General features: G+C 37.8%; 1 pseudogene; it reads left to right on the plus strand.

Annotated features, from left to right (window-relative positions):
* The first annotated feature begins 33881 nt into the window (after positions 1–33881).
* Positions 33882–46839, plus strand: LOC100683656 (annotated as a pseudogene).
* Positions 46840–72089: the final 25250 nt, after the last annotated feature.

The raw sequence follows: 72089 nt of genomic DNA on the forward strand, positions 1-72089 counted from the left end.
GATGAGCTGTAGACACAGCAGTTTCACTTTTGGAGTTAGCTACAACTCCCTGGAGGAACATTTATGACTATCCAAGGAATATCAGCTGAAGCCACCAAATAGGTATGAAAGCTCTATTGAGGCTGAAGGGACATTTTTTTCTTACAGAGAAGTAAAATAATAGATCAAAATAAAGGAAATAAACTCATTTCTTAAAAAAATAAATAGCAGGTTTGTATATTTATATATATATGAAAGACTGAGTACATGTGAGAAGAAAACGAATGTCAATAATCCAAGTATATAATCATCAAAAAAAATGTACCTTTTCTTAGTGTTTCAAATCCACTGATTTGTTCTGGTTCCTCAGATTCTTTTTTGAAGAATCTTTTAAAAAAATGTTAATGCTAATAATTAGCCCTGGTTAAAAAAAACAGAAACAAAACAAAACAAAAAAAAACATTATTGTAATACGCTAGTTACCATGAAAGAAAATAGCAACAATTAGTTTGTCTTGCTTTGTTTTGTTTTGGTTTGATTTTACCTTAATTGAGTATATCAGTATCATTAAACACAAAAATCTACTATTTGGTTTGTGACCAGCAGATGCTAATCATTTTACATTCTTTAGCAATGTTGTTTTATCTACACATACAAATGCATATGCAAGTTAGCTTGGGAAGGGAAGAGGCAGGAAATAAATATTTTTTTTTTTTTTTAGGAATTAAATATTTTGAACTGTTTACACTCAAGTATAAATGAAACATTAATAAACTATGCCTATGGTAATAATTTTGACCACTTTTACATCATTTTCAACTTTTAAAAATAGCTTTTAAAGATATAATCTGCTGAGAGCTAAGCCATCAGGCTTTGCGAGTTTATATATAATAAGAAATACAAAGTGTAAGGGAATGATCTTGGTTAGGGGAAACCTTTCATGATTATTACTGCTACAGCAAAGTTTTCTCTTTTCATAGGATTTTATAGTTTTCCAATGACATTTTAACTTTCTTTAGTTGATTTCACAATTGCCTGGGAGTTAGAGAAAAAAAAATTATTGCCCATTATTCTCTGATATTCAGAGGAATTACAAAATAGATGATTTTTCTGGGTTGCTAGAAATGTTATACACCTTAATCAGAATTGTAGTTGCATGAATGTATACATGTGTAAAGTTCCATCAAGCTATATATGCTTATAGTTTGTGCAAATTATACCTTAATAACAATATTAGAAAGCAATATGCTCAAAGTGACAAGTTGGGTGAACTAGAGAGGTTTTCATATACCATGTACAACATTTAAGTCCTATTAAGGAGATGGTCAGTAGAAGCTTCTTGCTAAAATAATATAGCTATTCAGTTAGATAAATAAAATTTCACTGAAGTGGTAAGAAATTTTACTTATTAAACAAAATGCAAAATAATTTCCTAGTCCAGTAGTCAAAGTCTACATACTTTTTAGGAGTAAGATGATGTACAAAGTGCTTTCTTTGACTTTTTAATGAAATATCCAATTATATAAGTAGCTGCTCAATTAATAAATAGAGCCAAATTCATTGTCCTCTTTCTTTCCTTGTGATTTAGCCATTCTAATTCTTGCTCCAATGGACCACAAAGTTGATCATGAAGCAACACTTAATTATTTTACCTACTTAAATTACATGAATTTACCACTTAGTTATTTAGAATTAATCTGGAGAAATTTGGAGAATATATTAGTCTTGGTATGATAAGGCATCTGCATGCAGGTTTATGGTAGTGGGGGTAGAGAGAAGAGGGTGACAGACACTTCATCATTTACTTCCCTTTGGCTTTATATGGCAGAGGTTATTTAAAACTCAAATACATTTTCTAGTGCCCAAGTTGACATATTTACTACAGCCCCATTTTGCAAAAGATTACATAAGTAACTTGAGCACACAGAAATATTTCAGAGATTACAGGGATGCTGCCTATGGCTGACTTGGGTTATCATGTTAAGTATATTCCAGCCACACCTAAGATACAGAAGCTTCACATAAAAACATGCCTCGTATATTATAATGCCCACAGATCTGATAGGACTTGAAAACTGGAACTAATGTATTTTGACCAGGATTAGCTCTCTTTATGCACAACATTACTTAGAGAGTATTAGTGGTATATTCAGGCACAGTATGGACAATCTCAAAAAATGAAGGAAGTGCCTGATTCCTGGATCATAGATAGCTCCTTCTTACGTGTATCCTCATTGGTGGAAGGGCAAAGGATCTCCCAATGGCTTCTTTTATAAGGACACAAATCCTGTTCATGAGGTCTCTAGTCTCATGACCTAATAACTCCCATAGGACCAACTAGGAGCACCCCCATAGGAGTCCACCTTGGGATTCTAAAGGTAAACTTAATTCAGATGCCTTGTAACCCTCTTAAGTAGAGAGCAAAATTTTCATCTTAAGGTAGTATGTATCTGGAATTACTTATTGAATCCGCATTGACATTTTGTTAGGAATTTCTTATAGAATGAATTGTAATACCTAGAGGTTATTGAGCGTCCTTGATTTTTTATTAATAATTACAGATCCTAACAATCAAAGGACAGAATAAAATTATGATTTTTTTGTGGTTCACACATACTATCATTTTTTTTGTTGGTGTGATTTTTTTTAAAAGATTTTATTTATTTATTCATGAGAGATAGAGAGAGAGAGAGAGAGAGAGAGGCAGAGACACAGGCAGAGGGAGAAACGGGCTCAACGCAGGAAGCCTGACCTGGGACTCGATTCTGGGTCTCCAGGATCACACCCTGGACTGAAGGCAGCGCTAAACCGCTAAGCCACCTGGGGTGCCCTGTTGGTGTGATTTAAAATAATTTTAGTTAAATAAATCAGACCTTCCTGCAATTCTTTTGCTTCTCGTAGCAACAAAAATAAATGAAAGATATTTGTATTAATTATTCCTTTATATAACTGATGAGATGTTAGCATACACAGAGTTTTCTGCTAGAGAGAGCAAGCAGGGCAGGATGACCGTCACAGAGCTATGTCATTGAGAGTATCACACCTGATGACTTTAACTTCAATTTGCTACATGTGCATGTTGTATGCATGCACCCACAGCTTTGTTTTTGTCTCCTGCTGACCCTATCAGATATCCTCTTTTGAGTCTTCTTCAAAATTTTGGCATGTTGAAACATCCATACATTCAAGAGTATATCAACTAAAAGAGGATTAAATAGCAATCCTGAGTTGAATTAAATAAGGATTATATATAGTATTGGCATCTGAATTAACTTGGGCATTTATTTTTTTATGCAATATTGTGATGTGGCCTCTCTGCTTAGTGTTTCACTTCACATATGCTTATGTAAAGTTTAGCAAAAATAGACAATTGTTTCTAACTTAGAACATCAGAATGATAAACACTGTAATATACAGTTAGAAATATTATTTTCTCCAAGGCAGAAAAACTTACTGGCATAAACTCAAAAACTACATTTCCTTGGCTTTTGTCTTAAAGTAGAACTGACAACCATGAGTTAAGGAAATAATTACGGGAAAGGATGCGGAGAATATAAACCAAGAGAGCCCAGACATGTAATACCTATGAATTACAACTTTGTGTGGTCAGCATTTTTATTTGTAGAGATAGTCTGACTATGTATTATCTGTACATAAATAAATATGGTCACAGTACATGTAAAATATTTATAAATTACTTGTCAGATGCAAGTACTTATTTATATTTGATTTTTACTGCTCCTATCACTACACAATCAAGGCACTTTAAGGAAATTAAAAACACAAGTTAGTTCTAGCTGTATCTATAATAAATTCAACTTCATAAAAATAATTAATCCTGCATCTGAAATATAATTTTAGTAGATTGACTTCCTTTTCTAAATAATAAATATAAGTAACCAGTGAAATATTGTTTATAAGCATCCAGGTTTAGGTGGTAGATCACAACTGCATCATTTAATTTCCCTCCCATAGAATTTAACAAAATGAGAAAAACAAAACAAAACCAAAGCCAATCAAAAATGTTCACCCGCGGCCACAAAACAAGAACAAGAGAATAACATAATGCAATCTAATAAACTAGTACAAAGAAAGAAACAAGGGTTTCCAGAGGGGAAGAAACATGTACAAAAACAGATCAGCTCCCAACCATGTCCTCATCCTCAGAAAAAGCTTGTAAATACTCCTTAATACCATATAAATGGTGTAAAGAAAATTCAATCTTTTTCTTTTGATTGAACACTAGTAGAAAGTGCTCCAGGGGAAAAGTGGATGAAGTCAGGAAAAATAAATTCTATGGTACCTCTGGTAGAAGTAAAGGCTCCAGGGTTACACAGTGAACGGATCCTACCCGATGGTACCTTCCACTATGAAGAGTGACTCTAGAATAGAGCTGGGCGCAGAGGGCAGAGGGGAGAGTAGAGCCCTGAGTTCTAATAAAGATTACATGCCACTTCATCTGGGCTATCATCTATGCTTGGCCACCTCCCCTCCTCCCAACCATCTGGCTACAGAAAATTGACCAGAATAAGAAATATTCAGTTTTTAGACTCTTGCTTGGAAGAACAAAAAGATGGATCCAGAAAATACAATGTTGGGCATTTAATTTTTAAGGTAGATTAAGTGTTTGAACCCAGCCATTCACATGTAAACAAGATGAAAAGATACCATCTTAAAAGAAAATATAAATACCTTCTTTAAAAGTGGAAGAAAATTCCTTGCAGTTGGTGCACTCTGTTAAATGACTCAGTAAAAACACAAATTCAGTAAATCAGGCACTTAAAGACAAGACTTTGTTTCAGCTTTAATACTCACCATTATTCTAATGGAGGTCAGTGTACGTGTGGATCAGCTCATCTCCAGTCCTCTCTACATTTCTATGCTGAATCAGCACCCACCTCCACAATCTTAAATTCCAATATTCTATTCAGATCACAACAATGCTACCAATCTGCATTTCCACTATTCTCAGTCTTCCATTTCCAGCCTCTGCCTTTTCGCTAACCCATCTTCCTCTCTGGCTCCAACCTCCTTCCCTATCCAGTACAGATCCTATCAACTATTACCCTAATCACCTCTTGCCAACAACTCTATTTCCCTAGAAATATTGTCTCTCTTGGTTTCTGTGAGTCCATCCTTTCTTCATTTTGCTCTCTGGTGTCTTCTGTACTAGAGCATTTTTCCACCATTATTCCTAGAGGGGAGTCTTCCCTAGGATTTCATCTCTTCCTTCTTACTTCACCCTATGTATAAGTTTGCTTTTGTTGCTGTAACAAAATGATCACAAACTTAAAACACATTTGTTCTTTTATAGTTATGAAGGTAAGAAGTCAAAACTGGTTTCATCGGGCTAAAGTCAAAGTGTTAGTAAAAGCTGGTTTCTTCTGGATTTTCTGAGGGAAGAATTAGGGTTGTTGCTTTTTTTGTTTGTTTTCTTTGCTAGTTTCTAATGATCAGCTGTGTTTCTTAGCTTGTAGCTCTTCCTCCATCTTCAGAGAGCAGAATGTCATTCTCTGTTTCCATCATCACATTGTCTTCTCTGACTTTGATTCCTTCTGAGTCTCTTTTATAAGGAGCATTATATCAGGCCCACCAGATAACCCAGGATAATCCTAGTTTTATCTTAATCTTAAAGATTCCTAATTTAATCACATCTGCAAAGTCCTTTTTGCATTTAAACTAATAGTCACAGATTCCAGGGATTGGGATGTAGATATATTTGGAGAGGGGACATTATTCAGACTATCATACAATCCACTGTTCCTGAGATTTTTATTATTTTTTTTTATTTATTTATTTTTTTTTTATTGGTGTTCAATTTACTAACATACAGAATAACACCCAGTGCCCGTCACCCATTCACTCCCATGTTCCTGAGATTTTAATTCCAAAGTCTTTTAACTATAACTCCTATATTAAAGATTCTCTAAATTAATTTCGGCAATTGAGACTTTTCTGCTAAGCAATGGACCTCTCCAATTCTTCCATGTGAGTATTCCAGACCCTTCAAATTCAAAGTATTCAAATAGTTATCAGTCTATCCTTTAAAAAATTGTCCTCTCCTTTTTCCATATATTTAAATTTTTCCAGGACGCCTACATCAGGCTCAGCAGTTGAGCATCTGCCTTTGGCCCAGGGCGTGAAGCTGGAGACTTGGAATTGAGTCCCACATCAGTCTCTCTGCATGGAGCCTGCTTCTCTCTCTGCCTCTGTCTCTTCCTCTCTCCTCTGTGTGTCTCTCATGAATGAATGAATAAAATCTTCTAAAAAATAAAATAAATAAACTTTTCCTTCAATCTGCACCAGTTTCATTAAGATAGTTAAGGAACCCCATTCTTCCACTTTACCTGCTTCCCCAAAAAGCCTCTCCAATGTCCTCTGAGTAGGTTAAACTTTTTTATTTTATGCTATCTATAAACATTATAAGCATTATAAACCATCCCATCTATAGTACTTAACACATTATAATTTTACACAGAAATATAATTTTATATAAATTTCTTGGTATGAATATTTTATTCATCTCTTTTCTCCACTAAACTACCAGCTCCATGAAGGAATAAAGCATGACTGTTCTTACATAATAGTGTATTTCACTAACTTTACACAGGCCTGGGGCTCAGGAGATGCTCAGCAAATACTTGTTAAATGAATGGATGAAAAAGTAAGTCCCTGTACTCCCAGGAACTGTGGCAGGTGTTTGAGAGAAAATAATAAACCATACAAACATAAGCAAGTCCTATTATTTTTAAAAGCCCTTTTTAAAATTTTGGGGGTTAATTTTGATTAGCAGGGAAGTTATTGAAGTTTATTTTTATAGTAGCTTTCCCTAAAAAATTAGTGCATAAACAAGACCAGTATTTTTTCCTTGTTCAGTTTTCTTGGTTAAGAATGTGGATACAAGTTTCTTTTTATTGACATGCAGAAGTGGCTTTAGATCGAGTAAGGGAATTTTTGTTCCTGGGTCAACCTGTCCACATATTGAGGGGGAACGAGACATTAAAGAGAATGCCACTTTAGGGACTTCTGGGTGGCTCAGCGGTTGAACATCTGCCTTCAGGTCAGAGTGTGATCCCTGGGTCCTGGGATTGAGTCCTGCATGAGGCACCCTGCAGGGTGCCTGCTTCTCCCTCTGCATATGTCTCTGCCTGTGTCACTCATGAATGAGTAAATAAAATCTGAAAAAAAATAAAAAGAGAATGCCAGTTTAGTAAATATTGCTTTTTCATAATTTATGGAATCCCTAGTCTCAATGGTTTAAGGTTTCCTAGAACTGGAGTTGTGATTAGCAATAAATAGTCTTGCCATCTTTTGATGGTCACCTGACTTTGTGGTATGGAACTGGGAAGAGAAAGGTGATCTTCATTATTATTCTACCTTCTGGTAATCCCAAAATTGTGACATATGTCTTCTAATTTGATTGTGTAGATAGCATGAGTACAAAGAAAAACAAGTGCCCCTAACTATGTAGCTTTAACTCAACGTTCAAAATCATCAAAAATAATGCAGTCACAGTCTTCTTCTAATAAGAAAGCTTGCTAAAAACTTTAATTTCCTATCGCCATTCATCGTTCTGAATAATTGGAAAATAAAAGCTGAAAATTTAATTTATCATATTTTTATTGAAAATTAGTTAGCAACCGATAAATTAGAGTAGATAGGAAAGAGAATGCAGACATCAAAAACCTCAGAAAGTCAGAAGGAACATATTTCTAAAATCAGATTTCATGATATAGAAAATGTCCTACATTGCAAATATGGCTATTTCTAATAATAAATCTGTCAATGAAAAAAAAATCTGTCAATGGCAGTCAGAAATATCATTTCCACAATATTTGCACAATGTTTATTATAATGTTTGTTTGCCTATTTTATACATATCAACTCCTTGAGGGTATCCAATTTCCTAAGCAGAAAATGGATCTACTGTTGTATATGTTTTGTGTTTATGAGTACAATTCCTCCTCCACTTCTGTAATGTTTCAAGTACAATTCACAATCTTGAGCAGCTAGTGGCAAATAACAAATGAGAATATCATCTGAAAATCTCTATGTCCTCTGAATGGGTCTTGATAGAACTTCTAGCACCTGGCCAGGTATGGGGCTTTACAATCTATAAGGCCTCCTACTGGTCTTCATCATCAAGATGGTATACTTAAGGCTCTCTTCATCATTTCACTACAGCTTGATATTTAAAGAATGCAGTCAAGATTTATTTATTGGGAATGTGGAGCTGCTTGAACTTGACAGTAATCTAGTGTTTGCTTCCCTCTTCTTACCTACTAGACTAAGAATTCACCAATGGCCATTCTGTCTTTATTTCAAACCGAATCAAATCCTTTCTATTCTCTAGTTAAGCCGTAAGATTTTACTGTAAGACCTGCTGTAGCTTCTCATTGATAAATCCTGTTCTTTGAATTGGAGAAACTCACAAGGCTCACAGGCATCTTTCATTTTCAATGTCTAACCCATATGAACATTTGAAGAGGTTTGGCTAAAGATAATAAGGTGATACTTTTTTCCCTGACTTTTCAAATTGGAATTAATAAATGATGTCGTTAGTTGATTAAATCTTAAAGCCAATTAATACCAAAGAGTTCTTGTGAAATTAGTCAGATTCCATAATTTGAAAGAAATTTGTACATGTGATAGCACAATTCAATATTTATAAAGGTTTCTTTCTACAACTAAAGAGATACCTGTTAATGGGTTTCTAAAAATAAGGAGATTCAGTAATTATCACTTAAACAACTCATTATCTATTTCAGAATTATAACAGTCAAGCTCTTTATCATTATGAATTCAGATTTAGAGGAGAGTGAAGAGAAACCGTGGTCACTCTTCTTTTCATAAATGTGGCCCACTACGTTATGTCACTTTTCCAAAGGTATGATGGAGTTTCATGGAGGTTGTTTTTGCTTTTGCAAAAAAGCCTTCATTTAAATTCTCTAAGCCAGTACCAAATTTTTTTCAACTCTATTTTAGTCCTTTTCCCCCTGCTGCCACCTCATTGTTTTACAAGTAATGATAAATGTGATAATGAGTAATGACATCTATTCATGGAAAATGTGAAAGGTCTGAAGTTACAGTACTTTTCATTAGGAAAATGTGTCTCTAGCAGAGTTAGGCACTTTGACTTAATCAGCCCAGCTCCAATTCTGTAAAAGAAATGAATTTTCCTTAAATTTCATAGAGTCCCTGTTTCTTCCACCCCCTCCTCACTATTTCAGTCCTATTAACTACACAAGATTTTTCATGGTGTTTAAGTGTAAAGAAATGTTTCAACTCTTATTTTTATCCATTAAAATGCAAATGATGTAGGGCTTTCTGATTGTTTAATCCCCTGGGAGCTTTTGGATATGCAACATTGAGTACATGTTTTCAAAGTAAATTCTTCTATATCCTTCATCTTCTCCCTTCCAATATGCAGGACACAGTGTATGATTAGTGTTAAGCCAGGAAAGCGAGATGTACATAGAGATTAAAAATGACCTTGCTTTCTTGGTCTCCATTTGGGACTAGCTGTATGATGCACAGAGGCCATTTTAAAAACTTGAGGTTGCACTTGTTATTTCTATAGCTCTTGCATATCAGAATTTCAAACTATTGATCTCTAACTTGATGTGTTACTTGAACTCCAACTGAAAAACCACCTGTGTAATTAATGTAAGAAAAAAGACCCACCACAAAAGTCTGTGTGTTTAGAAATATAGAAATAGGAATTTTTGTCAGTTTGACTTGCAAACGAAAGAACAGTTGTTAAATATTCAAATAACAACCATTTACTCTTACAGATACAGCCAAATAGATATATAATGAAATATATAATGCTACCAAAATAAAATGTAAATTTCTACAAAAAGAAAGAAATCAATGAATCTGTAGTAAAGTGGGTAAGAATTTTTTTAAAAAGATAATGTGTATCTTTTTATATTTATCAATCTGTATATCTGATATGTATATTATATATGTACATCCGTGTAGCCAACTCTAGGTGTTTTTTAATATCACAAACAAATAGACCAGCTGGTATTATGAAGCCCATGTGTGTAGGAGTCTGTTCCTCTGAAATATATGATGTGTAGTTTGCTGTATTTATATCCCCTCCCTTTCCAATCACTGTGTGTTCAACTCATTTCTGTACATGCCCTTTATTTCCAAATAACATTTTTAGTCATTCAAAAAAAAAAAAAATAAGAGCACCTGGGTGGCTCATTTGGTAAGCATCTGACTCTTGATTTTATCTCAGGTCATAATCTCAGAGTTCTGGGATCAAGAGCCACATCAGGCTCCATGCTCAGTGGGGAGTCTGCTTAAGGATTCTCTCCTTCTCTTGCCCCTCACCTCTCTCTCTCTCTTTGTCAAAAAAATAAATAAATCTCTAAAAATAATAATTTTAAAAATTTTAATTATGTCACGTATATGTAATGTATCATATATAAGTACATATGTATGATTTATTATTACTTAGATAATATAGGTACATATATTAATTTTACATATATACATATACATATAATATTTATAATAAATACATGTCATATATATATGTTTTTCAGCTTCTTAACTCTTACTGAGTTAAGGTGCCTTTTTTTTCTTTTTTTTTAAGGTGCCTTTTTAAAATGACCTACCTTTATCCAGATATCCCATTCTACAAACTCAAGGCCATTTATCTTATTATCTTTCCTTTCTTCTCTCTTCCAGGAATACTTACCATCCAGGTTACAATGTCATCCAGACTTGGTTTTCCTTGGCTCATTTCAGGCTTCATCAAAATGTACCTATTTTGTGTCTCAGATCTTCAGGTTCTCAGTCAGTATTATGAAACAATCTATTTTCCACATTAATATTTGTATATATCTACATAATATTCCATGTAGGTTACAAAGGGAAGATGGTTAAAACTACAAATCCACTGTCATAGGAAGAAACTCAGGCAGGCTAGCATATAAGGGATTAGTATTTAGTGTCTTAATGAGCCCTTTTTTGGCTTCTTGAATTGCCTGATATAATTAGCTTTTTGCACTTTCAGGAAGTAAGATCTATTTTGAATTGCAGATATTCAAGAAACATATTCCCAAACCCATGGTGGCTATAGCCAAGCCAATAGGCCTAACAATTATGGCTCTTCTAGGGAAGACCATATCAAATGTAAGTTCTCAGATCTGACTAAACTATTTCCTTTTTCCTGGTCTTATTTTCATTTTAATTATTAACTTTCAAAAAAAAAAATAAAAAATAAAGTTTCACCTAAATTACTTTTGAGCATAATATTTGATTCTTTTGTTCCTAACAAGTACACCTGAGAATAACCATTATCAACAAACTCCTTTTTTTTTATCCCTGGAGCAGATTACAGGATACTTCAGAATCATGTGACTATCTCATAGTCATTTTAATTCCCAGGCAATATATATTAATCTCAGTAAATGCTTACCATATAAGGTTGTGGCCATTTGAAGCCCTACTATGTAAAGGGCTCCACAGTTCTCGGCCTGTCTAAGCATGACACTTCAAAGGAAGCTTTTGGTTCAATTAGTCTCTCGGATCCCAAACCTTACTACTTCTAGCTTTAAAATGCTTCCCTTCTTTTTGGATGGAGATGATGGCAGGGTAAGTTTCATTTCTCTGAGTCAAAAGATTTTTTTGGACCACTTGACAAAGGTAAAAATGCTGCCTGCTTGCCATCTACCTGAGGAATTTTGCAAAAGTGTTGGAGAATTAAATTCTTAATCTATAAAGATTCTTATTCAAATAAACTACTTGATTCAATAACGCAAATTTAATTGCTCCTAGAGTTTGAAAAGTATTGTTTTTATAATATGGTAATTACTTTAAACTGGTTCATATTATAAACCATTCAGAGGCTTTAAGCAAAAACAAAATGGATCATATCTGTAAAAGTAGCAACTGGACTTGAATGTAAATTTAGTCTTAAATAAAATTATATGTCTCAAATTAACAAGTAATAAACATTACATAAAATTAAATAGTATTTTTTTAAATTAATTCTCTTCCTTATTTAATTCATCAATTCAGATTTCTTTTTTAGTAGCACAATTTAACTCTATGCCTATGTCATTTTGGCAAGAGGAGTAGGCTACACGGAACAAATAAATAGAACAAATTTCTGCTCTTCACACACAGGAAAGAGTTTTCATAATACATGAGAATCTTCCAGAAACAAATTATGCCTTTCTTATTAATAGGTCCAAAGATGGGAGGATGAAGAGGAAACTAAAGTTTCCTGAAAATTATTTATTCTATCTTATATACCTTGAAATATGAACCAATGTTCTATCACAAGAGATTTGTAGAGGATTCATAATAGAGAGAGCCATAGAAAGCCAAGCACTTAAAAAAATATAACTTGCCAGATTTTCAAAAGCCCTTCTGAAACTTAACATGCCATAGGAGTGATGCACTTACTGGCACTGTGCATTCGTAGTCTGAAGAAATACAGTACTACTACATGGATTTTTTATGTATTAAAATATTCCCCTTTGCTAGAGTTTTGAGGCCAATCAATGCACTTTAGGTATGCCTGAGCTTGTAGCCCTAAAACTATCCTGTCTACATTTAGTTAGTATTGTATTATTTTAAAGTAAAAGCTAAGTTGCTTTTGTAAGTGTTCACAATTCACTTTACTATGTACACTTTATCTCTCTCGCTCTCTCTCAAAAAAACAAACAAACAAACAACAACAACAACAACAGCAACAACAACAAAAAACAACCCATGGGTGAACCTCAGCTAGAATAGTATCTTTCATTTCTCTGGCACTATCAAATGGCATTAGAACCATACAGTGTTACTGGTGCAGGCATCATGACTAAATCAGGAAACCAAGCCATTAACTGGCTCCATGACCCTGAGTCACTCATCTCACCTTTTGAGGCTTCTGTTGCTTCTCACATAAAATGAGGTGATTATGCTCTTTCTAAGATACTTCCTAGGTAAAAAAAATCTACAATTCTTAATTAAGGAAGCAAGTAGAGGAAGAGAGTAATGTTAACATGTAGGAAGGAATAGTACCCAATTCAGAGCACAAGCTGTGAAATCTTTGGCAAAATTATTGATGTATTTGAAAACCAGAGAGGTGGTTGTAGAAAAGCCAGCCAAAACAGAGAGAGATCTCTCTGAAGACAGAATGATGTGGATCCAGATTTGTGAGATGCTTTCTTTTACTGAATACATTGTCCAACCAGGGGCAGCCTGGGTAACAAAAAGCATTAAGTGTCAAAATTAAGTTAAATCAAACCTGGCGACACAGATGAATGTTAGGAAAAATCCCTAGAAATAAAAAAACAACAGAGAAGTGATTCTAAACTCTGACCAACAAGGAGATAGGCTTAAAAAACAACAATGGGAAGACACAAGAACAGGGTAGATAGATAAGCAGCTGTACATCTTGGGGGGTGGAGAGTGGGACAAATTTGTGGATTGATTCCAAGCAACTAAGCACCATAAATAAAAGAGAAATCTAACCTTTGGGAGAATATGATGAATCTAGAGCTGCTATAATGTATTATCTATAATATGCACATTTTAACCCCAAATTAATCTATATACCAAAAACAAAAGGAATGTATGAATTTATACTCAGGAAAAGGAGTCAGTCAATAAAACAGACTCTGAGTGGTCTCAGATATTGGATTAACAGGCAAAGATTTCAAGGTAGCTATTAGAAATATGTTCAAGAAGAATGAATAATTGCTAAAGAATTGAAGGAAAATACAAATGAATAAACAGATCATCTAAACGGAAATGCTAGAAAATTATAGCCATTAAAATAAAGACTTCCCTAGATGGGCTTGATAGCAAGATTAGACATGATAGAAGAAAGAATTAGTATAAATCAGTATAAATTATCCACTTTGAAGTATGGAAAGAGAAAAGATTAAAGAAAAATGAACAGTACCTCAGGATATGATCTATCCTGAAGAATGTTCTGTGAGCACTTAGGAAGAATGTGTATTCTGCTGCTGCTGCTGAAGGGAACATTTTGTATATGTCTGTTAGGTCCATTTAGTCTAACATGTGGTTAAATGCAATATTTTTTTTTAAGTGCAATATTTACTTGCTTTTCTTGTCTGAATTATCTGCCCATTGATGAAGTGGGGTATTGAAGTCCTCACTGCTATTGTGTTGTACATTTCTCCCTTCGTGGCAATTGGTATTTGTTGAACATGCATAGGCACTCCAACGTTGGGTGTATATAGACTTAGGATTATTACAACCTCTTGATGAATTGACCCCTTTATAAATACCCTCTTTCTCACTTGTCACCATTTTTGACCTAAAGTCTATTTGGTCTGATTGGAGTATAGCTACTGCTACTCTCTTTGGGTTTCCACTTGCATGGAATATCCTTCACCATTCTTCACTTTGAGCTTCTGTGTGTCCTTAAAGCTTAAGTGAGTCCCCTTATAGGTAGCATATGGTCAGGTCTTTTTTTTTTTTTAAAGTGCATCGAGCCACTCTATTATGTCTTTTGATTGAATAATTCAATCCATATTCATTTAGCAAATTATTGATAGGTAAAGACTTACTAATGATATTTTATTGTTTTCTAGATGTTTTCTAGTTCCCTGTTCCTTTCCTCCTCTCTTGCTGCCTTCCTTTGTGGATTTTCTGCAGCTGTATGCTCTGATTCCCTTCCCTTCATCTTTTGTAAATCTATCATCAGTTTTTTGCTTTGTGGTTTCCATGAAGCTTACATAAAGCACCTTATAAATATAGCAGTCTGTTTTATGCTGGTAACAACTTGTATTGCATACAAAAACTTTACACTTTCATTCTCCCGTTTTAGTTTTTGATGGATGTTATAATTTACCTCTTCTCATATTGTGTATTCACTAATAAATTATTGTAGCTATAGTTATTTTTAATGTTCTTGCCCTTTAAACTTTATATTAGAGTTAAATGTTTAACATTCCACCACATTACAGTATTAGAATTTGACTCTATGCTAACCATTACCAGTGTGTTGTATATCTTCACATTTTTTCATGTTACTAATTTCAAGGGATCCATAGGTGAGGTGCTCCCCCTGGCTTCTTGATGGAGTCCATGATACAATTTATAGAATCCATATCCTTTTATGCCCTCAAAGAGTCCAATCCACTGCTCTCCCAGCCTTTTTCCACTTGCCCCTACCCCAGTCATGTAGCTCATGATTCAGTAATCTAAATGGGGCAAGAGAGAAACCAACCCCATTGGCAAAATTCAGCACAGCTGGAGAAGCTGAAAGCTTTCTCATGTCTTCACCCTTTCCCCTGGGACAAATCACAGGCCAAGAAAACCTCTCTTGGCTCTAAGACACATCACCACAGGGGAGGGCAGAGGTGGGTAATGTAGAACTATTCCTCTTACTCACTTCTATGTATATATATATTTTTTTTCTCTCTCTCTCTCTCTCTTTCTTTTTTTTTTCTTTTTTTTTTTTTTTCTCCAACAATGTGTTGGAATTTCTCCTCTGGACATCTGGACTTCCATAAAGTCCCTCTTGTCCATGGGTGATATCTAAGACAGTGTTCTCCAGGGGTTCCTGGACCATAGCTCAAGGGTAAGAGCTAGCTCATAAATCACTATAGGGTCCACCACTAGGACTAGTGTCTGCCTATTTCCCAATGCACAGTTGGGCATGACTCCTGCCCATACCCCTTGGCATATGGTGTTAGATTCCATAGCTCCCGCAAAGGCACTTTGATTATGGATGGATGCTGAATTTTTGTTAGTGAGATGAGGAACAAAAACAAAGAATGTCTTCTGCCACCATGATGCTAATGTTGCTCTGAGTCCAGGTTTTTCACTGGGGGCTGGTCATTTTCTCCCTACACAACTGGCCATGATTTCCAAAGTTCCAGACTCCCAGTAACAAAAAGCAGGTATTCACTATAAATCACATTGTTTGCACAATTAGGTAAGCTGGTGCAGCAGGGTTTAGTGACCAAGGCATGCAAAACAGTCTTATGATTTAGCAATAGGGAGAATTCCAAAGTCAAGTTTCCATGTGCCAGCCTCACAAGCAAGTTCTTCAAAGAGCAACATCAGACCTGCTATATTAACTCCTTCCTACACAGGCACCCCAGCACTGCCTCTACACCCAGCTGAGCTATTTCCTTTCCTTAGCTACAGATGAATCTGGTTTGGATTTTATTCCCAAAATTTGCAGAAATAGTTTCATTACATCCTCTGCAGAGAAACCAGGCACCAGCCAACCCACTCCATCTCTTTAGATGTCTGAGTTTCACTTCCAAAAATCTCTTCCTTAAAGCTTTTAAATTTTTGTAATTCTAACCTCTTCTTTGTTCATGTAGACCTAACAGTGGTCACTGCTTCCTGCAATTACTATTTCTATATTTTATGTTTTTTGGGTTTTTTCTTTTCGAGTTACATTCTTAACAATTTGATACTTAGCTTTAAAATATTTATAGTAATACTAAGTCATATCTGTTTAGATAGCCACTGTGCTTTTTGCTAGACCCTGACTGATACAAAAGCAGAGACCATCTTCCTTTGGCAGGTGTGGTTGACAAACAAAAATCAACATGATTTATTGATTCATTACTCATTATTCTCTCTTTCTGGTACCAGCTTTGTGGTGTGAAGCAGCTGTGGCAATAGCAACAGTTTGTAGCCCTAGCTGCAAATTAACTAGGTGGGTGAAATTGAAACAAAATTTGAGCAGCAGCCTACCCAGATCCCTGTTCTCTGGTCCTTCCAATGATATTTTAAGTGCTTATGAAACTTCTTCCTCCTTGTAACATCTAGAGTGATTTCTGATTCCTGGGCTAAATTTTCATAAACACAGTACACAAGCTACTTATCAAAAGACTAAAGAAAACAGCATATTCAGTGGTGACATTTTAGAAAGGTTCTCCATGTTATTAGTATGAGGTGTGTGTGCTTGCTCTCACCATTTCACTTCCACATTGCATTAGAGATGCTAGATCTAAACAGGTAAATAGAATATGATTAGTAGAAACAAAACAAACCTGTAATTGTTTGCAATTCGCATGATTATTTACATAAAATCCTCAAATAGAGCTTATATGAAAATTTAAATGTACCAAAAAGGTAGCCATATTGCACTTGTCACATTGTAATTGATGCTGCAGTGTCTACTTTTATAACACAGAAAAATATACATTTGAAATACTTTTTTGTGCTTTTTTTCCCCAAAACCATATGAAATTACATTCAAAATGATCAGTAACTTAGGAAATCTGGTAATATTTACTTTTAGATGGTTATAGTTGAGTGGATAGAGCCTTGAGCTAATTGCACAAAAGCTAATTGCACAAAACTTATCTATAAGTTGGTCAACTAGCTTGTTTCACTAGAACCATACAATTTTATAGAAAATGAGGACCTAAAGGGAAGAATCTGTTATGACCACAGTTACTGCATACAGGGATTTTACCTCAATGCTGTAAATGCTGAAACCTTGCTTTCAACCACAACTTACACATCTGGCCATTTCAAAAGTGCATCTACATGACATTTTCCTGAATCACCCAAATAGAAGTTTCTACAGTTATTCTCTGTAGGTAATTGCAGCTTCTAAAGTAACCTCGGGTCACTGAAACACCCTAGTTCTGCAAACAACCCATTATTAGCCAGATTCCATCATGAAAATCCATCCTGTTGCTGCTATAGAGATGTGACTTTATGACATTGGAGGAGAAAATGTAACAAGGTATCCGGTGTTTCTCTGTGGTGAAAGCAATGTTCTATGGGCACATTTCATGAACCACAGTTATTAAGAATTGGCTTATCTTCTTGGTTTGTTTCATCCTCTTCTATCTTATGAAACTCTTCTAGGGAGTTACATATATGTTGTGTGCCTGCACATTAACAATATTTGTTCTTAAAGTATAAAACTTGTTTTCCTCAAATACTTAGTACAAAACTTCCACTGTCCTCCTGTGACCATTGTCTCCATCAGAGTCCATAAAGGGACAGGAAACATACCAGTTACTGAACAGAGAACATTTCACAAGAATTGTCTACTAGGTATAGAGTTGTGAACTAGGTAATTAAAGAGCAAAAAGAGAATACTAATGTACTGCAGAGGCAGCAATTGCAGGAAGAAGACTGTATCCCAATGCTTGTAAGAATAAAGGGAAAAGGCTGGAATTTTGGAAATCTAGCAACTTCGAAGAGGTCCTGCACAGCCCAAACTCAGGCCTTTGAGGAGAGAGTAGTGGTTTAGTTGCTCAGTGGGTACTAATGCCTCTGAGCTTGGAGACCACAAGGGTCTGAAGCCAGCACCTCAGTCCACAGGATACTGTCAGCTGATGCTGGTGACTATAGGGTGACCCAATGAGGTGTGTTCCACACATACTGAGAAATTGCTAACTGAACTCAGCCGCTGCTACGTAAGGAAGAACCATTGCTGCCTGCATGAAGAAGCACTGCCAAGGTGAGGCTTGAAGGAACTCCAGGCAGACAGGAAGCCAGCAGGGAGTAAACAGGCAGGGGAAAGTCCCATTCTCTTACAGCCTTCCTGTTTCCCTTTCTGCCCCCTATTGGCTGAATCTCACAGGAGGCCAACAGAAAGAAGGTTTGCGAAATCCCTGCTTCAGCATCACAAGGTAGTTATGGAAGGATGATTTGGAGCTGAGAGACAACCGCTTAGTAACTGGCACAACCACCCATAGAAGAGTCTTCTGAAATCACTGAAAATGGACTCCTGATTACAGTTCCACTGTGGTAAATGGCTAAACTAACTAAGGAGCTTTATGACTCAGTGTAGCTTCACAGTTTTAACAGTCGAGGAAAAGATGAGAATTCAAATTCTGACCCCTGCTCATTATAGAATACAAGAAGATAACACTATTTATCTCAATGTCTATCTCTGATTCCTGTTTGAGGAATACTGAACCAGCTGAGAGTAAAAAAAATTAATAAAATAAATATGACAAATATTTATCAGACATTAAAAAAAGAAATTAGGGAGTTTTGGTTCTCTAAACCAGACCAAATAAAGCTATTCTCAAATGATGTTTGTTAAAAAGGCATTCGCTCTCAGTTCTCTCCTCACCCCCACCCCAACATACACTAAATAACTAGAACTTCTCACTTCTGCCTACATCAAAAAAATCAAAACCTGGCTTTGGTCAGTGTGTGGAAACATTCACATTTCTATGCAGGAGGGCAGTTTGGCTGTATGTATCACAATCCTCTAAAATATGCTTTGTTCTTTAGGCAGAAAATTCATTTCTAAAAATTTACTCTAAGGAGATAATCACATGGATATGAAATAGATTTAGCCTAAGATCATTCCTATCAGTGTTGTTTAAAATAAAGGAGAGCTGAAAATAAACCTGAAAGTTTATCCATAGGAGCCTGGTTAAGGAAATTATGCAAGTGATGAAATACTATGCAATCTATAAACATGACGAGCCAGACAGATCCTTTTTAGCAGAGAAAGAGTAAGTTATAGAACATTCATTCATTCATTCAAAGCCCGAGTACCTGCATTAGCCAATGAATCAAACACTGATGAGATCCTTGCCCATAAAAAGCCCCCATTTATGAAAAACTATGTATGTATATGCAAATGAATGCACACACACACACATATACACACACACACACACAAAAGTCTGGTCAGATTTCTTCAAAAATATTACAAGTCATTGGATAAAAAAAATGTGCTTGCCTCTCTGTGATGAGGCCGTAGCTGAGTTCTACTTCTGCCTTTGTCCTCTTGTATATAGTGCATTAGTATGAAATTATTTTTACAAAAACAGCATAGCCACTTTAAAATATGCTACACTTATTCAAAATCTAGAGCACTTCATTTTAGCAGAGTTCCCAATTGAATGTGATTCCCTTTTGCTCAGAATTACTTTTATCATTTGGTTTGTGTCATTCTTGGAAACTTTATATTTTGTTCTGAATGATAATTAGTTTTGTACTTGTCATCTCCTCTTATAAGATTACAAGTATCTTTAGGACAGTGACACAATCTCATGTAACTCTCCCTTAGAACATTTAAAATAGAGGTTTGAGTTTAGTGTATGCTCAGTAAATACTGTGTTGCATTCCTAATTTCACTCACCATCAAATTGCGCTGGGCATTAATCAGAGTAACTACTTTGCTCATATAGTTATAGGTAATCATGCGCTACTTATAGCCCATGCTGAGAAGCAGTCTTAGCGAGCTATGTTTCGTAATATATAATGTTAATCCTCCAGACACAGCTGATTGTACTAAGGATGGACACTTGACCCAAAAGCAACCAATCCAAAGCCTGGCCACAGACATGAGCTGGAATGAAAATTTGATCAATAGGCTATTCATAAGAGAAAAAAAAAATCAAAATGGTTATAAACCTATGAAGTGGTTGCCAGTTTTATTAATAATCATGAAAATGCAAGCTAAAACAAAACAAACATAATTTTTTACGCATTGGATTATTTTTAAAAAGAAAATGACTATGTCTCATATTGAAAAGAATCAAGAAAAATGGTCACTTCCATATGCCACAGATGGGAATATAAATTAAGACTTTTTTGGGATGACAATTTGAAAGTGTCTATCAACCCCATTTACATTGTGCTTATCTTTTGATGCAGTTATTTTGCTCCAGGAATACAACTTGCAGAAATATCCCCATGTGCACAGAGATGAGGCAAGGATGATCTTTGTAATGTTCATCAGAGAAACATTTAAAATATTTCTGTCATTAGGAAACAAGGGTTAAATAAACTGTTATATCCATACTATAAAGAGGCAGGGATTCAATAGTTACTAAAATCGAATCCAACACCCTTACCATGACCCAAAGTCCTAAATAATCTGACCCCTGCCTCATTTCCTCCCTCTCCCCCCACCACTTATCCTGCTTCAAAGGTGTATGTTTGTTTGATAAGCCATTTGTTGTTTTTTAATCTTGCAGTGTGGTGTAATTTAACTGAGTGAATTTAAGGTAAATTAGATGAAAAAGCACAAAGGAAAAAACAATACAAGAGAAAATGTTATAAAAATAGATGTGCCTCATGTTAGATTAAAATGCGTCTTCTTATTTTTCTTACTCAATGCGTCAATGCATCATGATAGCTCACGTTATGCATTGCATTTATTTTCTTTAGAGCCTCTCCACGTGATGAAGGAGAAATCATGGGTAAGCATTTCAGAGAGCTCTGGTATTAGGTCTCCTGTCTCTTTATCCATTAAAATAATAGTTCATTTATTTCTATTAAACTAATTTTGAATCATACCTGTAATCCTATCAGAAGATATTATCATCTTTAAGGTTTTATTTGGGATCTGAGTGAGATTGCTCATATGATTAATCATGTTGATTGATCAAGTCATCATAATCTTTTAATTCAAAACCCTGTGTCGGGACACCTGGGTGGCTGAGCGGTTAAGCGTCTACCTTTGCGTGATCCTGGAGTCCTGGGATTGAGTTCCGCATCAGGCTCCCTGCATGGAGCCTGCTTCTCTCTGTGCCTATGTCTCTGCCTCTCTCTCTCTCTCTCTCTCTCTCTCTCTCTCTCCCCTTCTCTGTGTCTCTCAAGAATAAATAAATAGAATCTTCAAAAAAAAAAAAAAAAACCTATGTCATGTTTACCCATAAATGAACCCTGACCATGTTCACTCAGTCCATCACTGGTGTTGGATTACACTTTACTAATAATTTCAAGACTACCTTGTGCTTTTTCTGCTTCAGAGCATGAAGTTTGTCACTTGTGAATCATGATTAAATCTGAGCATATATGATTACAAATGCACACATGGTAAAGGTTGGCTTTCACAATTCAAAGCGTCTACGTACAAAGAACTGCTCTTTTTAGAGAGAACTGAAAACAACAAAAAACAAGGTATCGTATCTCATTTGTAGATTTTGTTCCCTCCTCTGAAAGAGGCCGAAAGATTAGGTCACACTGTTCTATGAAAGCATATTCTCTCTTACACTGAGGCAAAGATTTGATTTAAGTGTGCTCATCACCATAGCCATGCCTTTTATGCTGTGAGCTATTGAAACATGAATACTCCACTAATTCTTTGCAACTACTAGACTGCAAATCAAACATGCCACTTAGTAAATGACCCTTATTCTTCATTTCTTTTCTTACTGAAGATCCCTAGCTGTTTGTAGGTACTACAACAAAACATGGAAGTTTTTGAGGAAAATGCTTTAACCTACTGTTCTCCTCAGGCAACTTGCATCATTTGAAGCTCTCAGTATAATGAAACAAACAGCTAGTTGAAAGGTGAAAATTTTAGTCAAACAATTTTTATTGGGTTTATATTTTTATTCCTTCCATAGGATGCTAAATAATGAATGTGAACGATTTTTTTCCCCACTGAGTTTGCCCATTTTTTTGGTGGTAGGTAATTAGAAACACAAATTCATTAAGAAATGAAATGGTCATTAAAGGGATGATTTGTAAAGATAATTCTTCTGGGGAAAAGAGCAAATTTAGCAGTAACAATTTAAAAAATTAATTCAGCCTAACCATAATAATAACAACTCCCATTTACTAGATATTGGCTATGTTCTGGCCACTCATCAGAATTTATCACCTCTGGCCAGCTCAGAGCTGAGAGCCCATGGGACTTAGCAGTAAAAGCAAGTCATTGTGGTGTTTGCCAAACTGAGTTTCAGAATCAGTTTCAGTGGGGGTGGAAGCCAGGTTTCAATGGATTGAGGAGGAGTGGGAGAGAAGGAAGTGGAAGCAGCTACCATGGAAACAAAATTACTCATGAGGGGGAAAGGAGAGATACCATAGAAGCTGGATGGAAAGTGGGCTTTAAAAAAAGAAGTTTGTTTGAGATAGGGGAGAACTGAGTTTATATCACTGAAACCTGGAACAGCACCCTGAAGGTACAGAAGACAGATGAAGTAATCTACTGATCAAGGCAACTGAAAAATCAGAAAGAAGAAGAGGAATTCAGGAGAAGACATCCCTTCTGTGTTCTGATCTTGTCAAACCCATACTGGACATCTGGCCTTAGGTATCCCATGAGCACCTCCACTTCAGCATTTCCACCCACACCCCCAAAATTGTTCTTCTGCTTTTGCTTCCTCTTTTACCAAAGGCACCATTATCCACCTACCTTCCCAAACCCCAAATCTGGAAACAATGCTGAATCATGCCTTGTTCTTATCCTCTCAACCAATTGCCAAGTTCTATCCATTTTATCCATTTAAAAAGTAGGTATATAACAGGATGCATGGGAGGCTCAGTCAGTCAAGCATCCAACTCTTGATTTTGACTCAAGTCATGATCTCAGGTACCTGGGGTCGAGTCTCACATTGAACTCCCATGCTCGGTCTCTCTCTCTCTCTCTCTCTCTTTCCACTTCTCCTTTCTCAAATAAATAAATACATCTTTGAAAAAATAGGTATATGACATAACTCCTGAGGATCTTTCCCTCAGTACCTAACTAAGTCCAAGTTAGGTGCTCTGCTTTATCAGTCAGGATCCCATCAGAAAAACAGAAACTACTCTAGAGAATCCAGAAGAGGTGATTTAATGCAAGAAATCCATTCCACAGAGGAGGAAAGCATTGAGAAGTTCAGGCAACTGAGCCAATGACAGTCACAGAAAGCCAACTACCACCCCTGGAACTGGAGGAACAATTAAAGAGATGGTTTTATGAGAACCAGTGGTGTACTGGTTAATGCTCAATATCCAGCTCTCTCAGGGAATAACGAGAGCTGTTTGCCAATTCCTGTGGCATCAATATCCCACAATGGCTGATGTTAAGCTACCAACTCATCACCAAATACAGAACTGGGGAAAGATACTCGTATTCTGCCCTTGTGAACTGACATAACCACAACCAGAAGCTGGGCCAGTCAGACAGAATTTCTTTTTTTTTTTTTTAAGATTTATTTATTTAATTGAGGGAGAACATGATGGCAGGGGAGGCGGGAGGGGCAGAGAGGGGGAGACGGAGAATCTCAGGCAGACACCCGCTGAGCATGGAGCCCGATGCAGGGGCTCCATCTCCCAACCCTGAGGTCATGATTTGAGCCAAAAGCAAAGAGTTGGATGCTACCCGACTGAGCCACCCAGGCACCCCCAGAATTGCCAGCTATGGAGGAGAAGCAGCTATTTCCAAAGATGCCACCTGGGAGGGTCAAGGGCAACAGATGCTTTGGCTTCTCCAAAACTACCACCTTCTGTTCTCTCTCTAGTGCCCTTCTTTGGCCAAACCCAGCAGAAACCCAGTGTAGCCTGGGAAATGCAGCCCAGAACTACAGATCTCCTCAGATACAGAGCAGCTGAGAAGGGCCAGGAATAAACCCAAGAATGTTTGAGCAAAAAAGTCCTGGGGCGCTTCTACCTCCATTATAATTAGTCTGTAAGCTCTCTGAGGACAGGGCCACTTCACAGCTTAGAGTCTGGGGTTGAAGGAGCACCACGTATTTTACAGAATCAATGAATGATTTATTAGCAAATGGAATATCTGCATTTAATAAGTGGAGTGTGTCACTTTGTGTATATGTGACTTGCTGTCAAATCACCACATTTATTGAGATGGTGGAACTACAACTTGCCAAAATAGCATAGGAAGGTATCATACTACTTGGCTTCTTAAAATTCTCATTGGGGCCTCAGCCCTTTGAGCCCATCTCATGCAACTTGCTGGAAGACTGAAAGCTTTTGATGGATCGTATGGCCAAACAAAAATCTCCTGTAGTTTAAAAATCTCTGAATTATTTACAAATCTGTTTTAGCAATTACCATTAACCTACTATGGTCTACAAGTTCCCTATTCCATCTAGTATAGCCTCTTCCTCTAGTAACTCCAAAGCCCTTAGTTAAAACCTTCATTTGTATTGCTAGTTCCTGCCCATGGGCAAATCCCTTCAGTTTCCACCAGGCCTCTCCTGGTCCAACAACTTCTATCACTATCCACCTTCAAGGGAGTCAAATATACTTCTTTCTTTTCTTTTTTTTTCTTTTTTTTTGTTTTTTTTGTTTTTTTTAGATTTTGTTTGTTTATTCATGAGAGACACAGAGAGAGAGGCAGGGATTTAGGCAGAGGGAGAAGTATGCTCTCTGCAGGGAACCTGATATGGGATTCAATCCCAGGACCTGGGATCATGACCTGAGCCAAAGGCAGACACTCAATCACTGAGCCTCCCAGGTGCCCTGGAGTCAAATATTTATCATTTGAAGAATTATCTGTAGTAGAATTTTCCTGTGGACCTTACCCCTACTGTGCTTCTGCTTCATGGGGCTGCCTTTGATCAAATATGTATTTAAAAATATTTGTAAGTCTTGTCAAAGATAAACAAAACTGGACACTAGTTAAAATGGAAAGGATAGATTTAACCAGTAATCTACCATATTAGGGATGTAGGATATTACTATACTCAAAAGGGTAAATGAAGAGCCCATGTGACCTGAAGTCCACATCTATTTGCACTGAGGGGACTGCATGTTTTAAAGGGATAATGAGGGAATAGGAAAGGGGTAGGGGTTGGATAGTGAGCAGGGCTCAGTAGAATCAGGGAAGTGAAAAATTACAAAACAGGGGGAAGAGAGGGAGTGGTGCCTATGACACTCATCTGGGTTTGTTAGCTGGTGCTTATGCACTTTAGGCTCCTACCGTCTCACAGAAGCTAGGAGACAGGGGCCCTCTCTTCAGGTATTGGTTGAAACAAACAGTAAAATCTTGACAGCCCTGAGTTTCCTCGGGCAGGCACTTTAAGTGGATTTGGGTCTTCCTGGGGATGTAGTCTTTAGCTGTTAGATTCTACTTTAATGTTTTGGGTGAGTCCTAGACCAGGGTTTGGCCTTCTCCAGAAGAGGGCTCAGAGGAGCCCAGCTGGAATTTGGTCAGGGAGAGAATCAGTCAGTCTCAAGCCAAAGTATATTCTCAGTGACTCACTCTTACCAGACAGCCTCTCCATCAGACAGGCACGAGAAGGCCATTCGATCAGAGAATTAGGTCCTTTTTCCTTACCTACAGCATAAACTGTTTGTGAGGGGATGAGGTGTGGTACCTTTTTGAACTAATCCTCTTGTGAATAAATCTATTTTTCTTCACCTTCAGTGTCACCGGGGTGGTGACCACGGTGGGGGTGGGGGAGACCAAGTGATGGATGAGGTCTTCCCCAGGTGCAGGCAATATAGGAGTGTATCTGATCTATAGAGATTTTACATTTTACCATGTGCTCGCAATTCTAAATAATGTCAGTAATAAAAATACTCCTACTCCCTGAAATTTTTGTTGATCTAAATTCTAAGTAATTGCTCTGGCTATTGTCGTTTTGCTAATATACATGTAAGCTTCAAATTAGTACAGTTTTATCGCTTATTCTCCAATAGATATCATATTTTTTAAAGGGAAGTTAATTTGGAGGATTTCCAGTTGTACAGTCAGCTTCTAGCACTGTGGACTCAGCACATGCCTTCCTTTTCAAATAACTTTGTAATGGTTCAGAAATCATTTGAACTCGCTTTGGGTGCTGTGGGTAGCTTTCATTTTTTCATGTAAGCAGCAGATTCAAAATATACGACAGCACAGGGATTGTAAAGACAAAGAGAGAGAACTTGAGTCAAGTAACTCAAATTACTTGTGTTAAAAACATTAAGAAGGGGGGGCCTGGGTGGCTCAGTGGTTGAGCCTTTGGCTCAGGTCATGATCCCGATGTCCTGGGATAGAGTCCCACATCAGGCTCCCCACGGTGAGCCTGCTTCTCCCTCTGCCTATATCTCTGCCTCTCTCTTTGTGTCTCTGATGAATAAATAAATAAAATCTTAAAAAAAAAAAAACCATTAAGAAGGAAAACAGAGTGTGAACCATGAGATACAGTATTCCATTTGCTAAGTACAAAATTTAATTCATGCGTATTGACTAGTATCTTTAACATTGAAATGTCTTATACTTAATTAGTAATAGTTTTAAAGCTAAAATTTGAATCAAGAAAAAAACCTATTTCATTAGGATGAGCACTTAGTTGTTGGTTAAATGTTGGCTTTAATAAAATTCACTTATTAATTATCAGAAGATTGTTTATGTAAGATATTGTAATAGAACTATGACTGGTGATTTAAAGTTCAAGCTGTTAAATAGATGTAAAAACTATTGAATGAATAGCTGTGTGTTTATCCATTTTCGTGCTGCATGCGCGTTTTATCTTTCAATTATTTTCAATTGGCGTGATGCAAAGTTCAATGAAAGAATTTTTTTCTTGCCTGTGTTTCTTTTCTAGCCATTATCATTATAAGCCGTTAGTTTCTTTTGATTATTTCTGCAAATAGCTTTGTCACGAGAGGAGGGATTAAAAAACTGAGACACTCTGGTGTCACTCTAGGTCGGCCCCTGCTGCCAGCCAGGCCCATCCCTCCCCGTCTTCTCCCACAGCACCTGCCGCCGCCTGGGCTTCTCTTCCCACTCAGGCAACCTTACAATCTGTTTCCCATACAGGAGTCAGAGTGACCTTTTCAAAATACAGATCTGATCATATCCACTCCCTTCTCTTTAGATCAGTCCATGGCTTTGAAATGTTCTTAAAGATGTGTCTTCTTGGCGTGGCTCCAGCGGCCCTGCCCTTCCCTGTCTCCCCCCAGGCTCTTGGGGTTCTCGCCCTCCCCATCACATCAGCTCATACTAAGTCTGTTCTACTTCCACATTCCCTCTCCCTCTTCTGACATTGTTCACTTTGCCAAAAAAGGCTACTTCCCCCGCTTTTTTTCTAGTTCATTCTTACTCATCCTTCAGAGTTTCATTCAATGTTAGTTCTTCAAAGATGCTTCTCCTGGTCCCCTGGGGCTGGATGAAAACACAATTATAGCCTCAAACAGTGTCTTGTATCTCTCCCTCCAGCTCTGTCAGAGTCGCAGTTTTACTGGTGTTGGATGCTTATTGATTAATGTTTGTTCTGTTCGACTCTGCTACTTGCTCATCATGATGTGTCTAGAGACTGGCTGGCGTTGTGCCTTGCACATGAAAGAAGGAGAGAGGGAGACAGAGGGAGAGAAGAGAATGGAATTGGAAAATTGGAGAGCGGAACAAAGTTTTCTTTAAAAAGCCTATATAAGTAGATAAAATGTTACCTGTCAGATGTTAGCATGGTATGAGATAATTTGGAACTTGAAACTTTTACTGTAAATTTTCCACAAGATATTTAGGAAAGGTTAATTCACTTATAATATTTATTTAGTATGATTTCTCATACAAATCTCTTTTCCAACAGTTACTTTGTAAGGTCCTCATCTTATAAAGATATGGTCCAAAAAATGCAAAAAAAAAACCCACCAAAACCAAGCAAATTAGCAAACACTGAAAAGATATTCTCAAATTATATCACAGATAAAATATTAATTTCCCTAATATAAAAGACCTCTAGGGGCATGGTGACTCAGTCAGTTAAGCGTCCAACTCTTGATCTCAGCTCAGGTCTTGATCTCAAGATTGTGAGTTCAAGCCTTGCACTGGGCTCCACACTGGGCATGGAACCAACTTTAAAAAAAGAAAAAAAAAAAAGACCTTTGAAAAAACAAAACAAAACAAAAAGACTAACTCCCTTTTATCTAACTTTTATAGATAAACAGACAAAAGATATGAAGAAAGAATTCACAAACACAACACATGCTCAATCTTGCTCATAATAAGATAATGCAACTAAAACTGCATGGATGAAATCAGTAGAAATTCAAAACCTTGACAACATACTCACACTGTTGGAGTGGCTGTAGGGAAACGGGCTCTCATATTTTGTTGGTGAGAGGGATCTACAGGGACACAGTCCTTATGAAGGGGAACTGGGAATAACTAGCAACATTATATATCTATTAAACTTTTGATCACCTTCCAAAGAAAATGTTTTCCAAAAATCTACTTCAAAGATGCTCTGGGGGAAGGGTATGAGTGAAGGGTTCTCGGGGTGCCATTTTACTCCTCTCTACTTTTGTGATTATTTGTAAATATTCATAAGGAAAAGGCTTTAACAATTAGTATCTACTGATGTTTTCTTTTGACTATAATATTCTAATGCCTGAGCTTGAGTTTCCCCCAAAATAAAGCCTAAAATAAAATCTGCTTCCCGAATGAACAAGTTAGAAATGATGGAGGGGTATGGTAAGCAGGGAAGAAGGGAGAGTCCTTACAAAGGTGCCTTGTTGAGTTGGCCACCACAAGAGGTTGCTCAAATGGAGGGGCTTTCTAAGAAGCCTGATGAACTTCAGAAGGGGGGCCCCTCTTAGCCTCGGTGAGACCCCAAGGTAGGAGGTGAGCATTAATACCTCTATGGTACCTGAGTCCACATCCTGTTAGATGACCCCTGTAAGAAGTCAAGCCTGCACAGAACTTTTTCCTGCATCTGTGGCTGGATGCCACAGTGTCAACACACTGATGCACAGAATTCAACACAGTGTACCAGAGGTGCATGCTACCCTGAAAAGGGATTCTTCACACTTCCGGGTGAATTTTAGGAGTTTCTTTTGATTTCCTTTTAGTGAAATGAATAATACGACGACATTAGAAATATTAGTAATAGTTGCCCCGAACACCAAATTGATCATTATTATCCACTTGATCAAGATATGCAGCTTCTTTAGGAAAGAATAACCACAACATATTGCAGCTAGAAAGTGAGGGGTTCAAGTATGTACCAATCTATCAGAGTAAGCCAGTTGTAAATGGTTCTTAGTGAAGTAGGCCTAAATGTTTAGCAGGTTTAGCATATTAAGTATGCTAATGGTTTGGGAGAAGTATCTTAAATATATACGTTATAATATAATACATATATATATGTATATATACATATTGAGTTTTAAAGTTTGATAATAAAAAGAGAGGGAAAGTAAGCTGGCATATCGTCTGCTCCATAAACAGTTATTGAGGCAGATAGAACAGCCAAGTGCTCATTCTGAAATGCTGATTATTTCTCTGTGCCAGACAGAAGTGGGAATCAAAATGATTTACTCTAAGAACTTTGACTGTATTACTGTGAAATCATTTATACACTGTTAAATGATTTGAATACCCACAAAAATCTATACGTCCCCAAAGCATGTTCCTTTGCATTTCCTCCACCAAAGCCAGATATTATGTGAAGTAATGAGGCTGGAATTCATAAGCAGATAAAATTTCTATTGGCTTCAATCATATGGGCTGGTTAAAAGGTGGCTGTCATCTCAAAATGGTCTTCCCATATGTATTAGTTTCTAACTGCTGTTGTAACAAATTACTACAACCTTTGTGGCTTCAAACAACAGAAATTTGCTTTCTCACAGTTCTGGAAGCCCCAAGTCCAAAATCAAGCTGGCAGCAGGGCCATGCTTCCTCCTGGGGCTCTTGGGGAGAATCTGTTCCTTGTCTCCTCTAGCTTCTGGTGGCTGCTGACACGCCCTGGTGTTCCTTGGCTGGTAGGTTGTATCACTCCAATTTCTGCCTTTGTCTTCACACAGCCTTCAAATCTCCCTCTACATCTTTCTTCTAAGGACTGTGATGCCATTTAGGGCCCACCAGGATAATCTAGGGTATCTCTTCATCTCAAGATCCTTATTTGCACCTGCAAAGACTCTTTGTTTTCCAAATAAGTAACATTTACAGGTTCCTGGGTTAGAACCTGATATTTCTTAGGACACCATTAGGCTCATTATACACCCACTTTGAGTTAATCTACTGAGATTCTAATTTCTGTCTTATTTATTGTTGCTATAGAATAACAGCTGAAAAGGAAATTAAGCTGCTCTCATACTTACCCATATACTCACGCTAAGATTAGCCATAATTTTGTTTCTAAGGTCAGCACGCTTTTTCTGCAAAGGGCCAGACAGTAAATATTTGATATGATCTCTGTCAGAACCATTTAACTCTGCCATTATAGTGAGAAAGCAGCCATAAACAATACATAAATGAATGTGTTCCAATAAAACTTCATTTTCAAAAACAGGAAATGGGCCAGATTTGGCCTGTAGACTGAGGTTTGCCGACTCATAAATAAGGTCTAGGCTTTTCTTGAGGAAAATGAAAATATTTGTGTATTTCAGGGTTTGTGCTACAGAGACATCTCTATTTTTCCGCAGCTACCCCACAGAAGGGAAGGGTGAATATTCTGGAGTGAAGATAGAAGGAAGGTAAACTGGGTCAGAAACACAGATAGGGAGTGAGGCAGCCCATGTCTAAGGGGAAGAGACGTGGCAGCTCCAGGACTAAATCAGTTTCCTCTGCTACTGTAACAAATCACCACAAACATATGGTCTAAAACCACACAAATTTATTACCTTATAGTTGCGTAGATTAGAAGTGCAACAGAGGTCTTCATGGGGCCAGAAGCCCGAAATTCAAAATCAAGATGCCAGCAGGGCTTTTTCTGGAGGCTCTAGAGGAAAGTCTGCTTCTGGTCTTCACTAGCTTCTAGAGGCTGCCCACATTCCTGGGCTCCTGGTCCTCTTCCTCCATCTTCAAGGCCAGCAGCAGCGGGTTGAGTCCTTCTCACATCACTGCACTTCAGCCTTTTCTTCTGCTAAACTCTTAGACACACAAGGACCCTTAGTACTACATTGGTCCTACCCAAATAATCCAGGGAAATATCCTTATATTAAGTCAGTTGATTAGAACCTTAATGGCTCATGCAGCTTTAGTTCCCCCTTTCCATGTAATGTAACATATTCACATGCTCTGAAACTAGGATGTAACATCATAGGGAGACCATTATTTTGCCTACTACAAGGAACATACAGGACCCGTATTCTACTCCAAGGAGAGCTCAGGAGTGGTGGAACTTCCAACGGATGATGAAGATAGGGATACAAAGAGGCTGGAAATTAAACCCCCTGATCTGGAGAGCAGCAATGAGTTTCTTGTGGCAAAGGGAACCATATGAAAGATGTCTCTGGATCTTGGCAAGAGAAGCTCTGCAGCTCTCAACAGACTTGCCCAGCAATAAAATGAGCAATAGTGGCCATCAGGAGCTAAAGACCAGGGACCTCCCCCATTGTCATGGAATTATTCACACCTCAGCTTCTTAGATAGAAGTAAAGATCCAGTCCCAGTAATGACTGATACCAGATGTCCTGCCAGTCAGGTGATTGAGAACTCAGAGACAGGTTAAATATGATACAGAAAAAAATAAAAGAATAAGACAGCCCCGTTATTCCCAAGATAACACAGGACTTCTTCATACTCACTACATAATCTTTCAAAGTATAAACTTTCAACAAGTATATTTTCTTTGTGTCCTCCTCTGATCTCCTATGATTACAACCCTGCTACTCAAAGCCTTTGAGGTTTCAGCAATTCTGAGACTGGCATTAAGATCCCCCTACCAGCCACCATCAAGATCTGATCTAATCCTACCATGCAAATTCCTACCAAATATTAACTTCTACATACTGATGATTTCTATCCAAGTTACAATATTTTTCCTATTAGTGGGTATCTTTATAGTGTTTTCCTGCCTTAAAAGGCTTTTTCCACCCTAGCTTTGCACCTCCCATCCAAGGTCATTTGAATGCTCCTTTCAATCATAAATCCTTCCCTGATCTTCCCAACTGAATTATTGCAGAACCCCATTCTATTTATTTATCCCTCCAACTGCCCTAGTCTTCTACCAGTGTATCAGTCATATGTCATCAGAAAACAGAAACCACAGTATTTCCCCAAAACTAATTTAGTGTAGAGACTGGTTCTCCAGGTATATGAGGGGTGAAAGAGCAATAGAGAACACTAAAGATTACCCAGAGATAACAAGCAGCTACCACCCACGGAGCTGAGATAATAAAAAAGAAGAGGTTGGATTACTAGAATTTAGGATCTCAGAGTAGGCACCTTGCAGAATGGGGACTCAGACCTCTAAGAAGGGGCCATGCTTGACTGTTGTTGATCCTTATGGAGAGGAGCAATTAACTAGTTTGGGGAGTTCAAGGAAGCTGGCAATTGAAATCAACTGTCACTCTTAAGACAAACTGTTCCCACTTGGGTGAAATGTCACTGTGAAGGTGGATGCCAGTAGGAAAAACAAACAAGAACAATGAAGCCCCTCCCAGCTCCTCCCTCCTTCTTTTGTTCATGTCACTCCAGTGCTTCTTGGGACCTACCAGGAAATGAGTTGGCAAATGAGTCTAGAAAATACAGTTTGCTGGGTCTGAGCCCCAGAATGGTAAGGCAACATACAAAGGTGGAATTGAAATCAGACAAGGCAGGCATTCTGGAAGACTGAGGGAAATGCTTTGAGGTAGTTCTTCCTTTAGTACCTTTAAACTGTAAAGTATAAAAGTTGATCGTGCAGCCACCACATAGGGCTGGTCCAAGTCCCAGTGGTAACTCTTACTTTTCCACTAACAAGCTTCCCTTTTACAGTGAAACATCTCCATTCACAGCACCAAGAGGATCTCCAGACACCAAAACCAAAACTCTTGTAATCTACCAACTTCTTCCTCTTTATCGTACACTACTCATCCACAACCAAGTCCTACTCATAATATCTTGATCTCTATCCCCACTGCCGTCACTCATTTCCAGTCCCTTTATATTTGACTGGCTGAAAATTACCCGGTCAGTCTTTACTTCTTCTAATCTCAAATGTCTTTGTCCACCAAGTACTGTGTACAACAATGTGGTAGTCACAGAAATAAATATGTTGGAGAGACCATGTTAGCACATACTTTTAAATGATACAAGTAATGACATAATACTTCCAGTGGATATTTTGGAATCCATAAACAAGAGGAAGCAATGAGATTAGAGGTATCGAAGCCAGACAGGAGATAAACATTGAGGGATAATACAAATTGTTTAGACAAAAGAGACAGGAAAAAAATAGGGGAAGAGGGCACTCCAGATTGAAGGACATCATAAGGAAGAGTGAGAGGAAAAATGATCATCTTGACTGTTTGGGGATGTAAAGCAGAGAGAATTAATCACATCTCAAGATGCATCCGGGAAGTATCAGAAGGTCCTTGTTAGGATGGCAGCTGTTTTGTCGATGGATACAAATGAGCTGTTGAAGACCTGCATCCAAGGTACTCTGGAAACACCAGTAACGGTAAGTGGAATTGCCATTTCGAAGAGTCTAGCCATTGTTTTGAATGCTCTTCCTGCCTCTGAGATCACACACTGATAGCCTTAGCTTCCCAGTGTTCAAACAATTTTGTTGACTTTCCTCTGCTCCAGTTTACTTTACTCTTCATTTAAACACTAAGTACTTTCATAGCAACTTTGCATAAGTCATATCTCTTCTCATTTTGTACAGGATTTTTCTTTTTAAAATAGAGTGGTCACTTGAGTCTCAGTTAAGGTACTTTTGTCAGCAAGGAAGAGAAGATGTCAAGAACGGCTGGCACATTTAAGGAAAACATGCTCTGTGTAACAAGAAGACCTGAGTAATCACCAAGACCAGATGGGCTCTTCCAGGGATGGCTCTGAATGACTGGAGCAGTTCTAGGAGTCCCAGGTTTAACAACACCATCTCAAGTCAGAAGAGAGGAGAGGGCACCCCCCCTTGCCTGTGTCTCTTTTTAAATCAGAGAAACATTTTCAGTCACTCCCCAGACAAGGCTCTCCCCTCATATCTCTTGGGCCAAAATGGTGTCATGTGCCCATCTTTAAAGGAATCCTTTAAAAGTGAATGGAATAACTGGGATAAGTTTAAAGTAATCAGAACTCAACCCTTAGGGTACAGGACAGTTCCACTCACTCTTGAAGCCAGAAACCAGCCAACACCTGAAAAAACATCAGGTTCTGTCACCACAGAACAGGGGTTGAGCAGGGCTGGAGGATGGCAGTTGAACAGGCGGTAATAGCCCTCGCACCATTTTCCCTCCTTAATTATAGTTATTTCATACCTTCCAAGCTTTCTTTTTGTTAACTTCCCAAATTTGATTTTATTTTCTTGATAGAACATTCAATAATTTTTAAAAGATTTTATTTATTTATTTATTTGAGAGAGAGAGAAAGAGAGCACCAGTGAGGGGAGGGGCAGAATGAGAGGGAGAGGGAGAAGCAGACTCCTGGCTGAGCAGGGAGCCAGACATGGGGCTCCATCCCACAACCCTGAGATCATGACCCAAGCTGAAGGCAGACGCTTAACTGACTGAGCCACCCAGGTGCCCCACAGTCAGTGTATTTTTTTTAAAGGTTGATAATACACATAAAAATGAGTGTTGATTTGCTCTCATCTGTCATCCTTAAACAATCTGCCCAACATACCAAGTTCACCCCTTCATTATTCTTCCTCTCCACGTAGCCTGAACACTGCACTGTCCTTAGCATTTTTCACATTCACGGCCTTTTTATATCAGAGGTTCAACAATCACACATGCTCTCCATAGATCTACCTCACTTCTTTACATGGTCCTTAGTGACTTGTGGCTCCTGCCATCTTTCTCACATATCCTGTAAAATCAGAGCTCACCAGAAATGCTTCCATATTACTACCCGGGTTCCATTAAGGGCATCTTTTTCCCTTACAGTTTTGAGAGTGTGTTGTCAAAATTTCACTTCCATGATTCTTCTTTCTCCAACCAGCTTCCCTTTTAAATTTCTCTTTATAAAATTATTAAATGTTTTATCTAACCTTCCTTAGGACTGATTTTCAAAAGTCTGTATTATATGCCTACCTTCTATATTTGTTGGCTCTCAAATGCAAGCAGCAGAATAGTTATATTCTTCCAAAATTCCAGTTCTTTCCACAGAAAGCTTGACTAAAAGAGAAAGTACCTGAACTGAGTTAAAATTTTGGCTTTTCCACTTTAGTGGTTAAAGAAATAACTTCCCCCCAAGTCTGATTTCATGTATATAAAATGGTGATACAAATATTTGCTTCATAAACTGTGAAATTAAATGATGGTGTGTGTGTGTGTGTGTGTGTGTGTGTGTACTATCTCACTCTCATTTTTTTTCAATGTAAGGTTTTAAAATGTCAGAATGTGAAGTTCTTCAAAACTACCATAAAATTGGAGTTACAAATTCAATCGGTCATCATGATCCTGCCTGTGACTGTCCTCTCGGCAGCCTGTAGCCTTCTCCCTTCAAGCTACCTGAAAGTCCACTCAAGTAATTCAAAGTGTGTTTGTGTGACCAAGTTCACATTGACCACATTCTCTCAGGAACTTGGAAAGGTCAGACTCACCAGAGGCAGGGCCCTTTACAGGCATGGAAACATTTTTGAAAATTGCAGTCGTTAATTTGTGGCCCTGCTTGGCTTTTTTCTCTGTGTCATTTCAAGTTAACAGTGTGTTACACAATTAGATATATATTTTTTTTCCTTTCCCGAGAAGAGAGATCCCTCTAGTGGTTCGAGTGAGTCTTGATTTTTCGGTGAGCAGAGGAGAACAGCGAGAGAGAGCCTGTTTAATTCCTATGAGCTGTCGAGTTGATGAGCTGGGAGGAGAGAGGTGAGCTGCAATAGTCAGACACAAAGAAACATGACCCAGTGGGATCTCTTTCTTTGTTATGGGGGTGGCAATCAAGGAATTTTATAGACCTTTAGAGACTTGTAAGATCCTTGCCACTGATCTATCAGGATCTTTCTGATTATCATTTATGATTTATTATCATTTCTTCAATCCCATTTCAGCTCATCTCTCCCCTATCTGCATTGTTGTGGGAATATGCAAATCCCTCTCATGTAACTGCCAAGTCCGCATACAGTGTCCTGCGCATAATTCTAGATGGAAGCAGTTGAGGACTAAGAGTTGGTTAACATTCTTATGTTTGTATTAAAAGAAATAGTCAAGAAAATCCATTGTGCATTTCCAGTTTTGTGGCTTGTAATTCATTAGGATGAAAGAAGAGGGTGATGGGGTCATTTACTCTCCCTTCAATTCTGATGAAGCAGCTGGAGATATGAAAAAAATCATTCTGCGTGGTCAAAACCAATTAAAAGAGGAATGCCAGCAACCTGCAGTTTTGCACATTAAAAAAAATGATGCCGGAGATTTAATTGAATAAATAAAATCAGCTCATACTTGAATAACCTTCTAACCAATGACTCCACTGCAGACATTTTGGCAAAGCCATTGCCATGTTTGGTATTCAGTCTTCCAGTGGTCACTTGGTTCAGCCTGAGCAAGCATCTATACCTCCTGCACCTGTACCTCCCCCTTGACAGTGGCCAAGAGGAAGACTTAAAGAATGAGTGGCAGATCCACAGTTCTGATCCGCTGGTTCCTGAAGTGACCCTGGCAAACAGAAAAGAAAAATCTCCCAAGTCCATAGGACCTTTGTGTAACAGCTGAGCTGCTTCAAGTGTCCCAGATAAAGAGACTAAGCACTGTTCATGTAAATTATCACTTATCTAAAAACTACAGTCATCGGTTACAGAGCATTGTTTGGATGCTCGGCAATAAATCATTTTTGTGAGTTAATGTGTTGAAACGTATATTGTCCTTCAATGTAAGCAATCAACAGCAATGTCTGTTTTTTGTTCCACTTCAAACTCTTGGTCCCTGGGAAATTTAGAGAGCAAAATGTTTCAATGTCACAGTATGTGTTTCAGAAATTCCCATTTCTCCCTCTTCAGTTCATGTTGAAGGAATAAAAGGCAGCCAGTAAATGGAAGAGGCAAGACAAAAACAAAAAAGTAAACTGGCTTAATTCACAAATCAGGTATGATTACAACCTATGATTACATTCCTTTAAGGATGAATATGAAGCCACAAAGACACTACCTGATATTCTTTGTCCATGTTTTATATTTTAGCTACATTACAAATTAATCCTATAGCCCACCCTCATGATTCAACCTTCTTTTTGAAGGTTTTAGCTATTTTCTAAGTTTGACTCATCCCCATTATTTTAGTAATAAAATATCAACTTCATAATAAAATATTCAATACCCTCAAAGTCCACAGGGGAGAAAACTGACACATGAGGCTCCCAAAAAGATGCTAGATGGGTTCTATGGGTCCTTTCCATACTAGGAGAAGGATTATGATACTTTGATGAGGTCACAAGCTTCAGTATAACTTGTTTATTTAACAAACAATATTAAGTACCCATAGTGATTCATATTGTGTCAGTTTAGTGAAGGTGGAACCCCATTTCCCAGAATTCTCCTCATTGTATAATTTCAAGTTAGTATGAGCCACAAGTGACACTTTGATAATACCTGAGAGATGGAAGTGAAACAGCAGCAGCCTTTTTTTTTTTTTTTTTTTTTTTTGAATGCTTGGAAGATCTGTGCGGGTTATTGACTAGGCACTACTAAAACTCATACCTATTGTTCAGTTGCTGACTCACCTTGAAAGTGTGGGGCAGACCCAAGTCTACCCCTTCTCCTGCTCCCTTCAGATACCCCTTTCCACTTCCCTACTCCTGGGATGGATGAATGTTTGGTTCTGTGACAAAGGACTCAAGTGTTCATTACAGGTCATCTGCAACATCAAAATTGGAGTCTGACGTTGGTTCGAGTTCATTCTTATTAATTCCAGCCTCAAACTCATGGGTTCTAGTGTGTCCTTGCTCTTTACCATTTCACCTTCACATTTTCCTTTCTACTTCAGACATAAAGACAACAGACTCCAGTAGCCTATTTAACCAGCTCCCACAATTGCATAAGGTCAACTCCCTATAATAAAATCCTTATCATACAACACTCCTGGTGGTTCTGTTCCTCTGACAACCCTGATGATACAGTGCCTACTGTGAGCATACCACTACAACTGGCAATAGGGATTTTAAATATGAATAAGTCAATCTAGTAAAGAAGACTATTTGTTTTCTAGGGCTTCCATAACAAAATACCATAGGCTAAGTGCCTTAAGTAACAGAAATTTATTTTATTGTAGTTCTGGAGGCTAGAAGTCCAAGATCAAGGTGTCAGCAGGTTGAGTCTCTCCTTAAGTATCTCTCCTTGGCTTGTAGATGGCCGTGTTCTTGCCGTGTCTTCATTGGGTCTTTCCCCTGTGCATGTGTAACTCTGGCATCTATTCCTCTTCTTATAGGACACCAGTCCCTTTGGATTAGGCCCTGACTCTTATGACCTCATTAACCTTAATTACCCCTTGAAAGGCCCTATTTCCAAATACAGTCACATTGGGGGTTAGGGCTTCAACAGATAAATTTGAGGGGAAAACAATTCAGTTGATAACAAAGAAGTGGGCATACCAAAAATTGTTATTGCACGTGAAGAATGCGAGGTGGAATTATAGAATGCCATGGAAGGCCACAAGATGGATATATAACACAGTTCTGGAATTGTGGGTTCAGAGATAGGGTGATTATACAATGTATCATCCAAAATGGGACACTTGTGAACACACCAGTGTGCCCTAAAAATAAAAAGACACTGATTGATATTCATCAGGCATATTCTAGAACTGTCCTGGGAAACCAGGAGCCATAGACACTCTTCAGAAAAGACCTCATAGGGGTGTAACATCTAAGGCAGGAACTATAGAGGAGTAGACGTCAAGGAGATGAAGATGAGCAGGTGGGGAGTGTACTCTAGATGCTCAGGAAGAAAGAATATAATGAGCAAAGACAGAAAGCTGGAGACACAGTGGCATTTTGGGGGAACCACTGGAGATTCCACATGGTGGAAGTTAAGCAAGGGCAGGGGGCCAGACAAGAAGCAAGGTAAGCAGGATTCAGAGGCTAAAGGGGCTCTTGAAGGGTCTGGACTTGGTTTGAAGGCAGGCACAGGCCATTACAAGTTTCAATCATGGCATAATATGATTTACATTTTAGAACAGTCTCTCAGAAATTAGATCAAGATGTGGTAACTGTAATTAGTAACACCGTATCATATAATTGAAATCTGCTAAGAAAGTAGAACTTAAGTGTTCTCACCAGAAGAAAAAAATGATGAATATGTAAAGTAATGGATGTGTTAAGTAACTGGATGGGAGAAATCCTTTCACAACTTTTATGTATATTAAATTACCACGATGTACACTTTAAATATCTTACAACTTTGTTTGTCAATTATACCTTGATCAAGTTGAAATTTTTAAGAGAGAAATTAGATCAAGATAGCAGATTCCTTCAGTTTCTGACTTTTTCCCTTAGATACCTCTTTTCCCCCTACAGACAAAAGAATATTGTTTTAAAGATCAAATAAAGTAATAGTCTTGGGAAACAATAAGAAATTCCATCCATAAAACAGAAATATGGAGGATCTGAAAAAAAAAAAAAAAAAACAACAGAAATCAAACAGGATCAGATAGACAGAGGAACTACAGTCAAGTGCATGAACCACAGCATCTGGAGCAACTAAGGAGCCAAGTTCAAAAGGCTCTCACCAAAAGAGGAGCAACTTGAATGTCAATACGATAGTAACCATAATAGATTAAAACACATCAAGTTTCAGTCTGTAAGCCTATAAAATGATATTGTAGTAAAACTAATTGGTTACCACTGAAGAGTCTCAGTGAGTTATTTTTATAACTGTTAAATAATCAAGTTTTTTGTTTGTTTGTTTTGTTTTGTTTTGTTTTGCCTTTCCCATATGAACCGTACCAAGGAGTAACCAATACTAGATGAGGGTAAGTTTCTCTTTATAGAAATACTCCAGCTAATAAATGAGGAATGAATGATTTCATTAGTGCATCACCATCTGAAGTAATGGAAGTAGATATTGATCAGCAATAGCTGCTGTAGCCACAAAAGAAAAGCAACTAGACTTTAGATGCTTCCTGATAGAACATAACACTACTCGTGAATTAATTTTGCTAAAAAAAAGGAAAGAAAAAAAGAAAGAGAAAAAGTTGAACTTGAATCTAATCAAACTTTCAGAACACTTACTAATGTACAGGAAATTTAGGATAACACAGGTTCCAAACAGCAAAATTGATCTACATTAATAAAGAAATGGAAAAAAGACTATAAATTGGAAAAGTATTCAGGGACATATCTACTAATTGCAATGTTTAGACTTTATTCATATCCTGATTTAAGGAAGTAAACAGTAAGTCATGATTGGGATAGTAGTGCCCTACTGCAAATCTAGACACTGACAAAATATGCTATGACTAAATATTTTGAGTGTGGGGAATATCTGAGGAGATACTTCCAGGGAGCAATTGCATACATAAGTCTGGATCTCTTGAGACACATCTGGACTAGGGATATAAACGTGGGAATTGGAATCATCTATAGATTCTTGCTTCACACAGGAAGCTGCTAGGATATTAAACTGTGCATAGAGTTCTTCATTGTCCACAACATTGAGATTTGGGGACGGATAATTCATTATGGAAGGATGTATTGTCCAACACAGGAAGTTTAGCTGCCTCTATCCAACTAGATGCCTATAGAATTTCCCCATCCAATTGTCACAACCAGAAGTGTCCCCAGACATTACTCCAAATTGTCCCAGTGTAGTATCAATAATGTAGAGTGAAAAAAGAAGAGAGAGGAGAATGAGGCCTCAGAGTATCAAAAAAGTCTATGATTAAATCACAACCTCACCACAAGGAACTGTGGCCATCTCACTAGACCTTACTTTGCTCATCTATAAAATGGAAACGATATCATCTAATTCACTAAGTAGCTGTGCAGCAAGTATTTGCGATGGAAGACACTTCATTCATGAGAACACACTTGACGTGCCTCTCTTCCTAAGTGCCCAATATTATTGGCTTCCTTTTCTTTACTTTCTCTCCCATAGCTCCTGGTCTAATTTAGCTCCATGAAATTCCAGAACGCCACTTCTCTTTCTCTTATGGCCAGAAAAACTTGGAGTTTGACCTTGTAGCTTTTGTGCTGAGCCAATACTGCATCTGTGAAGCCACTAATGATCCCCTAGAAGTTGAATGTGAATGTCCACCTTCACCCCCTCCTGAACCCTCTATACAAAGGTACTTTTCTATAAGAGAGGCAAGCAAATAGCCTCAAACAACGAAGGTGACACACCGTTCTTTCCAGAGTCTAAAATCAGAGCCCACACATGCACTTCCCAGAGAGCTCTGTTCATTTAAGAGACAACACAGATACACTGAAGCTCTTTAGGTCAAAAACTAGAGAAAAATGTATAGTTGAGGTGAATGAAAAAGACTTGGCCAGAGGAAAGTCATTCTATCATAAAGGAGCCTCCATTTCTTATTTAGGCTTTGAGAAAAGCCTGACACATGTTTAATGCTTAACTTTTTATTAACAACTTTATTGAGATATAATTCATATACTGTGTAATTCATCCATTTAAAGTGCCCAATACAATGGTTTTGAGCTTATTCACAGATGTGTACAACCACCATCTTAGCAATTTTAAAACATTTTTATCACTACAAGGAGAAATTCCATACCACTTAGCTATCACCTCCCTAACCCCCATTCCCTTAATCCTAAGCAATTATATTCTGGTTTTGACTTCACTAATCTATTTTCTACTTTTGTAGATTTACCTATTCTGGATATTTCATATAAATAGAATCATGTGGCACACAGTCTTTTGTTTCTGGCTTCTTATGAAATTATGAAAAATACAATATTTTCAAGGTTCATCTATGTTGCAGCTTGTATCAGAATTTCATTATTCCCTTTTAAGGTGGATTAATATATATGAATCTAATATATTTTGTGTGCCTATTCATCAGCTGATGAACATTTGGGTTGTTTTCACCTTTTGGCTATTGTGAATAACAGTGCTGCAAAGATTCGTGTACAAATTTTTGTGTGAGCACCTGTTGTCAGTTCTTTGTAATATATACCTAAGAGTGGAACTGCTGAGTCATCTGAGGAACAGCCAAATCAATTTTTACAGTAGCACTGGCATTAACTTAACTCATACTCAAGAAAATAATTTTAGGAAGTTGGATAATGCTTCTCCACACTCCAAAATGGGACATCCCTGCTCAGTTTGGTTGAGTATCTAAGTCAAGTCTCCGAAAAGAAGAAATGGTAGGCATGCAATGCAGACAAGAAGGCACTGGGAACAATTCTGCACTTATCCGTTTTCTTTATTAAAGGGTTTATAGGCTGACCTAGTTAGCAAAATATTGCTGAAAGCTTTGTTTCCGTGGAGAAATACATTCTAAGTTAAAATCAGAGTTCTAGAAAAATGCATTTTTCTGGTCCCACATGGCACCTGGGGCCACTCGACCAGGAAGGATCACCTTCCCTGTCTCCCCAGGCAGCTTTAAGGGACTCTAGCAGCCTGGAATTGCAAAGCTGACTAGATAGATGGGATCCTTCTTTTTTCCTTTCCTTCACAATCTAACAGGCTCTGGCTACTCACCAAACATATATGTGGAAGTTTAAAAACATACATCTACTCCTCGAGGGATTTCCACTTCTTTTTCCTTCTACCATGGGATCATAGGCACTGCACATATCAGAAATATTCATCAGGCAAGTGATCAATAATGAGGGAGCAACCTGATTCTAGGTGAATCTTTTAACTTGAGTTTATTCTAGTGTGGAAATCAACCAAGGGAAAGTAATATCTTCAACGAAAGCAACAATGGCTAACTGGTCTTGAGAGATCACAAGTGGAGATCCAAGAACTTAAGGTCAAGGATTAGGAGTACAGTGAAAGCATAAATAAAATAATGGCTTTGAGTTTGTAAAAATCAAAAATAGGTTGTGAGGTGAAATGCAGAGTAGGTCAGGGTATATGGATTAAGACAAGCTATAAATCCTAGCGTGCCTGTGGTAAGTGTCTTTCTCATTTGCCCCAAATCCCTGTCACCTGGTTTATATGCCTTGTGAAATTCCTCCTCCTGAAGCAGAGAAAGGATCTGTGATTATGAGGAGATATCAATCTTATGATTAGGTTACATTATGTGACAAAGGTGAAGATATAATTAAGGTCCTTAATCAGTTGGCTTTGTAATTAAAAGAGAAATTATCCTGGGTGGGCCTGACCTAATGAAGACTGGCCTTAAAGCAGAAAATTGCCATGTTGAGGGAAGGCCTATGGAAGGAGCCCTCCAGCCTATAGGAAGCATCCTCTGGGAGCTAAAAGTAATCTCTGGCCAACAGCTTGCCAGAAAATGGGGACCTGAGTTATTCAGTTGCAAGGAGATGATTCTGCCAACAACTAGAGGAAGCTTAGAAGTCAATTTCCCTAGTTGAGCTTCCAGATAAGGGTGCAGCCAGCCAAGACTTTAACTTCACCCAAGTGAGACTCTGAGCAGGGAACCCAGCTAAACCTTGCCAGATTCTGACCCTTGGGAAATGGAAGATAATAAATTAATGTTGCAAGATGCTATGTTTGTGGCAATTTGCTATGCAGCAGTAGAAAACTAATGCACTGCCAAAGGGCACTGCACATGGTGCATGCACACTTTGTGCCCTAGGATCTCCTAGTAGCTTTGAAACACTGGGCAGGACCTGCCACATATTCTTCTGTTCTATTGGCCTTTAGTGCAATTATCCTTGACATAGGTTTCATGTCTAAATAGCTTTTTGTCTACATGTCTTGTATACACACCTTTTATAATTAAATGTAATAAATGTTTTTCTATTCCCATCTTGAAGTTGATGCAATGATCTATACAAAGGATTTGCAATGTTAATTTCTTTTGTCCTCTAAGGTAGAGTTCTAAACCGCAAAGCCTTGCAAATGCTTTTCTGCTTTGAATCCCAAGTTGCACTTATAAACAGAATAAGAAGTATAAGAAATTAGAGACTGGTTATGGCAAGATTTAAAGTTCCTAGGGGAGTGGTAAACCTAACAGAAAACCTGTAGTTTGTCTGCATAATCACACAGACCATTTAGATGTGGGGGGTTATTGTTTAGTTAGCCCAGAATTATATAGAGGCCTTAAGCAATTTTATTTTGGTGATTTCAGAGTACAGAGTGGTATATATCTGTGTCATCCAATTGCAGCTAGAGTAAAAATACACCACAAGATAGACTCACAACTCTCTATTTCATTACAGTGCCAGCACGAAAGCTCCCCCATTTCGTCCAAAGACAGATGGACAACAAATGTCTGTCTGTTATTGCTACACAGCTCAAACTGAATGGAATTTATCAGGATTTTACATCTAATCCCTCTTCTTAAGGGACTCTGGCTGTTAGCTTTGGCAGGCAAGAGAAGGGGAACCAGATGCTTAAATGCTGGAAGGCAGAGTTTTTAAGTTAAAAAAGTTTTTTAATGGCTTTCATTTTCTTGTATTTGCATGTGCCAATCTAAAGCATGAGCACTTCCAATCAATATTGGTGGATTTGAATTATAAATTAATCTCAATAGCCAATCCCTCCTCCTCCAAATAAACCCAAAATGTGCCAACTAAATCTTTAGTAACAGGCATATCTGTGCCTGTTATCCTAGAGAATGAAGCCAGTATTAAAATTTCTGAATAAAAGTGATAAAAAAATGTATTCATGAAGTAAAACATTTTTATTTTAAAATTTCCGTAAAATGCATCCTCTCCTGGCATGTAACATCCTGCTTGTGAAAGTACTTGCAAAGCCTCCAGCTGTTTCTCTTCATTTTCCCCCATCAATTCCAACTAGCATCTTAAAAAGGCACAATAGGATTTTCCCAAATAATCACCAACACATGATGAAATTACTTCTCCAGATCTAAAACTCCAGCAAAGAATTTGTAGGGGATTACTATCTCATTTTCTAATAGTGCCCTATTCAGATGTAGCTACAACCACCCTACAGTTAGAGCAATAATTTTTTGTTGCCACTCTTTAGGGGGTATCCAGTTATCTTAACAACTGTCATGAAATTCTAAAAGAAAAATTAATTTAAATCTGCTCTCGTAAGAAAAAGGACTAAAATGTATTCTATTATCCTTAGGAGTTGGAATAGGAGGAGTTCTGAAATCAGAAATAGAAAATAAGACATCATAATCGCAAAGGGTTAGGGCAATGACTTCCAAACGTGGCTGTTCATAAAAATTGCTTGTAAAGAGGTTTAAAATGCATATTCCCAGGTCCCACACCATACTTTCCAAATCAGAATTTCTGAGGTGGCATTGAGGATCTGCATTCATAAAGCAATCCCCAGATATTTCCTATGTAGCTGTTCTGGAAACCAGAATTTAGGAACCACAAAAATTAGGAGCTATATCACTACATGTCACTGATTTGATAGAGTGTTAATTGTAGTATAATCTTGATAATAAACTATCCTAACTACTTAAAATTAAAAAGACAGACTTTGGGTTTGAATCCTTGCATTTAACTTCTCATTCTCCCAAATTCTCAATGGGACGACCAGAATTCGAAAATCCTGGAAAATTTGTATCAGCTCTGTGTAGCAGAAAAGGAAACCAAACTATTGTGGGAAAAGTCGAGGCGTTTCTGCAGAATATATTGCAAGCACGACTGGATTGGGAGATCTCCCAATCACTGGGCTGCCTCTGAGGACTCAGAAGTCTCCCCCTTGAGCCCCTTCCCTTCCCAACGCTCAGTACGTACCCCTCCCCCACCCCACTCCCTGCCCTACCTTCTCCTATTGCCACCCTCCTGCATGTCCACTATCTAGAACCTCCACTTTCAACTCCTTTGCTGATGCAAGTAAGGGTGATGATCTGCTTCCTGCTGGCACTGAGGATTATATCCACATAAGAATTAGCAGAGAGGGTGCCTGGTGGCTCAGTCAGTTAAGTGTCTGCTTTCAGCTCAGGTAACATCCCGGGGTCCTCCTGCTCAGAGGGGAACCTGCTTCTCCCTCTCTCTCTCTACCCCTCCACCCTATTTGTGCTCGGCTCGTTCTCTCTCTCTCTCTAATAAATAAATAAATAAATAAATAAATAAATAAATAAAATCTTTAAAAAAAAGAATTCAATAGAGAAACAGCAGGAAGACCCTTACTACCATCCAAGGGATCGCTGGTGATATGATAAAAAGAAACTACTGAAGGCATTTAAGAAGAAATTTGCCTGCGATGGTACTGCAATTGTGCATCCAGAATACGGAGAGGTAATTCGGCCACAGGGTGACCAGCACAGAAATATATGCCAGTTCCTCCTAGAGATGGACTGGCTAAGGACAACCAGCTGAAGGTTCATGGGTTTTAAGTGCTTTTGGCTGACTGAAACTTAAGTGAGGATTTCCTTGCAATGAGTAGAATTTCCCTTCTGTTCCTCGTCCCAAGTTTAAAAACTTCACAGCTTGTGTAATGTAACCATTTGGGGTCTGCTTTTAACTTGGACTAGTGTAACTCCTTCATGCAATAACTGAAAAGAGAAAAGAAAAGAAAACAAAGATTGATTGGGAGAATTGCTGGCCTACTCACAAATCATAAACCAACCCTAAGCAAAGAGCAGTGTGGGCCTGGAGTAAAAGTGGGCATTAGGACCATGGTAGGTTTTGGAAGGAGGTTGCAGATCTAGAGCACACAAGGATGAGATTACACTGCGTGGTTTGCTCCCATCTTACCCTTGAACTATAGAGCAGGCCAAATATAAGAGGGGCAGGGCCGCAGCTGGCTTCTAAAGGGACAGGCTGTGCCAGTTAGCAAACAGAGACATTATCCCAGCAAACAAAGAGGGAACAGACTCTTTTTGGCATAGGGGCAAAACTCCCTGATGTGGCTGGCCCTGGCTTCCAGTCACACCCTACACGGCACAGGGAATCGCCCTGTCCTCTGGTAAAATAAAACTGCAGGAGAGCTGACCCAACCTTCATTTTTTTCTCCTTCCATCCATCCTTCCTGTTTTCCTTCCTTGCTCTCTCTTCTTCCCTTCTTTCCACTCTCTTCTGCTTCTTTCCCCTCTCTGCTTGATTTAGACCAGAACAATCTTTGAAAGAAATCACACAAACTTCCAAACATGGACAAGCCTATAATCTCCTCTACCATCTTACTTATCCAATCACTCCCTCATTCCCTATCCTACCCATGAACGCTTATTCCTAAGGTTAAACAAAGAGAAAATCATAATTCAAAAATTAAGGAGTTTTTAAAAAGCCAATCAGAGTAGACAGAAAAATTATGCCCTATTAAAATGGCTTTATTAGTGCAAGTCAGGAAAAACTATAGAAAATCTCTAATGTGTATTTTCTGAATGATGCAAAAAGACATTTTATCAACTTAGTAAAAGCATGAAGTTATAAAAAAGGTATCACCTGGGAGCAGGAAAAGGTGCTTCGAGATGAAAAAATATGACCATTAAATTTTCTAATGCAATGGGATTCATGAACACAAGATGAGATTCTGTAGAATATGAATCAAGGGATGAGTAAAATAAGCTAGAGAAATTCTTCCAGAACTTCTAGGAAAAGTAGCAAATGTTGCCAGAAAAGTTTAAGCCTTTAGAAGACAGATCCAGGAAAGCTAAAATAAGTTTTATAAGAAGTCTCACAGGAAAGAATTTAACAGATGGAGCAGCAAAAGTAAAAAAGGAAGACAAAGAATGGGTGATGGTGGTCAAGAGGTTCAGACCACTAGTTATAAAATAAATAAGTCATAGGGATGAAATGTGCAGCAAGGTGACTATCGTTAGTGATATTGTATTATTTATTTGCAAGTTGCTAAGGGTAGATACTACAGGTTCTCATCACAAGAAAACAACTTTGTAACATTGCATAGTGACGATGTTAAAAAAGATTAGTGTGGTGATCATTCTGAGCTATATCCATAAATCAAATCACTATGTTGTACACTTGAAACTAATACAATGTTGTCGAAAATGTAGATTAGAAGAAGAAAAAGCAATAGAAAATAAAATTTACCTATGCCGAAGAAAGTCATGTAACTCTAAAGAGAATGGACATATTCATTAAAACAGACTTAAGTTTGATACAGCCTGATGAAATATTTAAATTTCAAGGCTAAAGCATCAACATGGTGGGATGCAGATAAGTGATTTACAAAAGGAAAATGTAAACTTTCAAGTTGGCACCAAACTTTGCCTGCAATACTAAATGGCAGAAGGTCATGGAGCCATGTCTTCAGAGTTTAAGGAACTCATTCTATTATCCAAGATTTCCATATCCAATCAAATTGATACATGGAGAAAATAAAAGAAAAAGTAAAGTGTAATGCCTATGCAGATTTCCAGAAAAATTACAAAAAGAAAGTGACAGCTGATGGAGACAAAAATCAAGATCAGAAACCTAAGAAGGGAGGGTTGCCTGTGTGGCTCACTCTGGTAAACATCCAATTTTTTATCTCAGCTCAGGTCTTGATCTCAGGATTGTGAGTTCAAGCCCTGAGCATGGAGCCTATTGTGGGGCTTGAACTCACATCCCTGAGAAAAAAACAGAAATCTAAGAAGAGGGAACACAGTATATAATAAGAGCTAATACTTTTAGAGTGGTTAGCATGTGCCAAACAAAAATACTTTACGTTTAGAAATCCAGGAAATGGTAAAATCCATAATGAATTTGGAAAAGGTATAAACTTGTATGTGCTTATATATCATGAAACTTCAAAAAAACAGCAAAGTCTAGTAGAACAATGAAAAAATTGATAAATTGTAATCATGAAAAGAAAAAAAAAGGAAAACATTTAAAAGTTTCTCAGTCTTTGGTCATCAAGACAAAAGTTAGGCATATAAAATAATTGAAGATTGTATCAAATGTGAATTTATTGGATAGCAATTATGTAAATTATAACAATATAGAAATATATACGATGAATTTTGTTTAAGGACACTGCCTACAGAACTATACAACATGGATTCGAAACGTGTTTCCCCCATTTAACTAGCTGGATTTGGGGCAAAATACTTGCAAACTTTCTGCCTCAGTTTCGTTATTAGAAAGTGAAAAACATAATTCTTGTGATGATTAAATATATTTATACATATAAAATACTTAAAATAGTGCCCTGCATGTAATAGGTACTCAATCAATATTAACTTCTATGCCAACAGCAGTTAATTATGGTATATACACAATTTTGAACTTCACTAACAGAGAATGTTCTTTCTTTCCAAAGTTATCTTAGGGATATTTACAAAAAAGAACAATGCAATATGCCAATAAAATCTCAATAAATTATTAAAGGTAGAAATTGTATGAACCACGTATCTAAGCAAAATAAAACTCTAATTTGGTAGTAAGTAAACAAACCAAAAAATCAGACTACAAGGAAATTTTAGAACACTCTCCAGGTAACTCCTGAATAAAAGAAGAAATCTCTAAAATATAATAAAGCATGATATGTCTGTACATCAAACCTAGATGATTATGGTAAATTAGCAAAACATTTAGAATACAACAGTGAGGAACATCTTTGTGACTTTAGAATAAGCAAGATTTTTAAACAAGAAATGAAAGCACCTCTTCAAAGGAAAAAAAAAGGTGATGCATTGGATGATATTAAGATTACCAAACTATGTTCATCAAAAAGATACCACTCAGACAGAAAAAAAAAACAAAAACAAAAACAAAACCCTGCAGAAGATACGATATGCGTATGTAACAAAGATCTCATATCCAGGGAAAATAACTTTTAAAACTAAATAAGACTTAACTAATCACTTCACAAAAGAAGGTACCTAAATGGCCAGTAAACTATGAAAAATACTAACTTTGCTAATCATCAGAAAAATGCCAGTTAAAGCCACAATATGGTTAGACCATTGCACACTCACCAGAATGGCTAAAACTAAGGATGAGCAATACCAAATTTTGGCAAAGATGTATTGTAACCAAATATCCCAACCATTACTGGTGGAACTGAAACTGGTACAACCAGTTTGGAAAACTTGTTGGTAGTATCTACTAGTGCTGAATACATATATTCTGGGTACATTTCCGATGAAAATGTATCTATATGTTCACCAAAAGGCATCTATGAGAATGTTCCTAACAACGCTACTTAAGAAACTACTTAAGAGGGGGATCCCTGGGTGGCTCAGTGGTTTAGTGCCTGCCTTCGGCCCAGGGCGTGATCCTGGAGTCCCACGTCGGTCTCCCTGCATGGAGCCTGCTTCTCCCTCTGCCCGTGTCTCTGCCTCTGTCTCTCATTCTCTCTCTGTGTTTTTCATGAATAAATAAATAAAAATCTTAAAAAAAAAACTACTTAAGAAACTCTACAATTAGAAAAAAAGAAAAGAAATGATCCAACTGTCCATAAACAGTAGAATAGATGAGTACATTGTGATGTATTCACAGAATGAAATATTGCACCGCAGTGAAAGCAAATGAATTATAATTACACATAATAATATAGTTGAACCTCACAAGTAATGCTGAGCCAAAGAAGTTACATAAAAAGACCACAAACTGTATGTCTGCATTTATATAAAGTACGAAAAAGAAAAATTAATCTGTGCTGTTAAAAGTTAAGATATTAGTTAATCCGGAGAGGGTTGTAACTAGAAGAGAGGGTTCTGGGAAGCTGGATATATGCTATTTCTTGATCTAGGTACAGGTCACACAGGTTTGTTCAATTGTGGCTGATTATGAGTGTGTTCAGTTTGTAAGAAGTCATTGAGCTTTATGGCTACAGTGCATGTGCACTTTTCTCTATGTACATTAATTATCCTTCAATAAAATATCTTAAAAGTGTTACGGGATCAGGTCAAAAGTGTACTCAGGAAAATGCAGAGCATTTTATGCTTAACAAAAGAATAGCACTCAAGAAGCTATAAAAATAACAACAAAATGAAACTAAGAAATAGAAGCAGAAAAAGGGAATTAATAGAGATTAAAAACCATAATTAAATTAATTATAAAGTATTAAAAGGTGAAATGGATAAATAAATCCAAGCACTCTTCCTATGAAAAAAGCAAAAAGATAAACAAAGTTCTGGAAATACTAAATGAGAAAAAAATTTAAAAAGGAGAAAGGAGGCAAAACCTAAATTTGAAACAAACCAAGGGAGACAGGGTATATTATTATAGAACAGTTTTTCTCAACCTTGGCACTATTTACATTTGGGCCAGGCAATTCCTTGTTTATAAAGGTGGCTATCTTCTGCATCGTGGGATGTTTAGCAGCTTCCCTGGAGTCTACCACCTAGATGCCTGTAGCATGACTATCTCCAGAGATGACACTCAAAAATGCCTCCGTACATTATCAAATGTCCCCTGGAGAAGCAGGTCACCTCTCGTTGAGAAGCACTGCCCATGAATCTCATTGCTACAGAATGTATAACTCTATGTTAAAAACATTGAACATCTGCATCAAAAAACTATTTTCTGGGAAAATAGGCATTATGAAAAATTGAAAATGTGCTAGAAAAGCTCAATCAACAAACACCAAAGACATTGAAATTTATATTAAAGTCTCACTATCAAAAAAAGTGCAAATTCTGCACTTTCTACCCTGTGACATTAATTCGTCTGTCTGTTCATTCCCCAGTAATTATTGTAACAGACGATTCCATCTAAACTTCTAAGAACTAGACCATTCATCTCCTGTTTAGAATGTTATAAAGAGGAGACATACAATAGAAATATAATGAAAGATACATATAGGATACTCCTTTCTTCTAGGTATAGATAGGGCCTCTCTCAAATAGAGTTTATGGCCTGTGTCAGGAGAGAAGGGCAGGATTGTGGGAGGTCACCACGACCTTCCTGCTCCTGCCATTTTTCTCAAACTCGTTAAGCTCAAAAAATTCAATATGCTAAGGGGCCATATTTTGGGGCAGTATGTCCTGAACTCCATCAAAACCATTTCGATCAAACTTCTAAACAGCCTACCCATCTAAACTTTGAGCTAAGGGAGTAAATGATCAAAGAGAGAGAGAAAAAAAAAAAAAAAAAAGACCATCTGGATATCCTGAAGATAAAAGTAAATCCTTGCAAAGGTGGAAGTGTATAATCAAATTTACACACACACACAAAGAGTGACATTACTTCTTTCTCTCCCAATAAACTTCTGTGTATTACATCCCAGCAAACATGTGTGTATGGACTTGTTCTTTAAAATCAGGAAATCTAATTCTCCACAAATATTGGTTTGTAGATTCATTTTCTTCACTAAAAAGTCAGCTCTATAAGTTGTTGTGGGATCTTAATAAACAAGTTCTAAGTGTGAGCTCCCTGGGGACAACTGTCTTCAGTGATATAAATATTCAGTGATATTTTCCAGGAGGTTCAGGAAGAGTAGGCAGGCAAGATTGCCGACATTTAATTGAGAATATATTCTTTTAAGACCAATGGGCACATGGTCTCTCAGTGTCCGTCCATGTGGCAAAACTGTGGAAAGAATAGCAGGCATCTCAGAATTGCTCATTTGATGGTTTTCTTGGTATATGAAAGGACAAGAGCCTAAAAATACACTCTCTCCTCTGAATGCTATTTGCCTCGGGTCATAATATGCAGAAAATACAATCACAGGACAAATGAATATCAGCTTGCCTCCAACCACAGCACAAACGAAAAAGAGCACTATATGACTTTTGTCAAAAAAGCATTTGGGGTTAAGATGCATTTCTTCTAGGAGGCTTTCTTTGGTGCCTCCAGCACCAGGTTCCTATTATGTTCTAGCAACTGCTAAGATTAGGATGTTCTAGAGTGAGAGGGAATGCTTAAGAAACATGGGCCTTAAGATTTGTTAACTTACTAAAAGTCACTGTAGTTCCTAGACAAACAAAATGAGTACTCTGACATGCTGCCAGTATTTGTTTTTCAATTTTATTTATTTATTTCAGACAAAGGGAGAGAGAGAGATTGAGCTCAAGGTGGGAAGAGGGGCAGAGTGAGAAGCAGATTCCCTGCTAAGCAGGGAGCCTAATGTGGGGCTCAATCCCAGGACCCCGGGATCATGACTCGAGCTGAAGGCAGACACTTAACTGACTGAGCCACGTAGGTGCCCCATGACATGCTCCCAATATTTTTAATATTCTGCAGTTGATTTTTCAAATTGTGGAATATACCAAACTCAGAGCCTCCCTCACTTCTTCCTTTCTTAGCCCAGCTGGGCCTGACTTTAATCTCAGATCTAGTTTAAATGGTTCATTGCCTTAAAGCCCAGTACATTAGTTTCAATGTTTATTAAACACTAAATAAAAGTGAATCACTCTGCTAGATGTTTTACATATTATCCCCAATTAAACCTTTAGATAATCCTTCTGAGGCTTATGTTTTTATTCCTATTTGTATTGAGGAAGTTAAGAGACCAACTGACCACTCCCACCCACCATTAGCCAAACAAATCTAAAGTTGCACAGTGGAAGCCTCGCCAGAGTTCATGATCTTTCCATTATACCAGACCTATCTTTGTGTTAATCCAACCCATGGCAGTTTCCAATGGCATCCTCATTATAAAACATGGTCAAACCAGGTATTGTTCCTCCTGTAACCACACCTCACCCACTCCCATCCCCAATGAGAATTTCAAAGTCTGAAAGCATTTTGCTGTATTTCTTCAAGGTCCCGGGTGACCCAACCTGAAACAAGTCTAACCAAGAGCAGCTTCGTACAGTAAAAATCTCTGTGCCAGCTGAGGAATTATAGGATCTGGGTTCCAGCCACCCCAGATTCAGAACTGGCTGTGTAAACTGTGCCTAATTGCTCAATATTCTCAGCCTCACATTTCTCATCTATAAATGAGAAGGTTAACCATCCAGTTCCATAAGATGCTTATACTTTGATTTATAATTGAATTTCTATGTGAGTAGGTATACTTTGGAGTTTCTTTAAATTAGCATTTAATCAGCAAATTGCAAAGTAGGGACATTGCCCACAACCTTAAAAAAAAGAAATCGTAGTCTCTCAACTACACTATAATGGCATTTGGATTGTGTTCCCAAAAATCCCCCCACTTTTTTTTAAGGAATGCCATTATTTTTTTTAAAGACCTCATTAACATGTTTTTGTTTATTATCTGGCATTTAAAATATGCTGTTCCTATATTGAAATTCCTATACTCAAAGCCTACCAAAAGAGAGTGGATTCCTTAAGATGTTCCAAGTATAGCAGCACTTTAGCTATCAGACAATAAATCGGGAATGACAGAGAGTGCTGACCATGGTGGATTTCATGGTGAGAATGGTAAGGACTTAGCAGCTGCCCATTAAATTAATGAGAAACCCCAGCCTTTTTGGCCAGCGGGAGTGAGCAAGATAATGGAGACATCTGAACACCTTTCTACCACCCTGGGAATGAAAAGACAACCAATTCAGTTAAGTGTTTGACTTTCCACACAGTTTATCCCCCAGATCGGGCTGCTACTCCATTATCCCCTCAGTTTAGTCTTCAAAATCAGTAGCCACTGAAATAGCCTTTTATTTTATTTTATTTTATTTTATTTTATTTTATTTTATTTTATTTTTTGAAATAGCCTTTTAAAGGTATTTTAGGTAGCTTGCACCTTTGTCTCCTGAATAAATAAGAAATGAAAAGAGCAGAAATCCCTCTGGATCCCTGACACTGTCCAATGAAAGTATCCTTTTAACTTGGATTCATAAAGCAGGACTTTCATTTTCCAGTCAGCTTGCTTTTGCCATCTGCAACTCTTCAGTCTGCCATATAAATGAAGGCATTGAAATTACTTAAAGATAAACAAACAAACAAACTGTAATCTAATTGTGGGTTTTTCTTGAGGTAGAATGCAAAAATCGAAGAAATAGTGGATTAGGAATTAGGTGAGTTTTGCTCTTAACAGCTTGTACAGCAGCCAAGAAGGGATCATTCAATCTTCCAAGGCCTCAGTCTTGTCATTGGTAAAAGAACTGGCTTGACAATGTGATGGGTAGGTTTTTGAAACACATTGCCTCTTTGAAGATGAAGAGACAGGTGGCAGAGGAGTCGGTACCTCCTACTGTTGCTGTAAACAAATACTCCATGATCGACCTTTTTGGGGGACACAGATCCTCTTCTATAAATGGAAATAGTAGTCTACACTCTCTATTTGCCTATTGAACACAAATTCTAATCCATAACAGTTCCATTGGTGTGCTGAAAAGTAGGCACAAAGCCTTCTTCACGTTGCCAGTACTAACTAGTATTTTTTTTGCCATGACTTGTGTCACTTGTTTAGTCAACATTGATCAACTAGACTGGATATAACTTATTCATCGTTTGACTTACTTTAGTCCATAATTCTCTTGACCCCCATAAAAAAAATCCTTACACATCACCTTGGAAGAGTTCATTTCTTATAAACTTTTTCAACATAATTCACATAGTGACTATACTTCCATTTAGTAGATTAACCCTCTATGTGTTTCCTAATTCCTTAGACTGCTTTGTCTCTTCATGTCAATATCCATGAACAATTTATGGAAGGAGATTTTGACAGAGCTGTTAAATATTGAAGATAGCCTATAGATTTGGATAAAAGTTTTAAATTATGAAAACCTGCAACATTAACATTTCCATGAGGAAACATACCACGGCTTGCTGGACCTGTATGTTCTATAGACTTTTTAGAGATCTCAGCCCTGGGAAAATAAATCAAACTTTAATATGCAAAGTTTCTTTGTAGGTTTTTATAAAGGTCTGCAAAGAAGAAATATAGCAACCTTGAATCCCTATTATTTGTCAAGCATTTTACGTGCACTAGCTTCTTTTATCTCATATTAGCCTTAAAAGTGTTATAGTTCTGATTTACAAATAAAGAAACTGAGACTAAGTAAGGCTAAGTAATGCATGGTCTTATAGCTCATAAACAGCAGAATCAGTGTTCCAACTCTGGTCTTTATGGCTCTGAAAATGATGTTCTTTCACCGTATATCACAGCTTCTCACGCAAAAACCTGTCTGATATTCCCCTTCTCTCTGTCCTTTGAAGTTGTCTTTCTCTCTCCCTCTTTAAGCTCATGGTGAAGGCTTTTTAGTTCAACTCTTTTCCACCTACAGAGATTCTGAATCTAACAATAAAACATTTTATTATTAAACCTAGCATTTATTAAGAACTATGTGGCCTACGCCCTTTACAAACATCCCCCTTTTTAAAACATGATAGGGGCAGATGCTTTAATAGGTGTTTACAGATTTGCAAACAAAAGTTTAAGGAGATGTAGCAATTTGCCTAGAATAAAATTGCTGCTTGTTTCTAAAGAAGAACATAAATTTCTATCTGTCTAATTATAAAGCTTATTTTCTTGGTCACTAAGAAGAAATCTTAGGACCGAGGAAGAAAATATATGGTAAAATTTCTTTTATTTCAATTAGGAAGGATTTAATTATATTCAATTCATACCTTTAAGAAAAAGATTTGGTTGTTGATCTTTACTCTAAGAAAGTCCCTTTAACTTCATGCTTTTCAAAAAACCTACTTGTTCTGCACCTGGGAAAAACAAAAACAAAAGAACTGAACAAAATGCTACTGAAATTATGATAGACTGCTGCCATCCAGTGGCCATCGAGGGAAACACATTGCAAATATTTCATGGCTGCAAATGACCATTAGCGCCATTATTTAAATATGAAATGAAATGTTGAGATTGAAGGGAAATGTTTAGTAGTAGACATTTTTATGATTTTATTACTTATCATGGACCTGAGCCATCTCAAAGTGAATAAACTGACCCTGTGTGTGTTATGATATAAATGTTAGTGTCAGAGGCCTTGAAACAATTTAAAAACATGAATAAAAGAAAATGAACACAGCTATGCAGATGTGAATTTCTCTTTGAATTTTGTAAACTTTGTGGTTCAACACAATTTTTGTTAGCATATATGTTTCAAAATTATTTTTGAATTCACCTGTGTGAGTGCAATGCTGGACTTGACAATTAACGTACACACTGAGCAAAACCAGCTGGTTTATTGATTCTTGGAGCATAGATGCTATGTTGAACACAGCCTCTCGAATTTTTTATTACATGTAGATTCCTGTGCACACTTCATTTTTCATTTTTTGTTGGCTTTGTTTTGTTTGCATGTTTGTTCACACTTTTATTTGTTGGTTTATTTAAACCAGTCAGTGCCAAAGACAACCTACCCATAATGAAAGGCAAGAACCAGAGCTTTTGGATTCAAATGTGCTTAAAATCATGAGTTGGAAGAACATTTTATTACTCATTTAGCAAATATTTATTGAGTTGTAATGAGGTGCTGCATATATAGTAAATGTGGCATATTCTTGTCTTCAAAGTAATTACTGTTCACTGCAGAAAACAGAGACAGATAGAATGCAATGGTTGTAACGTGAGGAACAGGCATGTCACAGTGTCTCCCGATTCACTGGTGTGTTTCAAGAGGACAGCAAGTACTTCACAGGTAGTAAAGACTTGGTTAGTGCCAGATGAATAATTGGAGTGGTATAATCAAAAAGTACAAGTTGTCACAAGACACTTCACTACAAATTGAGAGGTCAGGGAAGGCAGTCTGGAGAAAGATACTGGGCTACAGCAGCAGTGCCCAGAGTGGGGTAGAGCCATGTGCTTCAGATGGAGATCGGTGGGTGGAAAGGTCTGGAGAGGACTGAAGTCATTGGATTCAAATCATTTGAAAGGTGGGACACCTGGGTGGCTCAGCGGTTGAGCAACTGCCTTCGGCTCAGGGTGTGATCCCGGAGTCCTGGGATCGAGTCCCACATTGGGCTCCCTGCATGGAGACTGCTTCTCCCTCTGCCTGTGTCTCTGCCTCTTTCTGTGTGTCTCTCATGAATAAATAAATAAAATCTTTTTAAAAAAATCATTTGAAAAGGAAACTCCAGGTAAGTAACTCATGAAAATCATACAATGGGCAGTGTCACAACCAAGTTCACGCTGGTCTTTGGGTTTCCCCTCTAATTTACTTTGGTACATACCAATGCAACCAGGAATGAACTTTTCTGGGGGAAGAAAAGGAATGAGCTTCATATGGGATGGTAGTGAAAAAGGAAGTAAGGGAGCTCATGAGAAAGATATCTTGAAAGAAGAATCTGGAGCACTTAACTAATAATGGGACACAGGTGGACACTGACTGAGGCTGTTCACCTGACAAGAGATAAATCAGGAGAGGCAAAAGTGAACCATCTGCTGAACCTTAAAAGCATTTTGCCTGTGAGCTATACACCAATTCACTAATGCTACTCTTGTAATTAAGAATGAGAACCATGCAGGAGGGCAGCAGACCTGGGGGGCAATGTTGCCAAACGGTTGAGGAAGAGCCTCTGAGGCTTGTAGGCAGAGTTTATGCAAGACACACTTACTGAGAGCCTACACACAAGGCCACTATCAGAGAGCCAAAGAAAATGGAAGAAATGATTCCTTCCTTCAAGTAACATTCAGTATGAAGATTTTTTTAAATGCAGAAATAGGCTATTTTTAAAAAAAGCAATGTCACAATAGGGAGACACCGTGGCACACATGCCCTGGCCGTAATCTAAAGAAGCCCGTGTTCTAGTTCTAGTTCTGCTGCCAACAAAGCTGCCAACCCGGCCGCTGCAGACGCTGCTGGTTGAGTTTGTGGTCTTACATTTGGATAGTTGTCGTGAACATTTCTGGCTGAGGAAAGTAAAGGATACTGAGTAAAATATGTCTTTTTAAAATTCTCATAAAATAGCCAAGTTGGCAAATGGGAGGACTGCCATCACTTGATCTCTCTGAGCTTCGTGTTCCTTGCCCTTAAAATAAGTGGGCTGGTCTTTCAATGACCCCTGTCAGCCCTCTTCCTACTTAATATGTTAATACTGTGCAGATGGTTTCCCTAGCTGTTGGGACGACGTAAATGGAGAAAAAGATCAACACACTTTTTGCAGCCCCACTGATCAGGCTAAATGTGGGTCTGTTGGTCACTTAAGCAAAGCACTGCTGAGGTTGGTCCTCCCTTTAGCTCCTCTGCCCTAATGGGGCCTTATAATTAGCATCCATAGCCTAATGGGTGGCTTGGCTTTTACTCTGACGTTGCTGGAAACTGCTATTCCCAAAAAAAAGTATACTAGGAGGGCGCTACCGTTCTTTGCAAACTTGAAGTTAGAGAACATGGAAAGTGAGTGGAGTTAGACCTTGTAGAAACTATTGGATTCAGACTGGTTGAGAGAACTTGTTCACAGATGGCATTGGAAGCTCTTCTTGGCTGAAGGTAGAGAACTTTTAGGAAAAAAAAAATGAGGGGGAGCCTGACTGACTCAGGTGCTTAAGCATCCAACTCTTGGTTTCAGCTGAGGTCATGATATCCTGGGTGGTGATCGAGCCCTGCAGCAGGCTCCATGCTCAGTGCAAAATCTGCTTGAAGATTCTTGCCCTCTGCCCCTTCCCCCACTCACATGTGCTCCCACTGTTACATAAATCTTTTTTTAAAAAAAAAAAGAAGTTTAAAAACTAATAGAGATATTAGGGATAGACTAATGAGTTAAGTTTAATTTAATGTACAGTATAGACCCTCAGTAGATATTTTTAGTAAAGGCTAAGGGATTTTGTGATGATCACATACCCTTATGTAAGGCGAGGTGATGCAAGATGCACTAAAATGTAAAGATGCTAACGACCAGCAGGAAGTGTTTTGCTCTGAAGTAGTTTTAAAATAAAACAGTGACACGGCTGAAAATTAAAAGGGCTCCACACAATAAGTAGTAAGCCAGGCTGATGAGTTCATAACATCAAGAAGAATTCAGAACAATTGCAAGATTATAACTCTGACCACCTATAAATGAAGGTCTAAGTAACAGAAGTAAGGAGATTCTTTTAAAAATGCTGGTGAACACTTTCTAAGTCTGGAACTGAGCTCAGACAGGAGTTAGGACATCAACTATAGGAGAAGCTAGAAGGTTTAAGACAAGAAATAGATCTATTTTTCCCATATAACTTTGGGGAAAATGTCTGTCATTGGTGACGATGGAAAGTAAATCTTTTATATGGTGGAACATTCTAGAGACTGACTCAAGACTAAACCAATCGCAAGAAAGTTCACATGGGAGGAGTTGAAGAGTAAAAAAACAGTGAGATTAGACTGAAGGGTAGAAAACACTACCATATCACCAAATAATTAAGGAGCATCCACTGTGTGCTGGACAATATAGTAAACCCCGGGAGAAGAAAAAAAGATGGACTATGACCACCTTGACTGTCAACATCTGGTTCCAGTGGCTGGATGTGTTCTTCAACACAAATTATCCTAACCTTAGTTAATGTTAGTTAAGGGATCATGCTGAGTCAGCCAGAGCTCTACATAATTATATATATATAATTTAATCATTATGTCATTTTATAGATACAGGTAAGAGAAAGGAATTGTACCGAAAACAGTTGACATAACAGGCCTGACTGCTATCCTTTGAATAGTCTGCTTACATAGTTGGTCCTTGGCTGGCATCTGAAAGCTGGACTTTGAAGCTCTCACCATGCCCAGAGCTGGTAAGAGTGGCTCACTATGCCTAACTGCTTACACAGTCTGGCTTATGATGAACACCTGCTTTCCTTCTGGGAGTCTGGAATTTTAGTAGACATTAGGGAAAAGGTGAGACTACATGATCAGCCCACATCAAAAGCCCTGACCAAGGGGTCTCTAATGAGCTTCCCTGTTTGGCAAGATTTTACATGTGTTGTCTTGGCTAGTTGTCGCAGGAATTAAGTGCATCCCTTGTGACTCCCCTGGGAGAGGACCTCTGGAAGTCTGCACCTGGTTTCCTCCAGACTTTGTCCCAGATGCCTTTTCTCTTTGCTGATTATGCTTTGCTTTTTTTCACTGCACTAAAACATACCTGTGAATACAGTTATATGCTGAGTCCTATAAGCCCTTCAGGAGAAATGACATCACAATAGTTTGGTTGGGAGAGAGAAGGGCCAAGAGGTGAGTGATAAGTTGAAAATGTATAACCTAACCCCTCGCTAAAAAGCAACCTTCTTTCCCTTACAAACTCTGTTTTGTGGAGTTTTACCTTATGAGAGGAGAATGGGAAAGTGGTTTCTGGGGGGTGTTGGTCTTACAAAGAAAAAGCATCACCTAATGCATTAATTCTCAAATGATAGCACGCATCAGAATCACCTGGAGGGCTTGTTAAGACACTCTGGGCCCCACCCCCACAGCTTCCCATTTAGCTGGATTCAGGTGGGACCAAGAATTTGCAGATTTAACTTGGTGATGCTGCTGGTCAGTAGAGCACACGTGGAGATTCAGAGATCTGCTAATTCACTACCATCTCTGAGGGTATGTTGGCAAGGAGATGACACTCTGCTTTGGGAGAAGAGATGTTTATATCACAGGGTGCTTCTTGAAAAACAAATAGCACAATTGATTGTATCCATAGTTAAATAGGTATTTGTTTGTTTTTCTAAATCAGACTTTTAGCTCTTTGAACTCAGAAATGTTTTCCTGAATTCCTTCCAGTTTGGAATATTTGTACATTGGGAGAACATCTAGAAATAAGCATAGCTCAAGAAAATACTGGTATTCGTTATTTGACGTGGATTTTACACATTTTGTAAGTTAAATTTGGGCTATGTAATCGTTTGAGCCTCAAACATCAATAGAACTGGTTCTTAAATCTGTGACATTCCTTATTATCTTTACTATTTAATGATTTATTTATTTATTTTTAAAGATTTTATTTATTTATTCATGAGAGACACAAAAAGAGACAGAGACACAGGCAGAGGGAGAAACAGGCTCCATACAGGGATCCTGAGTGGGACTCGATCCCGGGCCTCCGGGATCACACCCTGGGCTGCAGGCGGCGCTAAACCGCTGAGCCACCGGGGCAGTCCTATATAATGATTTAGAGTTTGAACAAAGGCACTTTAAAGTGAAATATTTAAAACTAGCACAGTTTTTCCCAGGTTTTGGTTTTGATAATTTAAAATTTATAACTAAAAGCAAACTTTGTTTTGTGTCTGTTTTCTTAATAGTAAGATGAGAGGCCATGAGAACTGGCCTTGCCTACTTCAAAGGTGCCACTAAGGTCCACCCTCAGGCTCCATGAACAGACCTGGATCTTGTCTGGCTGAATCAGGGAGGGGAGGGGTTAGGGGGATGATATGTTAAGCCACACCCACAGTGACTAGGTTGGTTTCTCATAAAGAGTTGTTTAATTGTAAAGCTTTGGTTTATACTGTGAGTTGAACTAACCCACATCCTTCTAATAGTGGATTCCTGTCTCTGGTCTGAGGGTAAGACTTCAAAGCATTGATGTGATGTAGTTTATCACTTAATGCTGGCTGAGTAAATGTCTTCAGATCTACCTCTTTTCTTCTTTTTGTCCTCTAGAAACAGAAAGTTGCTCTTACATTGCTCAGTCCATGGCACATTTTATTCTTGCAAAATCCCTCTTGGTTTTTTGTTTTTGTTCGTTTGTTTTCATTCTTTTTCCCTTCCTTCCCATCACTACACTCCTTTCTACTATGGAAACAAGCAAATACTACAAACCAAGACTTTTTTCCTCTCTCTTTTTTTTTTTTTTCCTCTTGCTGATCCGATTTCAAACATTTTCAGGTGGTTCGAATCTTACATGTCATTACTTGTATCTTGAGAAAATCTCTACATCTCACTAGGCCTCAGATCTTCATTGAAGAATGAGGAATGTGATGATTAATTTTTGTGTCAGCTTGCCTGGGTTTCAGGGATACCCAGATATTTGGTCAAATGTTATACTAGTTGTTTCTGTGAGGGAGTTTTTGAATGAGATTAACATTTAAGTTGGCAGACTGGGTAAAGCAGATTGTCCTTCCTAATGTGGGTGGGACTTGCGTGTGCAGTTAAGTGGAAGGCCCGAATTAAAACTTTGACTCTTCCCCAAGTGAGAGAGAATTCTCCTGCCTACAAGCTTTCAAACTGGCACATCAGCTTTTTCTACCTGATGATCTTCAAACTGGGACATCAGCTCTGCAGATTTTGGACTTGTCTGTCTCCATAATTGTGTGAACCAAGTCCTTATAATAAACCCGTTTATTGGTTCTATTTCTCTGGAGAATCTGACTCCCACAAGGAGGTTGAGCTTTAGTGATCCAAAATCTTTGAATTGTGAGGTTCTAAATAATGCTGACCAAATAACAATATACAAAATGTGTTCCAAGATTCCTCTCAGTCTTGAAGTTCTAGTTTATATTGATGTTCATGTTTGCAGTCTTGAAATGCAACATGCATCTAACATAATTTCAGTTCTTTGGAACCCAAGATGATCTTGGAAAGATATATCTACAGTTAAATAAAAAGATAAAAACAGGAGAAATTCTTTAAAAATTAAAAGAAGGATAATCATGTTGGGATTACTATCTTGTCTAACCTAGCTCCAAACCTAGGAAAATACTGGAAAAAATGTGACCAATTTAACAATTTCAATAAACTGAGTACTACAGCAGAGCAAGTGAACCTGACTTAACAGGGTAAAATGGGGATGTGGCTGTAGTCAAAGTCAAGTGATTTTGGAAGAAGAGAGTTCAGGTCCCTTTACTGTCATTGTGTTTTGAGACATGCTACGCACTGAATGTTCCTGTCTTTCCCCAAATTCATATGTTGAAATTCTAATCTCCAAAGTAGTGAGGGGCCTTTGAGAAGTAACTAGGTCATGTGGGGGGACGCTCCATGAATGAAATTGGCGCTCTTATAAAGGGGAACCCAGGAGTTCTCTTGCCCCTTCACCACTATCTGAGGACACAGAGAGAGGACAGCAGAATACAACCAGAAAGAAGGGTTCTCACCAGAACCTGATCTCAGACTTCCAACCTCCAGAACTGTGAGAAGTAAATTTCTGTTGTGTATAAGCCACCCAGTCTGTAGAATTTTGTTACAGCAGCCCACATAGACTAAGATAGGGTGGTTGGAGAAGTATATTACCCAGTCAAGAAGGAGTACCGGTAGGCATTCAGTGTCTAAGAAACAACAAGCTGCCTTGGAGGAAGTAACTATCATCTTTTATATAGTTCTTAAGTTTCTTTTTAAAAAAAACATGTTATCCTGATTTTATAGAGGAGGAAACTGAGGCTCATAGATAAAGCAGCTCCCCCAATGCATGGAGACAATAGTGAAGCCAGCACACAAATCAGATCTATCTGGCTCCAAACTCAATCCTCCTCCTTTTCCACAGCGTTCTGAATAATGAATGTGATACCTCTGAGGAAACAGTTCTAGTTAAAGAGAGAAATAACAGTTCAGATCTCCTTTAGAAATGGAAGGGTTACTGACCAATCATAGCTGGAGTTCCAACTTTTAAGCAATTAACAAGATTAATGAACATTTTAAAACTGATTTTGTCTGGATTGCCTACCTCCTTTTGATTATCTCTTTTGTACCTCATTCATCTGTCCCTACCTTGTCATTGCTTTAAAATTCTGGGGCAGCCCAGGTGGCTCGGCAGTTTAGCACTGCCTTCAGCCCAGGGCCTGATCCTGGAGTCCCACATCGGGCTCCCTGCATGGAGTCTGCTTCTCCCTCTGCCTGTGGCTCTGCCTCTTTCTCTCTCTCATGAATAAATTAAATCTTTAAAAAAATAAAATTCTGCAGTCATGGTAAAGAAAGGTATTTGGAAGAGAATTCTATAGGGAAGAAAACTGGAAGAAATAGACTCTGAAGTCTAATCTGTTTTTCTCCCACACTCTGAAGTTGATTCTGAAGCAGGTGATATTATATAATACAAATTGAAAGATTGCAGACAATAGCTAGTAAACCACAGAAATCAGTGTTTCTCAAATTTTAGTCATTCTCTATATTCATTGTCTATTGTCTCTCATCCAAGTACTAACCAGGCCTGACCCTGCTTAGCTTCCAAGATCAGATGAGATCGGGTGCGTTCAGGGTGGTATGGCCGTAGATTATTGTCACAGTACTAGTATTTAATAAAACTTCAGCAGGATATGATAATAAATATTTGTTTTTGCTCCTGAGTCTGTGGGTCAGCTGGATGGTTTTGTTGATTTGAACCGAGTCCCAGCTGATCTTGGCTGGGCTCACTTATGCATTTGCAGCTGTCAGGGGGCTGCTGCAGGGAGGATGCCTGAGAGCTGGCTGATGCAGCTTGTCCACAGCTCAGAAGACCCAGCTCAGCTTCATTTGGTCTCATAATCCAGCAAACTAGCCTCTGCTTGTTCTAATTTCTTGGCAAGTTTTCAAGGAAGCAAAAATGTGCAAGTCTTCTGAAGCCTTGGCTTATAAATAGCATCTTGTCATTCCCACCACATTCTGTAAGCCAAAACAAGTTAGAAGACTAGCCTAGATTCAAAGGTTGGGAAATGGATAGGAGGAGTGATAAAGTCACATTGTCAGCAAATGGGAACTCTTTTTACAATCAGCCTACCACATTTATCTACCACCCATGTGAATTTTGAAAAATCCCTTTTTCTTCTCATTAAATGCCTATTATTCATGCTGTGCATATTATCATAACCATATTTGTGAAATCATGGGTTTCAAGTTATTTTTTATATGCACTGAAAGTCATAACTATTAAAAATGGAGGGAAAAAACGCACGTACCACATACCAGTTAAAATTCTCTCAGAGAAATACATTGAATTAAGGTAATGGTCAGAATTTTCTATGGGATCCAGAGAGCAATGGGAAATCTCTAACCTGTAATGGGATATTCAAAGTGATGTCTCTAACAAATTTAGACTCCCTATTTTGTCTAAAGCATCCAAATAAATTCAGAGGAAGACACTAAGAGCTTAAACCCTGTCTTAGGAGAGTTTGCAATCCAGGGTTGCAAACAAAATCATCTTGTCCACCACACTTGCCAACTCTTAATGAGTAAAAACACGATGTATTTGTATCACCCAGAGAATAAGTAAAATGGTATTTCAGAATAGGGAGAGATCAAATAAAATTGAGAGGTAGAAGAAGTCATGGATGGAGTTGGCCCTGAGCCAAACCTTTCTGCTATGGGTAGGAGAGAATAGGCAACCTTCAGGTAGGGAGGCTTTTTAAACTGAAAGAAAATTCCAGCCAAGGCTCCAAGGCAATCAATAAACAAGCACAATTCCAGCTCAGCAAAATGAGATTAATGATGTTCAAAACACATTCCACATTATAGTATGTAGATTAGATTTCATAAAACTTGGCTTTCGTCTTCAATATGGTGGTCATTGTGCACATCCAAATTTAAGAGAGTCAGGAAGAATATAAGGGAGTTAAGAAATAGTGATGCACTCTACTTCTGGTAAGGTAGGACTACGTATTTTGAACCAACATTGCTACTAACAGAAAATCTAGACATGATATAAAAGTCATTAGCCAGACAGCACCAGAAAGCTCACAAAATACATAGTTCTCTTTTAAACTTGGTTTTGCTTTTCATGGTGTCAGTTACCTGAGATCAACCTTGGTCTAGAAGCAGATGATCCTCCTTCTGACATGCCATCAGAAGGTCAATAGTAGCCTAACCCTATGTCACGATGCGTACGTCATTCACCTCCCTTCATCTTATCACATAGGCATTTTATCATCTCGCATCTTCACAAGAAGGTAAGTACAGTACAATAGAATACTTTGAGAGAGAAACCACATTCACATAACTTTTATTATGTATATATTGCTATAATTGTTCTATTTTGTTATTAGTTGTTAATCTCTTATGTGCCTAATTTATAAATTCAACCTTATCATTGATATCATAAACAAAAAAAATAATATACAGAGTTCAGAGCTATTTGCATTTTCAGGCATCCCCTGGAGGTCTTGGAACATACCTCCTACATACCCCTTTACTTTAGTAAAGAATTATCAGGTCAATATTCAAAAGAAGATAAAAGTCCACAAAGATGATCCTAGCTTTGGGGACAATTTTTCCTCTGGATACCTTAGCTAGTAAGAGCCTGACCAGCAGTTTTGAGAACCTCCCAGAGATAAAGTCACCAAAGGTGGTGTGAATCCAGGCCCACATTTTAGTTTGGGGCCTAACAGCTACATCCTGAATCAGGTTCACCTAAAACTACCCATCCACAGACTATAGCCTAGGTTCAGAGCAGCTGTCTCTGAAATAGAGTTGTGTCTCAGGGCTGCTAGCATTTTAGAAATTTTGTTTTAAGTCTATTTTATTTTCTTTTTAGCTAAGTGCTCCTTCTACTGGACACAGATGGAATCTCAGCGAGAAAAGACATTCATGAAACTACCGAAGGTAATATAAAATTACTTACAATGTGTGCTGCAGAAGGGAATTTTAGCTATCACACGAAAGAATTCAGAGCAAAATATTGCATCTTTGTTCATTATAAAAACAAAAACAAACAAAAATAAAGCCTCCTTATAGGAGCCAAAACATGAGTCATTCAGATATTTGGCTTTCTTTTGTTATCTTCTTTACTTGACAATCTGTTGAAATGACTTTCCTAATGTGTTGTGTGTGGGAATTGATTGCAAGATGTAGAACAAAAATAATTCTGAGTAGCACATAAATTATCAAGTCATATCAGAGTGCAGCGATCCAGTTTCTAAAGAAACAATACAGCTAGCCTTGTGCCATTAGTGTTGGTGGAATTTGATTTTTTAAAAGATCAGTATGTTTTCAGAAGTTCTTGATACCCAGTCTCCAGATATAACTAAGAGTAGGCTCTTCTAAGCAACAGAAGTGACTTGTAACACATGACAGTTACTATGTAGGTTTATAATCTGCTACCTACTTAAAATATCCTGGTATGTCTTCCTGTTTAATTCATTTATCTGAGTCTCAATATGTCAGAACAAAATGTTCTCATTCTTTCATCTTTGGGGACACAATTCTTATTTGTATAATTTTAATTAGTACTTGTCTACTCTGTTCTTTACACTATTTTCTATGTGGGCTGCTGTGTTAAGTGATTGGGCAAAGCATGAGCCACCAGATGCTCACTTGCAGAAAAGAATGGACCTAATGTATTCAAGTATATTGGGTGGGAAAATTTGCCATGGTTGAATATTATAGTAAAATGTACTAAATGTGACTCTATATGTAACATATTCACCATAGTTTCAAATATTCAGTAAAGTCAATTGAGCATAGTGACCACAAAGGAAAAGACCACAAGCAACTATAACCAGATTAGATACAAAATGTTCTTTCCCTCCAAACCTTCTGTGACGATTAATTCTAAGTGTCAATTTGGCAGACTATGATGCCTAATCTTTTAGTCAAACAATCTAGATGTTGCTATAAAGGTATTTTTTGAATGTAGTTAACATGTGAGAGTAGATTTTGAGTAAAGCAGATTATTCTCCAGAAGGTAGGTGAGCCTCATCCAAACAATTGAAGGCCTTAAGAGCAAAGACTAAGATTTCCCAAAGTGGAAGGAATTTTGTCTTCAAACAGCTGTATGGAATTTTTACTTGAATTTGGACTCAAGACAGCAACATCAACTCTTAGTTAAATTTCCAGCTTTTTTACTGCTCTGTGAATGTTATACTTACTTGCCCCCAAAATCATGTGAGTCGATTCCTGAAACTTATTTTTCCCTCTACATACATATGTATATATACTATTGATTCCATTTCTCTGGAGAACTCACTAATACATCTTCCTAGTTATAGAATGAGGGTGCATGCAATAAATTTCCAATAGCATTGGGACACCTGGGTGGCTCAGCGGTTGAGCATCTGCCTTCTGCTCAGGACATGATCCCGGGGTCCTGGGATCGAGTCCCACATCAGGCTCCCTGCATGGAGCCTGCTTTGCCCTCTGCCTGTGTCTCTGCCTCTCTCTGTGTGTCTCTCATGAATAAATAAATTAAATCTTTTAAAAATTTTTCAATAGCATTTGTAATTCAATGTGTAAATTTATATGATGTATCTAGCATGCATTCTTAGAGTGATAGGATAATATTGTCTTTGTATTTTTTAAAACAAGTCCATAGTATCACATACAACAACCTACTTATATATATAATTGTTTTGAATTCTCCAAGAGGATATGTCATTTTGACCTTCCTAGATTTCTTCTGTCTTATCTCACTGTTGCCTTCATACTAAATTTTAAGACCTTATTTATTTATTCATAAGAGACACAGAGAGAGGCAGAGACATAGGCAGAGGGAGAAGTAGGCTCCCTGCGGGAGCTCAATGCAGGATTGGATCCCAGGGCCCTGGGATCATGACCCGAGCCAAAGGCAGATGCTCAAGTGCTGAGCCACCCAGGTGTCCCACTTTCATACTAATTCTTAAAGAGAATAAAGGCTATTCCTTTCCTGAGAACATGAAAGAATTATAACTATATATCTTTTTTTAATATTTTATTTATTCATGAGAGACACACAGAAAGAGAGGCAGAGACCTAGGCAGAGGGAGAAGCAGGCTTCACGCAGGGCGTCCGATGTGGGATTCGATCTCGAGACCCCAGGATCACGCCCTGAGCTGAAGGCAGACACTTAACCGCTGAGCCACACAGGTGGCTATGTATCTCATGGTGCTTTGTAGAGTTCAGGCCAATGGTTTTTCTTTTCTTTCATAAAAATAACTACTGCCATTATTTTTTTTTCTATTTTGAAAAGCATTAATTTGCTTAAATCTGTGGAAAGAAAGACTGCCCATCCTCTAAAAACAGTTCCCAGAGAATTACTATCAAGGACAATTTAGCAAAGGCTTGAGCATTAGGGCCATCACTAGGCCACTGTCTGATGGTGAAATAAAACAAAACTAATTTTGTTAGGGCCATCACAAGGGCAATGTCTGATGGTGAAAGAAAACAAAGAAAAGTGAGTTAGAAATGAAGAAATCTAGAAGAGAAGTGTCCAGTGAGTGTATGAAGACAGGCTTTAATATTTTCGTACTCAACTCTCTCTTTCTGTGTGGCCAGATGGAAGGAAAGACTTGAGTTTCAGACAATAGGATGAAAGAATTCTAAAAGGTACACACAGCCATTCCTAATTCTTCCCTGTAGCCTAATAAGACTGAATATATCCACTGGTAGTTGTGATGGAAAATAAACCAAGTGTAGGCAGCTAAGGGGAGGAAACAGCAGAATTGAAAGAGAACAGTTGATAAAATGTTCAAAATCGCACAACCCATTAAACTTGCAATTTTTCAAATGTGTTTCTTTATATAGTCACTTGGAGATGGTGATTAACTCTATTAGTTTCTTCACATACACATGAGAAAGTTTTAAAAAGTGTTATAAATACCAACATTCATAGTGTGGTGAGAGAGAGTTTTATCTAAGCGACTGGTATTGGTGATCTCAAAATGGCTCGGCCTTGGATGAGCACCCTAAAATCTGTTCTTATACATATCTTCCAGACTTTTTCCAATACAAATCAGTAACTCTTTGATTCTTCTTCATGAATATGACATCAATCCAACTTGTAAGGTTTTATTTGTAGTTCGTGTCCTTTGCTATATTGACACCTAGCTCTAGGAACAGGTCTGGATAAAGTAGCCATGGGGAGTGATATATGGGTGACGGGCTTCCTCTTGAAGGAATTCACTTGAGTAAGATTGTAACAGAATAATCTTTGAGCAACTGAGAAAGAACTACCAGGCAAGAAAGGGGAATCTACTTCAGAGGACAATAGATGTTTAATGGAAAATGGGCAAAAACCACCTAAATATCCTATTTTAAGATCTCCAATTCAGATATTTGGAATTTCCAATTCCCTTTTTCTAAACTATCTAATTCTATGAGAAGGAACCATGCTACCATGCAGTCTTTGAATTCCTGCTATCACACTTGGGTAGCAACAGTGTTGTCTCCTAGAGCTTGTTCCCAAATGAACACAGGATGATTGAATTGGAAGCTTCACACTCTTGCCCGTGGATCAGTAAACTCCCCTACTAGGTTATTATAGGATTTGTAACTATATGCCCCCCCAGAATAGATAATCCCATTTTCTCCATATTTGCCCAGGGATACTTTGCTTGTATTGGTCTATGTTCTGTATCGATTAGGATGTTGTCTTATAATAACTAGCAGAAATATACTGTGGTTAGCTTAAGGCAATAGGTAGGTGGGTAGGTAGGTCAGTAGGTAGATTTGAGACTATATATAAATATATATACACACATTTAAGGAGATATACATTCAAGCATGTACATATGCATACACACACACACACACACACACACACACACACACACACGTAATTACCTAGGTGCTATCAGGAGCTAACTGTATTGATGGAAGGCTCATCTGAAGGGGCATCTCTTAACATCTCATCTAACCCAGATGTGGCACTGCTGCTCAAAATGAATTGTTTCTATCCTTGTATATATCACAGAGTAAATATTCCAAGTCATGTGTGGAAATATCCAATTGAAGAGATTAAATCATTATCACTACCTGAGTACCAGGGTGTATCCTGTTCTCTTTGCCCTATGTAGCAGGAAATAAGATACTGCCTCCCAACGAGATTGCACACCATAGGAAATTACTGCCAAATAAGATACTGGATAGCCTCAAAATGCAACTGAGTACTAAAACTTTAGGTATCTTTATGCCAGCATAATCTCCACGTTGACTAAAATACCCTCTAGCGTAGCTAACTTTTACATGCCTTTGAGAGGACTCTGAATTACTTCCATCCTGGACATGTCTTGGCCTTTTTCTTCCCCTAGCAAAAATCAAGAGCAAGTTTAGGTTTTTTTCATTGTAACTGTGCATCATCACGA

Source organism: Canis lupus, chromosome 31, assembly GCF_011100685.1.
Source record: "Canis lupus familiaris isolate Mischka breed German Shepherd chromosome 31, alternate assembly UU_Cfam_GSD_1.0, whole genome shotgun sequence".
NCBI lineage: Eukaryota > Metazoa > Chordata > Mammalia > Carnivora > Canidae > Canis > Canis lupus.